The sequence below is a fragment of the Pleurodeles waltl genome, chromosome 8, assembly GCF_031143425.1.
Source record: "Pleurodeles waltl isolate 20211129_DDA chromosome 8, aPleWal1.hap1.20221129, whole genome shotgun sequence".
In the NCBI taxonomy this organism is placed as follows: Eukaryota; Metazoa; Chordata; class Amphibia; order Caudata; family Salamandridae; genus Pleurodeles; species Pleurodeles waltl.
The window spans coordinates 295,308,060-295,380,148 of NC_090447.1; positions in this window are offsets into that span (position 1 = coordinate 295,308,060).

The window sequence follows — 72,089 nt, forward strand, 5'->3', positions numbered from 1 at the left end:
TACTGCTGAAACACACTACATTGGACATGCTAAAGCAGCATAGGCACCATCCTTGCTGCACATTGCTGGACCTGATCAATAGTTTGTGACTCACATCACATGTGTAATGTTCCATATGTGGTACAATGAGCTGTCCTGTACTGGGAATGTATGTAGTCATGCTATATGGTTACATATGGTTACACCGACTGTGAGACTCTGAGTCTCTGGACATACATGTCATCTGACAACTTGCCATATGACATCACTGTGTCATGCATGTCACATGAATCAGTCTAATCATGATGGCATAACATAGGCCTGCTCCACATTCTGGTAAAAAACGTATACAGTGCACTTATTTAGCTGCAGCAAGGCATGATATGCGCATAAAATGGCAGCCACCTGTCCTGCAGCACAGGACAGATGGAAGTGACCTAAGTCTGCTGGCGTATGTCGTCATGGCAGTAGGCGGTTGTAATCGCAGTGCAACTTCTCATTGGTTAAAATTGCTGCCAATGGGGAACTGGGGCCAATGTCAATCACCATCTGCAGTGACGGACCTGTATGCGGTGCCCGTGACTGCTATTTTCTGCAGCCTTGCTCACTTGACTCCTGATACTCTTGCAAGCAAGACCTCCATGACATGACCTGCTGTGTACTGTCTCTGGGAGCCATCATGCCATGTCCTGCAGGTGATAGAGCACCAGCCTTCACCCAAGAAGAGTTGGAGAAACTGGTGGAAGGGTTCTTACCCCTGTATGGACAGATGCATGGGGCACCAGAGGAGCAGGTGAGCCCGATGCCATAGTCATGTGTGAAAGGGGTGGGTGTGAGGGTGACTGGCGTTAGTGTACCAGTCAGGGAGTACATGCATGCAAGGGTCATGGAGTTAAGTTGTGTGAACTGTCACAATGGGTATTTGGGGGCATTTGATGAGTCTGCTGTTTATAGTCCACTGCTGTTAGTAGGGTGTAAGTCTACATGACTTCTTCCTTCTGTCTGTATCACCCATGCAGGTAATTGCCTATCAGAAGGAGGGCATATGGCCTGCCATCGCCAAGCAGTTGCAGACCCTGGGGGTCCATAGCCGGAGGAGCACCCATTGTCCCAAATGGTGGGAGGACCTGAGATGCTGGGCCCAGAAGACCATGGAGGCCCAGCAAGGGATATCCTCTCAATGAGGGAGAGGTGCCTGTTGGACCCTGATCCCCCTAATGGCCTGCATTTTGGAGGTGGCCTACCCTGAGGTAGATGGGCATTTGAGGGCAGCAGACCAGCCACAAGGTTGTGAGTACTGACTGTATCCTGGGACATGGCTGGCCTTAAATGGGACTGGGTGCCTCACTGCAGGCCAAGTGACATTGTTGTTTATGCTACATGTTTATGGACTTTTGGTAATGGGTAATGGGCACCCTGGCAGAGTATCTTTATTAGATATGTTTCCATGCTTTACTGTCAGTGGGTGTACATCTCACATTTCCATACCACTCCTTGTCTGTAATTTTAAGATGCACTGATGACATAGGCATATATCGCTGACTCCATTCTGGGCATACAATGGATGTGAGTGTTATAATCACCCTAAGCATTGTGTATGGCCAGCTCATGCATCTACATTAGTGGATCTGAGGTGCCAGTCCACTACCATCTGTGAATCCTACCTGTATATGCTACAGTGTGATTCTACTTTTATCACTGGGACTATGTACACCATGTACTGTATCTGGTATTGAGAGATTGTGGGGCTGGCATTACAGTTCCACCACAGAAATGGCTCTCATGGGACAGGAGTATTGCCCAGATAGTTGACTAGGCAGACATAGGTTATCTGCTGACTGTATAGTATGTGTAGGTAACCAAACTGGGATACTGAAAAATGTTGAACTTATGAGACCTGGTTGCACAGATCACATATTCCTAGGAGCTATACCGAGGGGGGATATGGCCTTTGAACCTATGGAATGGTATCAGAGGTGATGAGTGCACTGGGAGATCATTTCAATCAATTAATCTTTATTTCGGCCAATTTGGCCATAAAAGATGTACACAAAAAACACACATATGAACATGTAAAACCATCAAGGAAAAGTAAACAGGAAACACATCAGATAAAAGACCATACAATTAAAATAAAAACTTAAAGTTAGATAGGAGCCTGCAACTTTAAAATACGGGTACGAATATGCCAGACATTGGTAAGGAATTTGGCTAGTGCAAACACAATTGGACCTGAAACATCAGTTTTTAAAATTCTGTACACCGGGAGGTACTCCCTAAAACCAAGGTTTCTAATAAGTGGTAGGAGCCAATATTTCCTGGCGGCCTTGTAAGTTGGACAAAACAAGACCACATGCAAATCGCTTTCCTCTGCTCCCACACATGTCGGACATAGCTTGGTAGATGGCAGTGTTGACCAGGAGCAGGTGTAAGATCGCAGAGGCAATGTGCCATATCTCCATTGGAGAAATAGCTTCCTGGCCAGCACAGGAGACATAGCATCCAGAACCCTCTCCAGGCGGTATGAGTCCTTGCTTTGCGCGAATACAGATGTTAATGACCCCTCATTCTTGCAGTCTAGGGCCATAGCTAATTTCTGCTCGTGGTAAGCACTGACCAAAGCTCTTCGTGGGATCCTTAGTGAGGCGTTAGCTGGATCCGACCACAGGTCAGGGAGGCCCAATCCCATACAGGACTTTTTTATGTATTTTATCCACGGGATCAGTAGAGCTTTAGGGTGGGTTAAAAACTCCCTCAGTTCCGCCCTATAAGAAGAGAGTTCTTCGGTGCTCCATAGCCTTCGCCAGAAGACTATGGGTCTGAGACCTAATTCATCTGCTATTGGTCTCAGACCCAGATCCATCCTCAGGGGGAGGAGCGGAGTACTGCACGGGCGTGCTACTATCTGTCTAATGAAGTTGTTCTCAGTTATAGACAAACTGCAGGAAGCTGTGTGACCCCACAGTTCCGCCCCGTACATCAGAGCTCCTCTAGCCTGTGCCTTGTATATCTGGATAAGCGGCCCCAGCGGTCGATATGTGGAGCTTCTCATCAACCCAGCAATGCCGCCAGTGGTCTGCACTAATTTAAGATTAACCCTGGTCTGGTGAGTTCCCCAGGACATGGTTTCATTCAACGTTACACCTAGATATTCAAAGGTGGAGACTCTCTCTAAACGTGAATCTCCCAGTAAGGGGTTCGGGCGTGATCTTGGGGTTGGGTTCATAACCATAAACTTGGTTTTGTTAGCATTGATTTCTAACCCCCTATCTGTGCAAAAAGCCACAAAAGAATCAAGGATCCTCTGTATCCCCATGGGGGTTTTGGACAGCAACAGGGTGTCATCTGCAAACATGATTGCAGGCACCCTGCTGCCATTCAAATTTGGGGCATCAGTGTATTCAGTTCCATTGAGATGGGCGATTACCCCGTTGACGAAGAGGCAGAACAGGGTCGGTGCCAATACACAGCCCTGTCTAACCCCCCTGTCAACGGGGAATCTGTCCGTTACTTCCCCGTGTTTCCCGCACCTGACCCGGGCATAGTTATTATGGTGCAATCTCTTTAAAATTATCAGGATGTCTGGGGGGACCCCCATCTCAGCCAGAACACTCCAGAGTTTCCCTCTGGGCACGAGGTCGAACGCAGCCCTCAGGTCCACAAATATAGTGTATAAACTACCCCCTTCCAATATTGCTGCCCTCCAATAGATAACGTTCAGACGAAAAACCTGGTCCACTGTAGAAACTCCCTTTCTAAATCCCGCCTGATACGGACTGAGGGCACCCGTTTCTTCCACCCAGTCCTGAAGCCGATTCAGCAGTATCCTGCCAAACAGCTTCTGTGACACGTCAATTAGACTGATTGGTCTGTAGTTGGCAGGGAGCAGGGGCGAGACCTTTTTAAATATAGGAACCACCTCTGCCCCCAGCCAAGTACTCGGAATTTCCATGCCACACAAAACTCCATTAAACACTGCAGCCAGATAGGGGGCCCAAACACCGGGCTCCTGCTTGAACAGGTCCCCGGGCAGGCCGTCCAATCCTGGCGCCTTTCCAGCTTTAAGTCCCATTAGTGCTACCTTCACCTCCCCCACTGTTATCAAATCCCCGCCATACTCTACCAGTCCAGTACCGAAATCAATCTTAGTTTCTCCCTGCTCGGAACTGTAGAGAGACTGGAAGTGTGCCTGCCACACCCCTGCTGCAATATTTGGTTCTATTGCCGAATGGAGGTTCCCCGACCCCCCGTTTACTACTCTCCAAAACATTCGGTGATCTCTTGTTGCGAGGGAAGTGGTAAGCTCCTCCCACTGGTTCTCCTCCCATTCGGTTTTAGCATGGATGACCAGTGTTTTATAAGCCCGTCTACTTTCTCGCAGCTTCTCTCTATCTGTTCCCACCTTGATGCATCTGAGGAGTTCTCCCTTTGCCTTCCTGCATACTGCATTGTACCATAAGGAGTTATGTTGTTGGATCCTCTTCTGATTCTGGACCCTGGTAAAAAGCTCAGAGGCCGCTCCCTTTATAAGGTCCTCATGGGCCTGATATAATTTCTCATGGTGGACTATATTGCCCACATCGTTGGCTAGCTCTCCTACTTTTTCCAAAATGGGGATTAAACCTGCGTAGAGCTTCGAAAGTTTCACTTGGCTCGTAGCTAGTTTATCCCACCTGATTCTTCTCCTGTTATTGTCTAATAGTAGTTCAGGTTTGGACTCCCCCATGGTTGTTATGGAGGCCTTTGGCCCAGGATGGCTAAGATCGAGTTCAAGGGCGTTATGGTCACTATCCAGTCTCTCCACCACCCTAAAGTCCAGGATAGAAGACCAGTTCACTATCTGTACAAGAGCATAGTCCAAGCGGGACTCTCTTCCCACTCTGTTGTACGTGGTTTTGCTTGGTACATCAGACTTAATACGTCCATTGCAGGCTCTAATTCCATGCTTTAGGGTGAGAGCAGTAATCTGCAAAGCCACAGGCGTCCATGCCTTTGGAGAAGGTGCTACAACAGAGGGTACTGACCACCTGAACTCTTCTTCCATGGGAAATCCCTCTACGAGACCGACCAACGGCTCGAAATGGGAATTTAAATCCCCTCCCACTATGTAAGGGATATCTCTTGGCATTTCCGCTAAATATACTGAAAGCTCCTCTATAGTGGGGGATTCCCGCGAAGCTCCCACTGGCCTAGAGTAAATATTTATCAGGGCAAGTTTCGCTAGGTTCGGCCAGGCTAATAAAACCACTAGGATATCATCTGATGGCACCGGTAGGCGTGAAGCCTGACATCCTAAGTGGGAAGCCACCCAAGTTGTGAGTCCACCAGAGGGGCGGCCCTTACCCTCCCACCTAGCCGAGATGGAAAATGACTCGTAACCTTGATGGTTACAATCTTCCCTTGCCCAAGTCTCTTGGAACATGCAAACATCCCCGGACTCAATGTAAGTTATCCAATCTTGGGTGCCCAGTTTGCTGGCTAAACCAGCCACATTCCACCAAATTAGTCTCATGTGCGCTGGAGAAGCCACAGAACAGATTGCAGGGATGGAGTGGGGGGAAGAGCCAGTACCAAAGCCAGAAACTACACCAATTACTCTAACAGGGTCATTTTCAGAAGTGGATTCAGCCGGATCAGGCAGTTTACAGGGACCATTATCCAAGGTCACAGGATTTGAGTTCGGGTTTGGGGGCAGTCAGTCCACACCATCCAGACTGGGAGATCATTTATTTGTCACTATGGTGTGGACTTGGCGTGTATGACAAAGCCCTAGTAATTCCTATGCTGCAATGCTGAGTAACTTCCTGCATCATGTCATCATGGACATTTTGATGCACATTTGATGGCCTGTGACCATTGCAGCTTGACTTGGCCAATAGGTAGTGACAGATGGTTTGGGTATTGCATGACATATGGCTTGTTGATGTGATCCAATATTTGGATTCAGTCTCCTCAGGCTGCCTTATGTGTAATTGGAATGTGTATTTGGCATAGAGCCAGTGGTGTGTGTCCATGTGTGCCTAATGAATGCAAAAATGTCCCCTCTGAAATGTGTGTTGTCTGGATTCTGTGACAGGAGTTGCCGTTTGTGGAATGGTGTGTGTGAGGCTAGAGTTGTCATGGAACATAGTCAAACTGGTGTACCTGCATTTGTGGGGGCATTGGAAGTGGGCCATAATGTGATATGTGTGTCCAAGTGGCACATCTGTTGTGATACTGCACTCAGTGGATGTGTTTGGATGTGTTATATGTGGTACATGGCACATTGTCGATGCACTTAGCAGTATGCTGAGTAGAGATATATGTGTTGGGTATCAGCTGCACTGGCTCTTTGATAGGTCTGACTGATCACATGGATATACAGCAGATTTGCATAGTACACTTCAGATGTGAACTGTTTGGGTGTCTGACTTGTATTGCCTATTGCCCGAATCAGAGTTATTCTGCATAATGGGATCACTGTACCGAGTGGCCAGCCATGATATATGACAGGTAGGTTCATTATGGTCTGTGAGTGGAGTTGTCTACACTGTGATTGACATGTTACAGAGGGCATGGACTATTCAGATTTTGTTACTGTGGAGGCCTGAAGTGTTGTGTTCAGTCAGCTGCACACCCGATGGGTGAACGGGGTATGGAGAGGTAAGATGTGTATTCAGGCATACTATTGATCCTGCATCCAGAGCATGCTGTGCCAGCTAAAAGGGCTTTGGTTGACATTATGGGGATGACTATAGTAGTGCGGTCCTACTTTGGTATTGATGTAGGTGTGAGGGTTGGCATTCAAGTGTGGGTAGTAGTGACATGTAATGACATGATATAGGTAATGTGTATTGGCAAATGCCATTGGCTAGCTATGACATGTATTGTCACAGATTAACATGTTTAGCTGTATCAATGGTAGGTATCTGTTGACCCTTTCCCCCTATCCGTCTCACTCCCCCTCCCTCTCCCTCTCTTTGTGTGCATCAGCATCATCTGGCAAAGGAGAAGGGGCACAGGCGAGTGGGGAAGCAGCAGCCCACGGGACTCAGGAAGCTTCCACCAGTGACAGCGAGTGGGACGGAGGGCGAGGGGAGTGCCATGTGGAGACTGGATCTACCACCTCTTCTTCGGAATCCTCCTCCAGTGGACAATCCCTGGTGGAAGTGGACCCATCTGGGACTACCCCAGCACCATCTTTGTCCACCACCCCTCTTACTACCACCGCCCTCCCTGTTGCTCCCCTCCCAGTTGCCCGTTCACCTAGGAGGGTGGGCATCTCCTTCACCGCATGTACCTCTGTTCCTGCCAAAGTCAGCCCTGCAGTGGGTCAGTCCACCATCATGAATGGCATCCAGGGACTAACACCTCAAGTCCAACAGGGCAATATATTCCTGAAGGGCATTCAGAGAGCCATGGCTGGCCTACAGAGATCCTTTGAGGCTCTGGCCTCCCCTCTGATGGCAGCCAGTCTTCCTTTGTCTCCCATCCTCCCTCCAACTACCTCTTCCCAATCCTTAATCCCTCTCACCACACCCATCCAAAGCACATGTACACTCAGACATGCATCCACCTTAACAGACAAGGATGGCTCAGACAAACACAAGCACCACAACAACCGCCACAGCCATGCACACAAGCAACACCCACCTGTAGACACACCACATCGACTCACTGCACTGACTACCCACCCACCCCCTCCCTGTTAGACTCTACACCAGCCATGCCTGCAGCCACCATACCATCATTCACAGAACCAGCCATCAGTTATATCTTAGCACAGTCAGCACAAAAGCAGACCCGCAGACATACACCCTAGTCACCACATCTACAACTACCACAACCACCTACACCCCCACATACAGCACATGTACCATACCTGCAGACACCACCACAACAGACAGTCACCCATCCACCACGGCATCTCCCAGCAACCCCCTCCTCCCAAGACACCTAAACACCCACACTCACCCACCCAACAGACACCCAGCGCCCACAAACATTCCATGCACACACTTGCACCCAAGACATCCACCAAGACACATCTCACAACCACTCCCTCTCCCTCCACTTCCAAACTCTTTTGCCATGCCCGATTCATGAGTGTCTAAGAAACGTTTCCTCCAGGAGTGTTCCCTGTTCCTATCCCTCTCCCACCCCGTGATACCACCAAGCACTCTGTGTCCCTCCCCAAGTCCAGTGCTTCTACCTCCAAGCCCTACCCTGCCCCCGGTAGTGTCCATGCCCCTCCCCCTGCCAAGAAGTCTTCCCCTCCCAAGCCAAGGCCCATGGATCTCCCTCCCAAGCCCAAGGGCTCGCATCCCAAGCTCAAACCCAAGCCCAAGGATCCCCCTCCCAAGCCTAAACCACCCTTTCCACCCCCCAATCTCTGAGGTGCCTGCCTGCCCCCTTGCTATCACTACCCTGTGGATGTCATTTTGCAGTCAGAAGTCAAGTAGGGGCACAGTGAGGTGCCCTTAATGCATTTGGAAATTTGGACTGGCCAATGTCCTCATTATTGTATATTGTTATTTTATATTTTATATTTCACATTACTACTACATCTGGACCAATCTGGTGTTGGATTTGATGGTAACATACTAGCCCTGCCATTCTTTCTACACAGCTTTTTGGTGTTTGTGGGCTTTGGTTTGTGTGTGTGTGATGTGTGAGTGTGTGTATGTGGGTGTGTGTGAGGGTTGTGCTAGCTGTTCTGCCTGGCCTGCATGTGCGTGTGTGTGGTTCTGCCATTTGTCCTGCTGCCATTGCTGTGTTTTTTGTGTAGGATATGTTTGTGTTTGCTACATGCATACATGCATATGGATTTTGTATTGATTGTGTAGAGATGTGTAATAGTGGTGTTGCCTGCCCTTGTTTGGTTGTTGTGTGTGAATCCATGTGCGTGGTGGTTGCTATGTCATATGTGTTGTGTGTGGTGTGGGTGTAGTGCAACATATGCTTCATTGTATGGCAGCATGATTGTGTTGATTCGTTGTGTCCTGTTGTTACATGTTGTTGTACGTATGTGTTGTCATGTGGAGGTGTGCAGTGAGATTGCTTGGCCTAACATTTTTGTAGTTGCTGTTGTGGTGCCATTATGTGACTCAGTGATGTTGCATATGATTGTGTTAGTGCTGGTGCTGTGTGTATGCAGGTTAACGTGTATATGCACGTGTGTGTTGGCTGTGGTATGTGTAGTACGGGTCTGCATGTGTGTGGTATGTGTGTGCTTGTATGTATGTAGGTGTGTGTGTTCATATGGGTGTGTGGTTACATCTGTGTGTGGCTGTCACAACCCCTTCTGGCTGTGTATATTGTGTGTGCGTGGGTACTGATGCCTTTCCCTCCCTTGTTGTCTTCATCGCCATTGCTGGTTCTGGAGTCATTGTGTGCGCAGGAGCACAGGGAGGACTTTCAGTTCAGGTTCCATGGTGGATCCGGGCAGGTATGAGTTCCTGAAGGTGAGTATTTTCTCTTATATAGTTGATTTACACCAGGGTTTTTGTGGTGGTGGGCCGCAGCTGAAACCTTGGTGGTGTGCAGCCTCATAATGTTTTCAGCAGAAATATGGCCCCCACCGGTCCGAAGGTGCCTACGGCCGTCTTCTGCAGCCTGACTGCACTGGTGGTACTAGCGGTAGTTTGGCTGTGTTCTGATGGGAACACCACCATGATCATAATTTGGCGGTCTTTACCACTGGTCCATCAGCAGTACAACCGCTGCCACCAACATGGCAGTTCTGCGACCGCCAAACTCATAATGAGCTGGGTCCATCAGATGTCAAAAATTCCAAATGACAATTTTGTCCAGCTGCTTGAAAATCTCTTCCTTGTTGCCAAATAACTGAGGTATTGGCCAGACCACAGTGTTGTAGTGGGAGGCAGGTTCAACCACTCACTCCAGCTCCAGAGATGTCGAATAGAGTCCACCTTGTACTAGTCAAGTGTTCTTTGCATACACTGAGGGATTTTAAACAGCCTTTTCAGTCCCAGAGGCCACATGTTGCTTGCTTTTCTCACCTTTGAGAGCTCTACCAGAGTTTGAACACAAGAAGAAGCAGTTCAAGATCAAAATCCTTTTGCAGGACTGTAGCAAAATGCAATGAGATGTCCTTCCTTAGTTCTCCTAGTCACCTCCAAGCTGAGTTTTTATGTGGTTGTTGGTGAGGGAAAGTCATTTTTATCATGCATGCTGGCTCATTATTGGTCATGACTCCTGATCCAATCCTACCAAAATTCTCACAGTCAATCCTGTCTAATTTTATTGCAATTTTGCGTGCTTTACTGTAAGCTATGCCACAAGTCCATAGTGTGTGGGGTCATTTGAAATAGTGGAACCATAGAGCCAGTGTCCAGAGCTCCCAATCACCTCTGAGGGACTGCCTTTTTTAAATGTATGTATGTATGTATGTTAGATTTATAAAGCACCTTCTGGCTCACGAAGAGCATCGAATCGCTAGCATAAAGGTGAGGAAAACGCCGGGACCATCAGGAGAAACACCGGAAAGAAAAAAAAGAAACAGGGGGGATTTACCCCTTCAAACCAACCCTGAAAGCTGAGTTGTGATTTGGTGGAAGGTGACGGAAAGTAACTTTTACCAAGCATGGTCATGACTCCTGACCCAATCCTACTAAAATTCCCACAGTCCAGCCTGCCTAATTTTATTGCAGTTTTTGTGTTTTACTGTATGCTGTACCATGAGACCCTGCAGTGGAGGGGCCTTTGAAATAGTGGGCCCACAGAGCCAGTGTCTAAAGCACCTAATCAATGCTGAGGGACTACCTTCTTTGAAGTAGAATTACCCCTGAAAGCCTACCCTCCAAGCTGAGTTGTGATGTGGTGGATGGTGATGAAAAATCATTTTTATAATGAACACTAGCTTATTATTCGTTACAACTCCTGAGCCAATCCTACCAAAACTCCCACTGTCCAGCCTACTTAATTTAACTGCAGTTTTTGTGTGTTTAATATAAGCTGTCCTAAATATCCCTGCTGTGTGTGTCTTTTAAAATATTAGAACCACAGAGCCAGTGTCCAGAGCTACCAATCACCCCAGAAGGACTACCTTTTCTGAAGAGATAGAACACCCTAAAACGTCACCTGACTGGTTTGGTAAAGAACATCTTCAACTATGCACAGAGAGAGGATTTTAGATGATGTTCCTCTCATAAAGGCCTTCATCACACTGGGCATCTGGTAAAACCATCAAAAAGGTCAAAGCACAGCATGACCCTTTATGATTGTATCTGGTATTGTTCAACCACCTCCCTTACCTGAATCCTGTAAGACATAGTGGTATTAGTTAAGGTGAGTGTTGACCCACCTCAAGCAATAACCACAATCCTTGTTAGGGAGAATCACTAAAGTCACTAAATTAACCTGAGCCCAACACCCTAGTAGCTACAGCACAGAGCAAACAGGCTAAACATATAGACCTTAGAGTGTAAAGTAATTATGCAATATCAAAACACTAATAAAGTCAAAACACACTACAAGAAAGGTTGCAAATTAATTAAGACAAATTAAGTATAATTTAATAAATAAAATGACACCAAAACAATAGAAATTAAATACAGGGACTGAAGATATAGATTTTTAAAATGTAAGGCTCTAAATAGAGCCAAATAGCATTGTGTCAGCAGTTATCATCTTGTTGTGCTTGACTGCTAGTCAGACGTTTTAGCTTTGCACTAATGTCTAGATTAACAAAGTGTTTGCATAGTCCTTGTGTCATGCAAGGTGACACAAGGCAACACGAGCCCTATAGTGGGATTTGCTAAGCCACGCAAAGCTACCTTGTAGTTCTCTGCATGGCTTTGTAAATCCATATGCATTGGAAGGCATTCCATGAGAGGAGCATGGACATTCCCATGCATCCATCCAGAGAGCAGGAATGTGTCAAATCTTAGAAGATATAGCACATTTCTGCTCTCTTCCTGTCACACAATGCAGTAAATCTATTCCTTATTGTGATTGTGCAACTTTTATGTTTGGCAGTAGCCTGTGGGTGTGGGTGACTCCTGGTCCTTCTGTTGAAGTAAGCCTCAGCAAGGCCTACTAGTGCAAGGGGTTCACCTTTCTCTGCACAAAGTCCTCAGACCATGTAGGAAGAAGTTGGCACAGAAACTGAAATAAAAGACATGAGGTGGTACCACAGTTCAAACAGCACCCTTCGGTAATGTTTGAAGTAGCACACTGAACTGAGAGAGCCTGGTCCTTTTATACCCACGCAGGGGCTAAAAGGAGGTGGTACAATTATAGAAGCAAGACTTGCATACATGTAAGGTCATGTGGAAATGCACAGTCGACAGGTAGGAGGAGCTAACAGTTTTCAAGGACTAACAGCTGCAGACCTTACTGAGCATGTGCGAAAGTGGGAGATGCTAAATATAACTTGTCACTAGGCAGATTTTCAAGAGTAGTTAACAGAAAGGTAGGACAGAGCACATGGTGAGCACATGGCAGCATGTGGCAATGAAAATGGCTGCCATGAATACAAAATGGATTCCGCGAAATGTTCACAATAGTTACTAAATACAAGATGTCTTCTGCTAATGCTTAATCTAATCGCTGCTAAACTACAACACTTCCTTAACCAAAATGAGAAAAGTTCCTAGGGGTAACTCTATCCACTTTTTCAGCTAACCCTCCCTGCCATTTAGCAACCAATCTCACAGTGCCGCTTATCCCCAAATTCAAGATGGCAAAGTCTTTCTCCCCTTGTGCAGAGCCTGTGTATGCACCACAGAAGGATAGCAAGGGAAATGAGTAACCCTCCTTCTATGGTAAATTCAAACCACATATCGGGCAGATCCTCTCCCACTCGAATTGGTACCTGCCTGACTGGGGGAACAAAGTAGTGCCCTGCCCAGACATTTGCCAGTTACAGGGCAAGCATTCTTTGTGGTTGACCAAGTTCCTAGGCATAGTCCACATGATCATCCTGCCAAGTTAACAACACCTCCCTGCACCCAAGGCCTTTGTTCTGCTCGGGGAGAACTTTTCACATCTCATAAAGAGAGCTATCCAACTGCCAGATGATAGTTGGAGCTCATGCACATTGGCCTCTAGAGATTTTTTGGCAGTGAAAAGGTAACTCTCTAAAATACGTTGTCCTTAATAACTATAAAATTGTGATTTTACAATTAAATTCATTTTTTAATAACCTACAAAAAGAGCTTCTGAATTAGTTTCTTAGCTGAACAGCCAGCCTTGGAACAGTGGAAATAGCTTGTAGCTCTTTTTCACTGTAAGGACATTCGTAACATGAAACTTCTACATGCACTACATTTAAATGCCATGCTGCACCCTGTCTTATGGGACGTAGGGCCTACTTAGGGTTAACTTAGAAATATTCAAAAGGAAGGGTTTAACCTGTCAAAAATGGTTGTTTTGTCAGTTTAAAACTGCAACAGCCATCAAACAGCAGGCCTGCAGTCATATTTGCACAGCCACTGTAGTGGATGACACAATGGGTAATGTCGTCCATTAGTGATATTTAACTTATAAGTCATGATTCTATGTACAAGAGATTTACATGTAAGTTATATATGACAATGACAATAAGTAGTATGAGAATTTTTATCATGTCAAAGGAGGAGCACAGGTACTTTACAATTGTTTAGCAGGGGTAAAATGTATAGAATATTACAGCAGCAAAACAGAAAGGGCATAAATCTGAGGGTCCATAAGACAAAAGATGGTCATTTCCTAAAAATCCTATTGTTACTCCTCCTGTCTCTGCTGCTAGCAAAGCCAAGCCTAATGTTCTCACCCAGTAAAGATTTTTTTCACAAATAACCAATATGCGAAATTCTGCCACAGAGGAAAGCAAAGCAGGTAGTACTGTGTACTATTGACAGACTTCTTAGGCAGAGACAAACACAATTGTATAAAATGATTTGTGCAATATTATTAGCAAAGATCTAATTCACTGCTGAACATTATTGATTGATTATTGAATTAATGATTTCTACAGCATTTTCCTTGACATAATTACAATAAGACATATTATAAAAAGCTATGTTAGATTGTGTTCTGTCACTGTAGGTTTATACAAAACTAAGCATAAGGTGTGTCTTACTATTGCACCCTTATGGGTTTCAAGGTAATTTCTGTTGGTTAAATACCTAGGGCCATATTTATACCCTGTTTGCGCCGAATGTGCATCAAAAATTTTGATGCACAATCGGTGCAAACCCTGCCCCATATTTATACTTTGATGTCCGACCCCGCGGGTGTCAAAATTCCACCATGTGCGTCATTTTTTGGAAGGGGGGACCAGCCTTGCGTTAATTATATGCAAGGTAGGCGTTCCCTTCCAAAAAATGACTTTAAGGCCTGTGCCCCATATTTATACTCTGACTTCATTTTGACGCACAGGAAGGGGTGGGCCTTAAAAAATGGCGCACAGCCTGATGGGCGCGTTTTTTAACGCCTGGGTCAGGGCAGGCGTTAAGGAACCTGTGGGCTCGGAAGGAGCCCAGAGGTACCCTCCCCTGCCCCCAGGGACACCCCCTGCCACCCTTGCCCACCCCAGGAGGACACCCAAGGAGGGAGGGACCCATCCCAGGTAAGTTGGGGTAAGTATTTTTTTTCGTTTTTTTTAAGTGTCATAGGGGGGCCAGATTTGGGCCCCCCTACATGCCACTATGCCTAATGACCATGCCCAGGGGACATAAGTCCCCTGGGCATGGCCATTGGGCAAGGGGGCATGACTCCTGTCTTTGCTAAGACAGGAGTGATGTCAATGGAGGTTGAGAGTCAAAACAAATGGCGCAAATCCGGTTTGAGGCCTGAATTTTGCCTCAGACCTGACTTGCCCCATTTTTGGACGCACAACCCCCATTTTCCCATACGCCGGCGCTACCTGGTGTGAGTCATTTTTTTTTACGCACACCAGTCCGCATCGCCGGCTAACGTCATTCCATAAATAAGGCGCCCGCATGGCGCGTTGGAATGGCGTTAGCCGGCGGTAAAATGTTTGACGCACAACTGCTGATTTTGAGAGTAAGCCAAGCTCTCATGGCCCAAATGTAAAACTAAAACCCAAAATAATCAAACGTCTTCTTGCTTGCTGTGGGCTAAGATGTTTTAGAGTGCAGGGGAGAGCTGAAAGACTGTTACCTCCTTCAGTTGAGGTGGGGGCGTAACCAGGCCCATACTGGTTGCTAGCCACCACCTCAATATTTTTAGTTATTTTTTTTTAATTTACTGGCATCTAGTAGACTTTCTGTCCCCCTGGGGTGTGGATCAGGGGTAATTGCCCCATCTGCCCAGTGTTGGGTAGTACAACTTTGGCCCCATTTATTTGGGGTGGGGGTATGGCCATACCCCCACCCTCTTATTTTTGAAAAAAAAACTTCCCTGGCCTCTGGTGTGCTTTCTGCCCCCCTTGGGGGCAGATGGGTCTCCCAAAAATAGGCCCATCTGCCCCCAATGTGCGGCAGATATGGCCAACAGTAATGTGCCCCCATGGGGAGCGCCCCTTATCCAAGGGGCTGCGTCCCTAAAAAAACACACGCATACACACACACCAATCCCTGGTGCCTAAGTGGTTTCTGCCCCCATGGGGGCAGATTGGCTAAACAAAAATTGGCCGATCTGCCTCCAAGGGGGGCAGAAATGGTCTGAATACAATTTGCCCCCCAGGGGAGCGACCCTTGACTAAGGGGTCGCTCCCCACCTCTAGACAACAAAACAAAAAAAAACATTTTTTTTTATCCCTGGTGCCTAGAGGTTTCTGCCACACCTGTGGGCAGATCGGCCTAATAGCAATAGGCCCATCTGCCCCCAGGGGGGGCAGAAAAGGCCTAATATAAATTTGCCCCCCATCCAGTGTAGCGACCCTTGCCTAAGGGGTCGCTCCCCACCTCTAAAAAACAAAACAAAACAAAAAAAATCCCCAAAAAATGTATCCCTGGCGCCTAGAGGCTTCTGCCCCCTGGGGGCAGATCGGCCTAATAACAATAGGCCGATCTGCCCTCGGGAGGGCAGAAATGGCCTAAAATATATTTGCCACCCTGACCTCCGCCCCCCCACCCCTCCACCCCTCCACCCCCCTGTCTAAGGGGTCATTCCCCTTGCGCGACATTGGTGCAAAAAAAAAATATCCCCGGTGTCTAGTGGTTTCTGCCCCCGTGGGGGCAGATTGACCTAACAAAAATTGGCCGATCTGCCCGCAAGGGGGGCAGAAATGGTCTAACTACAATTGGCCCCTTAGGGGAGAGACCCTTGCCTAAAGGGTCGCTCCCCATCTCTAAAAAAAAAAAAACCACAAACAAAAAAATTAGCCCTGGTGCCTAGAGGTTTCTGCCCCCCCTGGGGGCAGATTGGCCTAATAACAATAGGCCCAGGGGGGGCAGAAATGGCCTAAAATAAATTTGCCCCCTGCCCCCACCCCCTCGGGGAGCGACCCTTACCTAAGGGGTCACTCCCCTTGTGTGACATTGGCGCAAAAAAAAAAAGATCCCCGGTGCCTAGTGGTTTCTGCCCCACTTTGGGGCAGATTCACCTAAAATCGGCCGATCTGCCCCCAAAGGGTGCAGAAATAGCCTAAATACAATTTGTCCCTCCAGGGGAGCGACCCTTGCCTAAAGGGTCGCTCCCCATCTGTAAAACAACAACAAAAACAAAAAATCCCCGGTGCCTAGTGGTTTCTGCCCTCCTTGGGGGCAGAGCAGCCTAATTAAAATAAAATGGCCTAAAGTAAATTTGCCCAGCAGGGGAGTGACCCTTGCCTAAGGGGTCGCTCCAGTTGCGTGAAATTCACGAAAAGAAAAAAAAAACTCCCTGGTGTCTAGTGGTTTCTGTCTCCCTTGGGGGCAGATTTGCCTCATAAAAATAGGCCAATCAGGCCCCAAGGGGGGCAGAAATGGCCTAAATATAATTTGCCTCCTGGGGAGCAACCCTTGCCTAAGGGTTCGCTCCCCACATCTAAAAATAAAAAATAAAAATAGATCCATGGTGCCTAGAGGTTTCTGCCCTCCCCCCCCCCCCGGGGGCAGATCGGCCTAATAATAGCCAGAAAAAGCCTTGAAAGAAAATGCCCCCCTGGGGAGCGACCCTTGCCCAAGGGGTCGCTCCCCTTATACCAATTTCTTATATAAAATGAATCCTTGGTGTCTAGTGGGCATTTTAGCAGCCGGATCGCTTCGCAATCCGGCTGCTAAAATACTCAGAGAGACTTCAAAGGGAAGGAAATTAATTTCCTTCCCTTTGAAACCTCTCAGGCCTCCTCCACGTGATCGGAAGAGAAATGCTGAGCATTTCTCTTCCGATCGCGCTGGAAGCTGAGCTTCCAGCACGATGGGAGGAGGCCTCTGTGATGGTCAGTGCGTGATCACGCGCTGACGTCACAGGGTGGGGGGGTCAGGGGGGCTGTCGGGGTGGAAGGGGAAGGGCTTCCCCTTCCATCCCTGCCTTTGGGGGGTGGGAGGGAAGAACACAGAGGGAGCACTAACGCTCCCTCTGGGCTCTGTGCCCAGGACGTAATGGTTACGTCCTGGGCACACAAGCACTTGTGCCGCAGGACGTAACCATTATGTCCGCGGCACAGAACCAGTTAAATAAGGCAGGGTACATGGTATTTGAAAGTAGGACGTGCAAAGGTTCAGTATAAAACATGTCCGTACAGTGCAAGGCCCCAAAAGCTATTTTCACTGTAGCAGGGTGAATTATTCCACTGGAGCTATATTAATATTAAATAATGTTATTTCTACCTAGGAACTTGCTACAATGTTCATTCCTGGACTTTTCAGCATTTTTATGAGAAATCCGACACATTAATAAAGTTGGACTTGTTATGAATAGGTTAGTGAAGGTAGTTTTAAAAAGTCACATTTTGCCTGGCTAAATCCTTCATATTCCATTTACATGAGCTTCCAACTGTCACCCATGAGCTGACTAGATCCTTGATGTGGTGTTAACTTGAACATAGAGCTAAGACAATGTTCTTGATGTGGAGAGGTGTTCAGTTCCACTGACAGAATGACCCTCTGGGCAGTGCCCAGGAACTTTATTATCTTCAAAGAGGCCTAGCCTGACATAGGCAGATTTAGCTAACACCTGAGCGTGCACTCTTCCTTTGCCCCTAACCAACCAGGCAGCAAGCCCAGTGGGAGAGGAGCTACCTTCAGAATGGGTTCTGGATGACCACAGAGAAGAAGTCACTAATTTCCCTGGCAAAGTTTCTAGGGTGGGCACAGGAGCTTTGCCATCTTGATTTTAGGGATAGAGGGGCACTGTGGAATTGTTTACAGTAGGGCACACATTGCAATCTGAAGAAGTTGGTTGGATTACTCCTGAGAACATTCCCCTATTAGTTATTGAGGGGGCAGAAGTCACCCCACTCACAGGCTGGTGGCAGGCACAAATGTGGCACCCATAGTATCTCTTCAGATCACTGTTGGATCTGTGATAGACAGAAGAACTGCGTCTGCGATTGAGATCTGTGAGAAGAACCTTAATTACTGGATGTGCTCCCACTGGTTCCCAGGACAAAGATGTGGACTCAAAGGGGCAGTTGGCTGACTTCCTGTTAAGCAGGACACAAAAGCTGCCAGAAGTCTACATTCCTGTGGAGGTTAACTAACAAGTTTCTACTGGACCTGCCCTGGACCCTGCTAGTGGCTCATTTTGGAGAGAGTCCTCACCCCCAAGTACTGTTCTTGAGGTCCTGGAGCAGTTGGGTGATGTCCCAGTTTTCTCTTTCTGCCTACACCTAAAACCTGGTACTTTGAAACCTTTTCAAGACTTTTTACCTGGAGAACTGACAGAATCTGCCAAGCTGATCCACTGATGATGGGCGTGACTTCAAGCTCCAGCTATGTTCTTCTCTGCAGCAGCAAATGTGATTCAGCAGGCTCAACGTCGACTGGCATCATACAGCATTAAACCCTCTTCGGCTACAGCTTGCAGTCCTGAAGGAATCTGACTTCCAAAACATAGAATATGCTCTAAGGTACAAATGTTTACAGGGCCTCATTCCAAGCAGCATCCAATTGATATTGACAACTTCCTGAGTGTGAACTGCGGACTTTTCATGCTCTGAGGTTTTTTCGCCTACTTTTACATCTTCGCTGACACCTCATCCTTCATCAACCCCATGTCTACGTGACCATCTTCAGGTCCAGCCTGCAACCTTTCTCTGCTGAGGACTCTTGCTTCTAGAAACATTTCCAAGTCTGAGGTAACTTCCTGGCGAGTCCAACCCTGCCTTTATATCTGACATGCTGTTTATTGTATTTGGCCTTAACACTTACCCTCATCCAGATCTGGTGTAGCCAGTTCTCGCGGTTACAGCTTCTCACTTTTTGGCACTAATTTTATTTAAAATTTCAAAAATGGATATCTTCAGTTCCCCTTACTGGAAGTTTGTCATATTGTGTTGTTTTCTACTTTTTAAATGTTTTGGTATTATAGATGTTTCACACATTTGCTTAACTTAAACCTGTCTGTGTGGTGCCATAGCTACCAGGGCTTGAGTTTAGGGTTAAATTACTACAATCTTTACTAGATTTAATTTACTATCACAGAAACAGTGCCATTAGTTCTTGAAGTGGACCAACGTACCCCCCAACTAAGAATCCATTTTTGGACAATGATCATTCTAAAATTGTTACACTTTAACACAATATTTCACAAGCTGAGGAATGTCACATAATGTATGCATCCAAACGTTTTTGCTACTGCTAAGAAAATTTGAGTATTTGCTTACGGTCAACCTACAAACCTAAGGAATTTTCCCACTGTTAAATCAGACAGCTTAATCACTGTCTTGCCTATTTTAGGAAAACTCTATAATTATTATCAAAAATAGTTTTGGTAACCATGTTCTCCTACAAAGGAATGGGACCATATTATAAAAACACTTTTTCACGCTATCTTACCTGAGAAATAAATCAGACAAAGCAGCCCATTCTAACAACTTTTGCACCATTATCACCATGCTCTTCAATTGTACACTAGAGTCCAGCATTACTCAACAGCTGCATTTTCCTAGTTTGCGCCATGGTGCACCTTAAACAGGTGCGTCAGATACAAACAGGGAAATGCACCATGTTGTGATGAATGTGCTGCCCTCAAGGGAAGCTGCAAACTTGCACTTCTCTACAGGCAGCACTTTCTAATGAAAAACAGAGCAGCTCTTTAAACGCTGCTCCATGTTTCACAGTGCAGGCTTACAGATCCCTTTGCAGGCAGGTGCTGTGAATGACTGCACCCACCTACAGGGGGATGGTTGGGGGGTTCATGGGACCCCCCTACGTCCCTCAAATGGTGCTGCCCTCAGGGGGTGCACTGACAGTGTGGCAACTTTTTGTGGAGCACCTTTTGTGCGCATCCTGAGGGCATCTTTCCTTGTACTCCCAGATCAGTAATACACCATGAGTGCAGAGTCAAAGAGATTTCCTCATTCTCCTGGGACCACATCACCATACAAATTAGGGATGACCCTGTGATACTAGCTCTGGTGCTACATGTGTGCCCACAATTTCAGTATTACAGAAGGGGCCACAGAAGTGATTGAGGCCCCATCTGTAATACTGTAGTGCTACCAGGGTGCCTAAATTGGGTATACAAGCCCGCTGCTCCCCAGGGGACTCTTTCTATAATACGGCCCCAGAAGAAAATATAATACATATAGGAGGAGTTAGTATTGCACATCTTCATGCCAATGATGACTGTACCACTTCTCTACCTCCATCCTTGCACCATGGTAGGTGTAGAAGACCAAAGGTAGCCCTATGAAAAAATCACTACAGAGCTTCCCAAAAATAAACTTCTTGGCCTGATGGCAATTGCTCACTGACTCTAATGACACTGCATTTATTTTTAATATGATAGGGTGTGAAAGAAGGATTCTATTTTTCTAATACAGAAGCCCATAGTCATAATTTGAAAACTCAGTTCAAATTCAACTACAATACATTTTTGTGTTAAAATAATGAATGCCCATAAAATGTGTTTGCAGAGAGCTGGAGGCTAAACAAGATTTGGGTAGGGCAATGTTTTTTACTGCAAAACAACAGGAAGTTTTGCAAGCTCTTATTTTCAAAAGGAGTAAGCTTTGGGGTCCTTTAGAATGCTCCTTAAGATGTTAATTTTGTTCTTAATGCTTTTCTGTATTTTTGGACAGAATTGTGTCCACAGACTCAACACTAAAAATAAAAGAAACTGGCAACTTGAATTATTAGTAAAGTTGCTGGGCATGATTTAGAGTTTAGTGTATGAAAGAATGTCACAAACATGATGGATATCCCATCCATCGTATTACAAGCGCATTATAGCCTAAGACACTTGCAAAATGGTGAATAGGATATCCAACTCATTTGTAACAGAGTATCCCATCCACCCTTGTCTAAATCAAGCCCTTTTTCAGTTGGACTTTAATTAATTCAGGAAAAAAGTCAAGACTGTCTTATATTACAATGAAAGCCTAATTTTCGGTTCAGCTGAGAAGAATTCTCATATATAATTTCACTCCAGTCAGTCATGAGTGGGTCTTTGTTCCGGATGTGGGAACAACAGACCCAATTTTCCTGGCCAAGAAATCTGACTAGGAAAATTGCTTTGGGAACTAGCTTCATTGCAGATCAGATCCATTTCCCTACCTGCGCCTGACCCTCAACCGTGAAACATGGAGGGCAATCCTATTCCTAGCATACTACAGTATCCCCTAAGCCATCCTTCCTCCTACACCTGCCCTGCAGCAGCCTGCACTTGTATTTAGGACCTTTTCAATTCAGGTCACAATTATGAATGATAAACCCACCAGAGAAAGGAATACCGTGCAGAATTATTTCCTTTAAAACCTGGGTTTGTACAGTTAGCACTCTTTCATGGGGATAAACACAGAATTGCATGGTACCACAGTGTACTGGTTTTGATTGGTGCAGATGTACCAACCCACCTGTACCTGTACTCACTCAATAAACAAATTGAAGAAGTCAACTGGGGTGACATTTCCCAAAAAAACTACAACATTCTTAATAAAATCATTGATGAATATGAGGAGGATATAATACAAAGAAAAAATAGGAAATTCAGATGAGATCTTACTGACTACCAACTCGGCCGAGCATATACTTTCAGCAAGAAATAAGATAACATCAAGACCTCCAACCCTCTCTCGGAGTTACCTAGCTGCTCGGAAACATTACCATCATCAGAGGTTGAATCTCCAGAGGAAACAGAAGTTTGCCAAACATTAAGACCAGGAGTAAATTTTTACGAAGAAGTAAGAATACATTGACTGGGCTTGGGACAAGACAACCGTACCAGACTCCCAAGTTCCTCAACCCCAGAACCAAGTATATCGAGGATACAAAAGCAGGCCCGCAGCAGGGAAGCCAGGAACAAAACCTAAATAGAGAACTGATTGTCAATCTCTCTGAGAAAACCTTCTCTGAACCACAAATTGAGATCCTGACAAAAGGTCTCTTTTTTTGTCCCACCCTAGGCTGGGATCCAGTTCATACTAAAATAGACCTGTTCAAGTTTACTAGGAAACTGAAATTAAAAACCTTCTTTCCTACACAGGATTATAATAGGACCAAACCTCCACAACAATATATTACATGTGATCTAACAGCCCAAGACTTGGAAACAATCCAATTACTCAGTAACCTTCCTAACACCAATGCACATGAACAATCACTAACAAAGATTGCTTTGGAACTCAATAACAACACCTCATACTCTCAACAATCGAAATTACCTATTAAATCCACCTTTTCACCCGTTTTACCATCTGGCAACACCATTGATCTCTTTTTCACAGCAATGATGGAGGACATTGACCGGGAACATCAAAATTATATCAGAAAACAGATGTATATTCCATTAAACACCAACTTCAAACATAGACAGGCCCTGAGAGAACTACAGGATGATAAAACAATTCTGATTAAGGAAGCAGATAAGGGGGCAACATTGTCATTCTCAACAACAATGATTACCTTAAGGAAGTGTATCAACAAATTAATGATACCACATACTACAGAAAACTTTCCCATAACCCAACACAAGAGGTCCAAGGAAAACTAGGGGAATTACTGGGCTACTGGCAATCCAGAGAACTACTTACCCTTGAGGAGAAGAACTTTCTATTTATCAAACATCCAACCACACCCACCCTCTATCTCCTTCCTACAATTCACAAGGGGGACCTTCCACCTAAAGGGAGACCAATCATCTCAGGTTTGAATTCCATTTGCTCCAATTTAGGTACCTTCAATGATTTAGAATGACAACCTTTTATGAAGAATTCACCCTCCTTTATTAAAGATACTAAGGACATACTTCAGCAACTCCAAAACATGGATTGGCAACCAGACTATATATTAGTAACCATAGATGTGGTAAGCCTTTACACCTCAATCAAACATGAAGATGGTATTGAGGCAGTATGTAGATGCTTATCCACACGGTCAGTGCACTTTCTTGAAATAAATGAAATGATCATTGCTTTTCCGACCTTCTGTCTCAAAAATAACTTTTTTCCTATTCAAAGATGAATACTTTCTTCAACAGCAAGGGACTGCAATGGGAGCTCGTTTTGCTCCACTGTATGCCTGCATCCTGATGGGGTAAGTGGAAAGATACTGGCTTTGGAATGAAAATACTGAGGACCTGTCACAACACTTGATCTTCTGGAGTAGATATATAGATGACATACTTCTCATTTGGCAAGGCCAGGAGTCCCTTCTTCAACAGTTCCTACACAGCCTCACACCCAACAAATGGGGTATTGAAGTGACCTACCAAATCTCAAGGAAATCTCTTGAATTCCTCGATCTTACATTCTATGTTGACCATGATCAGATACATACTCGCTTCCACAGAAAACCTACAACTACAAATTCTGTTCTTCATTCCTCTAGCTGTCACCCACAAAGCACAATACGTAATATTCCTTCAGGTGAATTTAGACTGGCCAGACACAACTGTAGCACTATAGATGACTATAAAATAGCAGCATCAGAAATCTAAGAACACTTATCCAGAAGAGGGTACAGCGCTACTAAACTGAATCACATAAAGAAACAATTTGCCCAAATGGACCGCAGAGACAGTCTGATCAAGGATAAGGCCATCACCAACCAAACTACTATCCGTATCATCACCAAATTTCATAATGGACACCAACATATTCATAAATTACTTAACAGACATTGGCACCTACTTACAAAAAAAAAACTTTATTTCACAGTACATCCCACCAGTCCCACAAATGGGATTCAAGAGAGCACACAACCTCCGAAGCAAGTTATACTCCTAATTTTATCGAGAAAAGAAAACTACAAGACATTTCTTGAACCAAACTATGGGTTTTTATACCTGTACCAAATGTTCAATTTGCAAACTGGGCATTTCCAAATCAAAATAGAGAGTAATCAATGAACAACATTTCTCTACATGCAATTTCATCAACTGTGAAAGTACCAACGTTACTAATCTTATCATCTGCCCTTGTGATTAAACGTATATAGGAAGTACAACCCAAGCACTAAAACTGAGAATCCAAGAACATTACCGCAATATACAGAAAGTTGACCTTAAATTGCCACTGGTTGAACATTTCGCCAAATGGCATCCTTTTACAAGAACCTTCAAATTCTGCGGTCTTCAAAAACTAATACAACACCCTCGAGGAGCAGACCTTGAATTAAAACTACGACAATGTGAAAGTATTCTTATTATTTGCTTTGATACAGTCCGCCGAGGTCTCACCAAAGATGCAGAATGGCATTGCTGGCTCCTTTAATGAACTGGAATGGTCACATGTTTGTCTCTACCATGTCTCTCAATATTAAACTTATTGCTTCATATTTCTGCTTTTTGTCCCCTTTCAGGTTTGTCCAACTCATCAAAGTTGACTGATATTGATATTGATATCTAAATATGACTAGTACGTAGAAACACTCTCCTTCCATTACTCATGTCACACAATTTGAATCAGTACCTAGATTATTACCCTAACTACTTAATACCTACATAATTTACTCGTAACATTTAGGGGGTGATTCTAACCCTGGCGTCGGTGATAAAGCGGCGGCCAACCCGCCAACAGGCCGGCGGTCCAAAAAATGGAATTCTGACCCTGGCGGGAACCGCCAACACAGCCCGCCACTTGAACACTCCGACCGCCACGGCGGGACAAACAAACAGCGCGGCAGTCACTGCCAACAGCCAGGCGGCAGACAAGGTACCGCCCACCCTATCACAACTCACCAATCCGCCACCTTTTCCGGGGCGGGAGCCCCGCCGATAAAAACACGGCGGAAACAGACTACGAACGGGAAAACGCTCACCTCTATGCACTCCACGAGGAAGGAGGACAGCATGGAACCCGAATTAAACATCCTACCTGCTCTCGTCTACCTGCTCATCTACCACGAGTACGAACCCCGGCGCAGACGACAACGGTGAGTACTGCACCTACGACACTGGGGAGGGGGGAGGAGGAAAGGTTACGGCACACACATATGCGACCCCCACCCCCGCAAACTATTTACACACCAATGCAGAGCAACAAGTCACAGTGACACCACCCAAACCCCCCGGAAAAATGCAAAGACATAATTAAATAGAGAAACAAAATTTACGTAAAAAATAGCCTCTGTTAAGTCATGGTCAAATAGCAATAAAAATAATACAAAAGAAAATAAATATTTTGTGCAATCGATAAACCGAGGCAATTAGTCCTGCACATTTAACTAAATTCCAAGTGTCCGTGGGCCAAAGTGTATCAACACAAGGGCAAAGCCTACACAGGAGACCTGAGTCCGTTGGAGAGAACACTGCTGGGGCATCTGATGATAAAACTACAGGCACCTCAGGGGGAAGGGAATGGGGGGCACCCCAGCCACATGAGTCCACGACGCCAGATCCACGAAGGGGCAACCATGCCCACTGTACAATCCTAGGGAGTGCAAAGCCACAGTCTCTCAATGTCTCTACAGTGGGTGGTTTGCCCACTGTGCCATCCTGGGGAGTGCAAAGCCACAGTCTCTCAATGTCTCTACAGTGGGTGGTTTGCCCACTGTACAATCCTGGGGAGTGCAAAGCCACAGTCTCTCAATGTCTCTACAGTGGGTGGTTTGCCCACTGTACTATCCCGGGGAGTGCAAAGCCACAGTCTCTCAATGTCTCTACAGTGGGTGGGTTGCCCACTGTACAATCCTGGGGAGTGCAAAGCCACAGTCCATCAGGTGGATTACAGAGACCACTGGTCATGGAGGAGGCATGGTGGGCACAGTGAACCGTGAACAGTAGCTCGACACTGAACCGGCACTGTCATTGTGCCAGCGGTGCTTGAGACGGCGGGGCCCAGCGGAGCGGTGCTTGAGACGGCGGGGCCCAGCGGAGCGGTGCTTGACAGGAAGGGCCCAGCGGAGCAGTGCTTGACAGGAAGGGCCCAGCGGAGCGGTGCTTGACAGGAAGGGCCCAGCGGAGCGGTGCTTGAGACGGCGGGGCCCAGTGGAGCGGTGCTTGACAGGAAGGGCCCAGCAGAGCGGTGCTTGAGACAGCGGGGCCCAGCGGAGCGGTGCTTGAGACGGCGGGGCCCAGCGGAGCGGTGCTTGACAGGAAGGGCCCAGCAGAGCGGTGCTTGACAGGAAGGGCCCAGCGGAGCGGTGCTTGAGACGGCGGGGCCCAGCGGAGCGGTGCTTGACAGGAAGGGCCCAGCGGAGCGGTGCTTGAGACGGCGGTGCCCAGCGGAGCGGTGCTTGAGATGAAGGGCCCAGCGGAGCAGTGCTTGAGATGAAGGGCCCAGCGGAGCGGTGCTTGAGATGAAGGGCCCTGTTCAGTGGTGCTTGTCTTGGCGGGGCCCTGTTCAGCGGTGCTTGTCTTGGCGGGGCCCTGTTCAGCGGTGCTTGTCACGGCGGGGCCCTGTTCAGCGGTGCTTGTCACGGCGGGCTCTGTTCAGCGGTGCTTGTCTTGGCAGGCCCTGTTCAGTGGTGCTTGTCTTGGCGGGTCCCTGTTCAGCGGTGCTTGTCACGGCGGGGCCCTGTTCAGCGGTGCTTGTCTTGGCGGGCCCTGTTCAGCGGTGCTTGTCACGGCGCGGCCCTGTTCAGCAGTGCTTGTCTTGGCAGGGCCCTGTTCAGCGGTGCTTGTCTTGGCGGGGCCCTGTTCAGCGGTGCTTGTCACGGCGGGGCCCTGTTCAGCGGTGCTTGTCTTGTGTTCCTAGGGAACCAGATCTGGCCAATAATTCCCGCTCAGTCGCCATCCGACCTTTCGCTAGCGGGGCCCTCCTGTGCTGGAGTCCTGGGCCCGTGGGTGTCCTCCGTCACACCCGAAATGGGGCTGGTGGGGCCCTCCTGGGCAGCTCGCCTGCTGCCGGACTTGTCCGCCCTGCTGCCCTTGCCCTCCTTCGCCGAATCTCTGGGGCCCTTGCCTCCCTTTGTGGATGTGCCAGGTGACGGTGCAAGGGAAGTGTCCTTGGGGGCAGCCGTCTCAGGCCTGTCGTGCCGGCCCTTGCCTTTTTTGTTTCTTTTCCCAGGGGGTGGGCTGGCTGTCCCCTTGCTGCTGGCCGATGTTCTGGCCCTAGGAGCTGGTGGACTCCAATAGCCCTGAACTATGGTCCTAGTAGGTGCAGGGCTTGTGGTGGCTGAGGTGCTGTTTGGACTCTTACGAGATGGAGGGGGTGGGTCAGGTGATGCAAAGGGGTTAATTTTGGAGAGGAAAAACTTTTTAGGAGCAATGGGAAGGGTAGGTGCAGTGGGTATGGGAGTGGAGGAAGAGGATGTGGTTGTAGGAGAGTCAAGTGTGCTGTCTTTGGGTGCAGGTGCTTGTGACGGAGGCTGTCGTGAAGTGGATGGCTATTGGGTGGGTGACTGCCTGCGTTTGTGTGGTTTGGAAGAGGGAGTGACAGCCACACTGGGAGAGGACACAGGGGACGTGTAAATGGCAGTGGGGGTGGTGACTGCACGTGTGCGGAGTGCTCTGGTGGGTGTGCTGGTGATGGACGTACTGGCTGATGGTGGTGTGCATGCAGGTGTGAGTGGAGACGTCACAGGGAAGGAGGAGGGAGACGAGGAGGAGGGGGACACAGAGGAGGCAGTGGCTGTTGGCATTTCTGCACGTGGATGTTGCTTGTGTGAATGCTTGTGTGATCTGTGGTGCTTATGTCTGGATGAGCTGCCCTTGGGTGTTGATGTGTGTGCCGGCTGGTCTGTACGTGTGTCTGGGATAGGCAGAGGAACAGGGGAGTGGGACTGGGTGGAGGGAGTTGTAGGAGGGAGGCTGGAGACAGGGACAATGGCTGCCGTCATTGCTGAGGCCAGATCGCTGATGGGCAGCCTGACCCGAATGAATGCCCTCCAGGTATGCATTGCTCCGATGCACCTCCCTTTCTACCCCCTGGATGGCATTCAAAAGGGTAGACTGCCCAACAATGAGCGTCTGGAGGAGGTCAATGATCTCCGCACTGAGGGCAGCAGGGGTAACTGGGGCAGGGCCTGAGGTGCCTGGGGCGAAGGAGATGCCCGGCTTCCTGGCCAAGCGGGCACGGGGTGAACGCTGAGGGGCTGCTGGGAGGGCGGAGCTGGTGCGCTGGGTGGCGGCTGTACCTGTTGTTGCGGTGGGCACAGATGTTGCCGCCACCACAAGGGAGCTCCCTTCGGAGGACGTGTCGGTGTCGCTGACGTCTCCACGGGTCCCCGTTGTGGAGCTCCCCTCGCCCTCCATCTCACTAGTGAACTCGGAGTCGGTTGCAGGGCCCTCCGGGGCCATGTGAGATGCAGCTCCTCGTGCGCCGATGCCACTTCTCCTCCTCCTGATGATGCTAATGCACACATGAACAGGAAAACCCAAAAAAAGGGGGGGAGAAGAAAGAAAGAAATGTTGAGTGCATGCATTGGCGGCACCGTTGGCGGAGAGGACAGACACAGAAGCCCCCTGCACTACGCCGCGCACTCGGGGTACACTACTCAATTATTGTGACTTGGCCTACAAGTCAATGGAGGACAACTGCACACATAGGTGAGCCCGGGCCATGGATAGCTGTACTTAGCACCCTACAGAGGTGGGTGGCGGGGGCACAGGGCCATGCCTAACGGAGGGGCCTAGCCTACAGAAACCGCCCTGGCCTAGAGATAGCCATAGCCCTCCTCCCCCACCCAGACACCTCCACTGTGTGCTAATATAGCAGAATGTGCTTGTACTCACCCCCTTGTGTCTGCTGTGATGTCCTCACATGCCCATCCAAATCGGTGTAGGCCACCGCCAGGATCCGGGACATCAGGGGGGTCAATTGCCGTGTGGCACCCCTCCTAAGTTGGGAGGCCATCCCCAGCAGAGCCTCGGCGGTCTTTCTGCTCCCGCGGCGGATGTCCTCCCACCTCTTGCGGCAGTGGGTGCCCCGTCTGTTGTGGACCCCCAGGGCCGGGACGTCCTTGGCGATGGCACGCCAAATGTCGATCTTCTGATGGGCGCTGACCTATGTGACATGGACAGGGTGGGAAAAGAAAGATCATCACTTTTCTGCATGGTCAATGTGAGTGGCCCCACCTCCCCAACCTTGCCATTTGGCACATGCTCTCATCTGTCGTGCGCTGCATTCCTCATTCGCTCCCCTCCCCTCCATCTTACATCCACCCGACTCAACACAGGCATAGGCCATACAACGTGCTCCCTGTGTACTTACCTGTTGGTCTGGAGGACCGTAGAGTAGCGCATACTGGGGGAGGACCCCATCAACAAGTTTCTCCAATTCCTCAGATGTGAAGGCAGGGGCCCTTTCCCCAGTTGCAGCAGCCATTGTCTCTTCCAGACCGAGGTCACAGCAGCACTTGCAGTATAGGTCCTCTCCTGTGGATGATCAGGTCTCGAGTGATTAAGCAGATAGAAAATGTCGGTCACGCCCGCGGCGGTGCGTACTGCGGCGGTGTGTACCGCGACCGCCGGCGCACATCGTCATTGGATCATGAGACCCATAGGGTTCAATGTTAACCAATGCTGCTTTGCGCCGCGGTCTTCGAACGCCTACCGCCACGGTGTGCCACGCCAGCGCAATGACCTCACATCCCATCGTTACACTTCACAGGTCAGGCAGCCGCCATTTCAAGGGCCCACATGGCTTAATTTCTACAGCATCACACAGGCCTAGGCCTTGCATTGCCAATCATACAAGCCATTCAATGCATAGCAAATTGTGTACTGTTCAAGCTGTGGTTACGTACCTGTGGGTTGCTTGACTCTGTGCTCCATGTTGTCCATCCTAAGCACCGTCCGCTGGGACTTGCGAGGAGATGGAGGAATCCTCCCGTGTACAGACCGCTGGTGGACCTGTCGACAATGGAAGAAAGACATGTCATACTGACATACAGACTTGACCGAGCCACTATACAGGAACTGTGTGCCCAGCTGGAGCCAGACCTGATGTCCCCCATTCGCCAACCCACAGGGATTCCCCCTCTGGTGCAGGTTCTGTCAGTACTCCATTTTTTGGCAAGTGGATCATTCCAAACAACAGTGGCCATATCATCAGGGATGTCTCAACCTATGTTTTCTAAGGTTTTGTCCAGAGTGTTGTCTGCCCTGATGAAATACATGCGGAGCTACATTGTTTTCCCTGAGGTGGGCGATTTGGCTACAGTGAAGGGTGATTTCTATGCCCTTGGCCATATCCCCAACATCATTGGTGCCATTGATGGGACCCATGTTGCTTTGGTTCCCCCAGTGAAAGTGAGCAGGTGTACAGGAACAGAAAAAGTTATCATTCGATGAATGTCCAGGTGGTCTGTTTGGCTGACCAGTACATCTCCCATGTAAATGCCAAGTTCCCTGGGTCAGTGCATGACGCGTACTTCATGCGAAAAAGCAGCATCCCTTATGTGATGGAACAGCTACAGAGACACCGTGTGTGGCTAATAGGTGACTCTGGTTACCCCAACCTGTCGTGGCTACTTACCCCAGTGAGGAATCCCAGGACAAGGGCAGAGGAACGCTACAATGAGGCCCATGGGCGAACTAGGAGGATTATAGAAAGAACCTTCGGCCTCCTGAAGGCCAGGTTTAGGTGCCTGCACATGACAGGTAGATCCCTAATGTACTCACCGAAGAAGGTGTGCCATATCATCGTGGCCTGCTGTATGCTTCACAACCTGGCTTTGCGACGCCAGGTGCCTTTCCTGCAGGAGGATGGTCCAGATGGTGGTGTTGTAGCAGCTGTGGAGCCTGTGGAGAGTGAAGAGGAGGAAGACGACGGGGACGACACAGACAACAGGGACACAGTGATACAACAGTATTTTCAGTAGCACACAGGTACAAATCAACCCCGCCATTTTACATTTACTTAAAGTCTCCTGCCTCTCTACTGTCTGAGTTTCCCCCCAGTTCCTGTTAACTGAGTTGTGACTTTCCCTTCCGTTTTCAGAGCTGTGGGCCCCACTGCGTGACCTCTGCTTTGTTTGCCCATGGACTACAGCTGTGTGACAGTGGTATGTTGTCATCACAATGTAACTGAACATTTTTGCACCGTTATGTCTAATACATTTGTTCAAAATACAAGCAGACTCCAGATTTTTTAAGTGCAATAAGTGATTTTATTAAAGTGCTACATTTAGGAACATGATTGTAAAATGGTGATGGGTGATGGTGGATTAATGTCCATGGCAGAGTCCAGTTTTCAGTCTCACAGGTGCATTGTCCATATGCCTGTGGAAGGATGGAGCAGGGGCAGTTCAAGGTTGGACAGGGTGACAATGTGGGACAGTGGGATGACATCAGGGGATATCCTTTGCTGGCGGGGGTCTTGGCATCCTACTCTGTCTTCTTGTGAGATCTCAAGGACCGCTTGCGGGGTGGTTCTTCTTCTGCAGGAGGTTGGGTTCTGGTGGCCTGTCGTTGTGTGGGGGCCTCCTGTCCACTAGCGCCGGTGGAGGTGGTAGGCTGTTCCTGGTCCATGCTAGTGACAGGGGCCCTTTGTGGTGCCACATGGTCCCTCAATGTGGTGACTATCTGGTTAAGGGCCACGACGATGGTCCCCATTGCGGAACTAATGTTTCTCAGTTCCTCTCTGAACCCCATGTACTGTTCCTCCTGCAGTACCTGGATCTCCTGGAACCTGGCCAGTACTGTAGCCATCGTCTCCTGGGAGCGGTGGTATGCTCCCATGATGGAGGAGAGGGCCTCTTGGAGAGTCGGTTCCCTGGGCCTGTCCCCCTCCTGTCGCACAGCAGCCCTCCCAGTTCCCCTGTTTCCCTGGGCCTCTGTCCCCTGGACGGTGTGCCCACTACCACTGCCCCCAGGTCCCTGTTGTTGTTGGGGTGGTGGGTCAACCTGGGTGCCCTGTAGTGGTGGACACACCGCTGATTGACGTGTCCTGGAGGCAGAGGCATGGGCCCGCTGGGTGGGAGCTGTGCTGGTGTTCCCATAGGGGGTTAGGTCTGGTCTAGCCTGTGGCTGTCTGTGGCGAACCGACTGTCCCGAGGTCCCCGATGGGCCGGGCTGGTCATCTGGGTCCAGGGAGACAGAGCTGCTGTCATCACTGGGGGCCTCTTCTGGGGGTGGGATGGACATCTCTGGACCCTCCGTGGCGGTGTGGTGGCATTCGGGTCCTGCAGGGGTATAAGAGTATGGTTATTGCTTCTGTGTGTGGCATTTCGTGTAATGGGTGGGTGGCCGTGTACCCCAGTGCTGGCATTCCCTTGTGGGGGCTTTTGTGACGGTGGCTTGTGGGGGTGATGGGTATGTGCAGTGGGCATGCTTTGGTGATGGGTGTCCATGCTTTGGGGACGCATGCAGGGCTAGGTTTTGGGATGGGTGGGTTGTGATGGTGAGCCATTTGCATGGAGTTGGTGTGATGGGGGTGAGGGTGGGGGTATGATTTGGCATGCAGGTGGGGTGGGGGGAATGAAGTAGTGGAGATTTGACTTACCAGAGTCCATTCCTCCGCCTACTCCTGCGAGGCCCTCAGGATGCAGGATGTGCAAGACTTCCTCCTCCCATGCTGTGAATTCTGGGGGAGTAGGTGGGGGTCCGCCGCCAGTCCGCTGTACCGCGATGTTGTGCCTTGATACCATGGAACGCACCTTCCCCCGTAGGTCGTTCCACCGCTTCCTGATGTCGTCCCGATTGCGTGGATGCTGTCCCACAGCGTTGACCCTGTCCACTATTCTGCTCCATAGCTCCATCTTCCTGGCAATGGTGGTGTGCTGCACCTGTTCCCCGAAGAGCTGGGGCTCTACACAAACTATTTCCTCCACCATGACCCTGAGTTCTGCGTCAGAGAACCTGGGGTGTCTTTGGGGTGCCATGGGGTGGTGTGGATGAGGTGAGGGGTGGTGTATGTGTTGTAGAGTGTGGTGAGTGTGGTGGTGTATGGTGTTTTGTGCGTGGAAATTGTGTGGGTGATGTTGTGATTTGCCTCTGTGTGATGGTCTACTCTATGCTGTGCTGTCTCTCTCTGTCCTTCAGTCGCAATTGTGGTCGTAAGGGTTTGTGGGTGATGTGGGTGTGTGTTTTATATTCAATTGGGTGTGTGGGAGTGGTGTGTGTATGTGTCTCAGGTGTGTGTATTTTGATTTGTCCAATGTGGCAGTGTTTTGTAAAGGTGTGTGTATTTTGACCGCGGCGGTGTGTACCGCCAATGGAATACCGCGGTTGAAAGACCGCTGCGGGGATTTGTGGGTCGGAATGGCATGGGCGTATTTCTGTTGGCGTGACGGTGGAGGTTTGGTCATCGCCAGTTTTGCGCTGCCCGTTGCTGTGGCGGAATTTTGTTGATGTCGGGTTTTTGGCGGTTTGAATTACTGTGGCAGTTTACAGCGACCGCAGTGGTGTTATGGCGGTCTTCTGACCGGCGGTAAGTGCCTTTTACCGCTGAGGTCAGAATGACCCCCATAGTGTGCTAACTCTATTCTCCATTTTCATCACAGTGCACCAAATATCTTTAGAGACATCATGGTACTTTTCCTTTCCTCATTGCACCAAAGGAACTAACACGCTACCTCTCCATAAATGTAGCCAATATTGACCCAACCATTATGTATACTTTACAGCCTTGAAAAAGACACAGGCAAATCTGCCACGGGGTGGCAAAACACATGTCGGCTTTCTGCTCACACATCAACGATTCTTTGTCCAAAACCACAATAAAATCTCCTTTAACCTCTCATCTTGACTCAAAGTGATATATATTACTATACATCTGCAAGTTTGGAATCTTATAGGTGGATACATTGTGGGTTATGCATTTCTCCTCAATTACCTGCACAGTGAAACTTGTAGTCTGGGCCTAAGTGTGAAAGACAATGGTTTAGTTTGGCAACTAGCATAAATCGGTGGTAAACATCAGCAGGTATAAACTTTAAATTGTTGATTGATCACATACCTCAATAATAATAAAAAATCTTGATTGGTTAAAAAAAGGTAGCTTCCACTGGATGGTAAAACACAATTGTTGAGCACAAACACATGTAAAGTATGCATGGACCCTATTTACGTCAGAAAACACACACAAAACTCCCATTGGATAGGAAAGGGCAAATACTGACAATAGATGCTCTGCAGCCATTGCAGAGAGGGACTGCAGACATTATATACTGATTATATATTTTATATATTTACATAGAATTATACTAATGAGTTGTTGATGATTCACAGCCTTAGAATATAAAAAAGAGCTTAGCTCTAGAAAAAGAGATCCATAACTATGTCATATTCATCTCTCTACTAGCCTCGTTTGTAAAAGAAGGAAGGATAAGAGGTTAGGATGGCAACAGTCAACGAGGAGGGAGGTAAGATAAACAAAAGACAGAAGAGTGGACAAGGACAGACTTTGCACAACCTAGCATTCCAAAAGGAAAAGCCTTGAGCCACCAACACAGACAGTAGAGTGATGAAGGAGGACAATTTAAAAGCCAGCAAGCACAGTCTATCCAATACTGTGGAAGAAATAGGAAATGCACTTTTTTACATATAAAGTGGAGGTCCTTTCTGCGGGGACTCAAATGACCAGTCTGATCTGCATTTACCTAGTGCGTACAATTTAACACACAGAAGGAGAGAAATAATTAGGCAAGGGCGTACCTATCACATAAATTTTGTTTATATGTTAAAAACATTATTGTCAAGAAAGTAATGTCATTAAATCACACAAGTGGATACAAAAGAGCAACAAAGAAGTTTAAGACAGGTTAACTGGTGGTGAAAATCCTTTCCTAAGGTACACCACATTCACTGAATAATTATCATTCCAAAATATAGCAAATAAACAGTTGACTACCACTGGTTATGGTTGGCTACAATATCTTGATACAGAACAGTAAGGAAGGGTAGTTCCTGAATAATAGGTCCAAATGAGCAAATATTTGACGTACAATGGACGGGAAGCACGTTTACCCTTGTGCTGCTTGCTGTATACCAACAGGTTTATGTAGCACATTTAACAGCACTTTGAATTATCCCTGTTGAAACCATGATATAACATCACCCAAGTCTTGATTCCATGAACTTTGCCTGAGCAGATATATTTTGCCTACAAAGTCTAGAACAAGACACGCCAGGCATTCATTAAATATTACTCACTAGTGTGCCATCAGAATTTACTGGGCCACAATTTTAACAACTGGGGTCATTCATTTCTGATGTCTTGGGACCTACATATTGCAGACCCCAAACTGGGACCCTCATACCACTTTCAGAATATGACTGTCAGAATAGGAAGGCAAAGCACTGCAAGGCTTGCTCAGGGAGCTGCTTGAGCTAGAGATTTAGAAAGTAACGACACACCTAACAGCACTTAATAAATCAATGTCCAGTCAATGAGTTTTCTTGAAACAAAGAACATTTTTTTATACACACAAAAATAAACATTTTCCACAAAATAAAAAATATGTACATACTTAAAGGTGGAAATTCAATTGGCAATAGCCTCTAAAGGGCTTCGCAATCTGCAGTTGACTCCCAACAAGAAAAGGTCACAAAGGTCTAATAACTCTCAAAATGTAGTCTAGATCATCTATAGCAGAGGTACCTTTAAGCGTTTGCACACATGCAAACCTTAACCCCTAGAAATACAATACCTCCATATGTGACTAAAGCAAACAAACGATATGTGTAATAATAAGCAGGATTATTGGCTTTCTCAAAGGGCTCCACCTTATATTAAATGATTAGAAACAGACATTTTAATGTACACCTATAAAATGGTACCACAGATATACATTAGTTTTAACTGACATCATCATGCTTACTCAAAGTGTTTGACTTTTCAGCCTTGGCGTGGTCTCCCTTACCTTTTTGCCTCTGTTTCCCAGGTTGGTGATGTGTGCTGGACTCTGATTTTGCTGTTTTTGTTACTCTGGACATTTTACCACTGCTAACCAGTGCTAAAGTGCAAGTGCTCCATTACAAAATGTGTATGTAATTGGCTTATCCATGATTGGCATATTTAATTTATTAGTAAGTCCCTAGTACAGTGCTCTAGAGGTGCCCAGGGCCTGTAACTCAAATTCTACTAGTGGGCCTGCAGCACTGGTTGTACCACCCAATTAAGTAGCTCTGTAATCATGTCTCAGAACTGCCACTGCAGTGTCTGTGTGTGCAGTTTTAACTGTAAATTCGACTTGACAAGTGTACCCAATTGCCAGACCTAAACCTTCCAAAGGTAGGCCCTATGTAGCCCCAAGGGCAGGGTGCAGTGTATGGTTAAGGTAGGACATACAGTAGTGTGTTTTATATGTCCTGACAATGAAATATTGCTAAATTCATTTTTCACTGTTACAAGGCCTGTCCCTCTCATAGGTTAACATGGGGGCTACCTTTAAATCTGATTAAAGGGTAGATTCCCTTTGGGAGCGGATGGACATGTGAGTTTGGGGTCTCTAAGCTCACAATTTAAAAATACATCTTTTAGTATAGTTGATTTTAAGATTGTGTGTTTGGAAATGCCACTTTTATAAAGTGAGCATTTTCTTGCTTATACCATTTCTGTGACTTTGTCTGTTTGTGGATTCCCTGTCTGGGTCAGCTTGACAGTTGGGCTGTTTGCACCTCACACTTGACAGTGACACAAAGGGAGCTGGGGTATAGCCTGCATATCCTGATGAGCCATCTGTGCTAGGAGGGAGGGGAGGAGTGGTCACTCACACCTGAGCAGTAAAACAGGTATAACCACCACAAAACACTGCTACGGTAGACCAGATTTCCTGGAGTAGCACTACATTATAATTTCTTCCATCATCTAGCCAAATGTCGTTTGGTTTTTTTTTACCCATACCTGCTACATTACAATGTAAGCTTTTTAATACCCTCAATTGATTTAGTAGAGTCAGCGCAATTAATAAGCACAGCCCAGACTGCAGCTTAGGCACTGCCACTTTGGGTTCCCCCTCGTGGCCCTCACAAGTTATAATCAGGTTTACCCGCAATCTGCCACCCCAGTCAATGAGACTCCTGTGTGCTTCAAAGTGTTGAATATTAAATTTGGATCGCAAGCAGCACAGCCCCCTCAGGTGGTGTAAAACAGCATGTTAGACAAGACCACAGCTCTAGTGTAGGCCTAGTATCAGTCTCACTCCTATTAAAAAAACAAAGAAAAAACTTTGATGGACCCTAGTCCAACAACCGAAGGACAACATATTTGCAACAAATCTGCCACTAACTGAGGCTTTTCGAAGTTCACAATAGAATAGTCACCATCAAATTCCATGGCTCTAAGACTCACTCACTCCTCCCCTAGAGCAAACAGAATTTGGTCAAACACCTGCACCCGATTAATAATATTCCTGTGCAGCCAGTTGTTACTTTGTTATTGAGCTGTTCCGTGGGTTCAGGATTGCTATCTGAAACACTTGGTACACTTCCAGAACCAGAATAAATACACAGACTGCTAGGGAGGAATGGCAGAGAGATAAGGATCCATTTCAGCACTCAAAGTTCCCTGTCATATCGGGTGGGATAGACATCACAGGAGTACCCTGTTTTCGAGCAGCCCACGAAGTGAATGCTATAGATGGTGCTAGCACTAGATATTGTTCATGGCTTGATATGTTATGCAAGGCATCAAATCCCTGAGGTCACTTCTTCCCACCTTCTGATGTCCCACATTTCTCAGGAATGGAGGATTAGAAGAAGAGCTTCTGCCTAGGTTCACAGCTGTCATAACCCCCTTAGCTCCACCCTGGCCTCTATAACATTGATTAAACTGCAGAAGAGATACAATTTTGTCAAGGGAAGAGACCAGAGGATGAATACAAGTTACCAAAGTAGCCTTCACTTGATCATTGATTTGTTGAACCATGTCTATCTTAAGGGCTTTCAAAGCATCCCCATAACCAGGTTGAGCAAAAACATGGGCAGAAATATCAAAATGGTTACAATTCTTCATTCCAGGCCTCTTTTTTATCTTTTAACCGAGGTTGTGAGTCAGTTACGGTGAGTAGTTTATTGAAATAGCAGTAGTTGTCAAACAGTAATTAGAGTAATGGGGCCCACCCATAGCTGGAGTGGCCTCCTTGATTTCCACAATGCCATCAGAGCTGATTACAGATAAAGATGTGATGAGCGCAGCAGCCAGGGAGGGTGTAGTAATACTCTTTGCTAAGTGTATCTTCTTATCAACAATCACCACAGCTCATAAAAAAAATCCTTCCAAGGTTGTACTTCCTGTTGCAGTGCCAGAGTTCAATTTACTAATATAGAATGTATCCTTCCCCATGTTAATTATAGACATTGCTAAAGCATATTTTACCCAGGGTTATGCTTTAAATTTAAAACAAGGTTAATAAATCTTTTCACCCAGCATATGAGTGTGGAGACACAAGGTTTTAAAACGTTACAACAAGACTAGGCCTGGGAGCAGAACTCCATTCCGCTGGCAGAGTTTGCAGAATTTGGGCACTTTGCGCTATGCAGAATAAAGCGGAGTTCCCAAATTCTGCACTCTGGCAAAGAGCGGAGTTTGTTTTTGCTCGTGAGATTGAGTTTTTGTGCTCTCCCACAAGTGCAACAATACTCCCAAGCCACTAGTGAGTTTGCACAAGATTTTGCATTCTCTTGTGTTGCTTCCATCCGCCCGTCGGCCAAAACAGGGCTTCTTGCAAGCACAAACTCACTTCTGTAGTAGATTTTCTACTCCAGAGCCACTAAATATAGTCAAAAAGAGATTTTCTGACTAGATGTTTGTTGTGGGTTCTTTCACGGTAAGTAGAAAGACTCTCTCAGGCAACGAGGATGGGTATGAGAACTTTTATTAAATTTGTTTTGTTTCTTTGGGAAGTCTTTGTATAACTGTCTATTTTTCCTTTTCCTGTTCTTCTTTTATTCTTCTTATTTCTCTCCTTAATTTCTTTCTTTGGCTTTCAGGTGTCGTTGAGATTTGAGGAGAATAGACTTGGAGGCGTTTCGCCCGACGAAGGAGGAAAGGAGAAAGAAAAAAAAAAGAGAAAAAAAACAAACAGGTAAGGGCCTCATCTTCGAACCTTTTATATTTGGGGTGGGAGTGGGGGACGATCACCACTCCTACCCAGAAATATAAGAGACAATCCGGGAAAACAAAGAACCAAAGTCCCACTGATGGTTCCTTCATGCACGAGGAAAAAGAAAAAATAAATGTTATGTAGCTACTCTTTACATCTCAAGTAAGTATGATCAGGGGTGTCTTTTATGGCTCTCTCCCTGACTAAAAACAGAAATGAGTAATAGGAGAGGGAGAGAGAAGAAAGGGAGAAAAGAGAAAAGGGAGAGAGAGGGAGAGAAAGAAGAAAAAAAAAAAAAAGAAACTAGATCGATGGGAAAGGGACTAAAAGAGCCCTTTCTTCCAATAACCCTTTGTGGGGCGTAGAATGCAGGAACATACCTGCGAGAGCCATGTCCCTCCAGGGACCTGACGGGCACTGTCGTGGGGAGATACAGCCTCCGGTGGATCTTTCGTTCTCAGCACCGTTGGGTCTCCGATTCCTGGTTCGGTGCTGCGCTCCTCGCCTGGTGTCTCCGTTCGGGTATTTTCTACTCTGTGGGTGCGTGTCGGCTCCTCTGCTTCCACTGCTCGTCACGCCAGTCCCTCTTCTTCTGGCATTTTTATGTCGACACCCAGATCCACATCAGAAAACGGGACTTCCGGGTGTAGGAAGGTGCCCCCAAGGACTGTTTAGCCGGTCCCGGAGGAGCATCTTGGAGCTGAGTCGTAGCGACTCTGCTACAATGTTCTTCTCCAATGGACCGTGCAATTTGTTTTTCAGATTGAGAAGTCAGAGACTCCAACTTCCTATCCAGCAGGCTCCTCCTTGCCTTTACAATATTTGATTAAAGAGGTACCTTATATAAGTAACCAACCTTACTAAGATGGCATTTCTCTATACTATTTTCAACATGCAACAATGCCACGTTTCACTAGCTACATGTTTTTCTTGCTTGGTTGTTTTTAGGTGCACAAGAGAAGAGACCCCCACATCCCCCGCAGTACTGCCAAAGAGAAGGCCTTACAGTAACTTTGGTCCACAGGCACCAAACTCTTTCATTTGTGCATCTTAGTGCCACTGCCAACCTAGAGCTTTAGATGGCCCCAAAGAAAGTTGTTCCAAAGAAAGTGGCCAGTAAGAAGAAACAGCTTTCCCCAGTGGTGTGACAACCACAACATTTTTTGGAAGATGTGTGCCTGCCACACCGGCCTCCGGAGAGGAACCTGGGAACAGTACTACTGCATCAACAGAACCACCCCAACCCAAGCCCAGGACCTTCTCTGTCAGTGAGGCAGCCACTACAATCATGGTGTCGCTGTCAAGAAATTATGTTAAATTGGATTTGTCCCTTTTTCAGCATAGTACCCAATCATTTCAGGAAACAGAGCAAAGTGGACAGCAGCCACAGCCAGATCTTCCCAAAGTTGGAGCGGAACAGGAGCTCAAGCTTTCTGTCCAGCAAGAACCTCCTTTGTCAGACTCAAGGGCTCCCAGATCTCCAGCAAGAAAAAGGAAGGGTACTACTCCACCATCTTCTCCAAGCGCCACTTCTGATGATGATAGTAGGGAAATGGAGTGGGCCCTGACATGGAGATGCCAGGAGGAGCAAGGGAAAATAAAAGTTCCAGAAAAGCTTTGAATCATGGAAGAGGATGATGAGGATGATGACAACAAACCAATCAATGTGGAAGCTGGCACTATCTAACCTGCCCTAAGGAATGTGGCACAGGCAGCACTGGCAGCTCCTACATTTGTAAGGCCTTAGCAGAGACCCGCACCAATCTGTACTTCAGCAGAAGTATGCACTGCAGAGAAGCAATCAACACACCCACCTACCTCCAGTTCTTCTTTAGGCATTGGCAGAGGCCCTATAAGAAACCACTCCTCCCCAGTTTGGGATTTTTTTACTATTATCAAACAGTAGGAGAACATTGCCACATGCTCCATTTGCCACACAGGTGTTCATCGAGGTAAGCCAGGTTCACATTATAGTACTGGCGGCAAGACAAACCATATGAAAAAACATGCAATCCGGTAGGAGGAGCCCCTTAAAAAAAGTCTCAACGTGGTTGCAATGGTGAAGGTGAGGACAGCCAGGAGAAATCAGCTATAACTGGTCAAATCATGGTGGAAAGTAAAGAAGAAGAGGGTGACTTCCTCATGCAAAGCAGCCCTGTCTCTATCAGTGCACCAGAATCATTAATCTCAGCAACGTCACAATGGCACAGGAAAACTCAGAGTCAAATGGAGACACCACAGAATGCGGTGAATGCACCATGATGTGCATTGAGTCTACCACCACCTGCATCTCAAAAGTCACGTGCATCAGTGGCCCCACAAAAGAAGACAATCCAGGCTACAATTACAGGCATGTTTAGGCAGGAGGGGCCCTATGACTGCAAAAAAACAATGCCGCTTGTGTACAATGGGAAGCTGGCAAAAAACTGTTAGCGCTGGACCTCCTCCTTTTTTCTTTTGTGAAAATAGTGGGATTCTTAGAGTTTGTGGTAGCCCTCTGCCCAAAATAGAAGCTTTCAAGCCGGACCTATTTTGCCAGAATTGCTGTTCCAGTGCTGCATCACTATGTACTGCAATTGGTTGGACAAACTATGCATCAAAGTGTTGTCCACACTATCTACTTGATGACATACATGTGAACCAGTTTTCAGGCGACATGGGGATTACAGCACACTGGATGTATCTCCTGAGGATAAAACAAAAGTTATCTATAGGTCAGAAGTTTTGAAAGATTAAAGGAATGAAGTACTGGGTGGTGACAGAGTTGCACTAGGGTGGAAGGGAAACACATTTTTTAAGTTTGACAACTTTGTAAATGCGGCATTAACCCCTTAGCTGCTGGGCCATTTCCCCCCCCCACCCCCAGTGCTGAGCCCTTTTTTGGCTATTTGGGGTAGTTCGCGCTTAGGCCCTCATAACTTTTTGTACACATAAGCTAACCAAGCCAAATTTGCGTCCTTTTTTTCCAACATCCTAGGGATTCTAGAGGTACCCAGACTTTGTGGGTTCCCATGAAGGAGGCCAAGAAATTGGTCAAAATACAGGGAAAATTGTGTTTTTTAAAAAAAAATGGAAAAAGTGGCTGCAGAAGAAGGCTTGTGGTTTTTCCCCTGAAAATGGCATCAACAAAAGGTTTGCGGTGCTAAATTCAGCAGCTTCCCAGCTTTCAGGAAGAGGCAGACATGAATCAGAAAACCCAATTGTTCAACACAATTTTGGCATTTTACTGGGACATACCCAATTTTTGCAATTTTTTGTGCTTTCAGCCTCCTTCCAGTCAGTGACAGAAATGGGCATGAAACCAATGCTGGATACCAGAAACCGAAACATTTCTAAAAAGTAAATAAAATTCTGAATTCAGCAAGGGGTCATTTGTGTAGATCCTACAAGGGTTTCCTACAGAAAATAACAACTGAAAAAGACAAATATTGAAATTGAGGTGAAAAAAACATAAATGTTTCTCTACGTTTTACTCTGTAACTTTTCCCTGCAATGTCAGATTATCGAAAGCAATATACCGTTACGTCTGCTGGACTCCTCTGGTTGCGGGGATATATAGGGCTTGTAGGTTCATCAAGAACCCAAGGAACCCAGAGCCAATAAATGAGCTGCACCCTGCAGTGCGTTTTCATTCTATACTGGGTATACAGCAATTCATTTGCTGAAATATAAAGAGTAAAAAATAGCTATCAAGAAAACCTTTGTATTTCCAAAAAGGGCACAAGATAAGGTGTTGAGGAGCAGTGGTTATTTGCACATCTCTGAATTACGGGGTGACCATACTAGCATGTGAATTACAGGGCATTTCTCAAATAGATGTATTTTTTACACACTCTCCTATATTTGGAAGGAAAAAATGTAGAGAAAGACAAGGGGCAATAACACTTGTTTTGATAATCTATGTTCCCCCAAGTCTCCCGATAAAAATGATACCTCACTTGTGTGGGTAGGCCTAGCGCCAGCGACAGGAAACGCCCCCAAGCGCAACGTGGACACATCCAAATTTTTTAAAGAAAACAGAAGTGTTTTTTGCGAAGTGCCTACCTGTAGATTTTGGCCTCTAGCTCAGCCGGCACCTAGGGAAACCTACCAAACCTGTGCATTTTTGAAAACTAGAGTCCTAGGGGAATCCAAGATGGGGTGACTTGCGGGCTCGGACCAGGTTCTGTTACCCAGAATCCTTTGCAAACCTCAAAATTTGGCTAAAAAAACACATGTTCCTCACATTTCTGTGGCAGAAAGTTCTGGAATCTGAGAGGAGCCACAAATTTCCTTCCACCCAGCGTTCCCCCAAGTCTCCTGATAAAAATGATACCTCACTTGTGTGGGTAGGCCTAGCGCCCGCGACAGGAAACGCCCCAAAGCGCAACGTGGACACATCCAAATTTTTGGAAGAAAACAGAGGTGTTTTTTGCGAAGTGCCTACCTGTAGATTTTGGCCTCTAGCTCAGCCGGCACCTAGGGAAACCTACCAAACCTGTGCATTTCTGAAAGCTAGAGACCTAGGGGAATCCAAGATGGGGTGACTTGCTGGGCTCGGACCAGGTTCTGTTACCCAGAATCCTTTGCAAACCTCAAAATTTGGCTAAAAAAACACATGTTCCTCACATTTCTGTGGCAGAAAGTTCTGGAATCTGAGAGGAGCCACAAATTTCCTTCCACCCAGCGTTCCCCCAAGTCTCCCGATAAAAATGATACCTCACTTGTGTGGGTAGGCCTAGCGCCCGTGACAGGAAATGCCCCAAAGAGCAACGTGGACACATCCAAATTTTTGGAAGAAAACAGAGGTGTTTTTTGCGAACTGCCTACCTGTAGATTTTGGCCTCCAGCTCAGCCGGCACCTAGGGAAACCTACCAAACCTGTGCATTTCTGAAAACTAGAGACCTAGGGAAATCCAAGATGGGGTGACTTGCGGGGCTCGGACCAGGTTCTGTTACCCAGAATCCTTTGCAAACCTCAAAATGTGGCTAAAAAAACACATGTTCCTCACATTTCTGTGGCAGAAAGTTCTGGAATCTGACAAGAGCCACAAATTTCCTTCCACCCAGCGTTCCCCCAAGTCTCCCTATAAAAATGATACCTCACTTGTGTGGGTAGGCCTAGCGCCCGCGACAGGAAACGCCCCAAAACGCAACGTGGACACATCCAAATTTTTGGAAGAAAACAGAGGTGTTTTTTGCGAAGTGCCTACCTGTAGATTTTGGCCTCTAGCTCAGCCGGCACCTAGGGAAACCTACCAAACCTGTGCATTTCTGAAAACTAGAAACCTAGGGGAATCCAAGATTGGGTGACTTGCGGGGCTCGGACCAGGTTCTGTTACCCAGAATCCTTTGCAAACCTCAAAATTTGGCTAAAAAAACACATGTTCCTCACATTTGTGTGGCAGAAAGTTCTGGAATCGGAGAGGAGCCACAAATTTCCTTCCACCCAGCTTTCCCCCAAGTCTCCCGATAAAACAGATACCTCACTTGTGTGGGTAGGCCTAGCATCCGCGACAGGAAATGCCCCAAAGCGCAACGTGGGAAGATCAAATATTTTGAAAGAAAACAGAGGTGTTTTTTGCAAAGTGCCTACCTGTAGATTTTGGCCTCTAGCTCAGCCGTCACCTAGGGAAACCTACCAAACCTGTGCATTTTTTAAAACTAGAGACCTAGGGGAATCCAAGATGGGGTGACTTACGGGGCTCGGACCAGGTTCTGTTACCCAGAATCCATTGCAAACCTCAAAATTTGGCTAAAAAAACACATGTTCCTCACATTTCTGTGGCGGAAAGTTCTGGAATCTGAGAGGAGCCACAAATTTCCTTCCACCCAGCGTTCCCCCAAGTCTCCCCATAAAAATGATCCCTCACTTGTGTGGGTAGGCCTAGCGCCCGCGACAGGAAACGCCCCAAAGCCCAACGTGGACACATCCACATTTTTGGAAGAAAACAGTGGTGTTTTTTGAGAAGTGCCTACCTGTAGATTTTGGCCTCCAGCTCAGCCGGCACCTAGGGAAACCTACCAAACATGTGCATTTCTGAAAACTATAGACCTAGGGGAATCCAAGATGGGGTGACTTGCGGGGCTTGGACCATGTTCTGTTACCCAGAATCCTTTGCAAACCTCAAAATCTGGCTAAAAAAACACATGTTCCTCACATTTCTGTGGCAGAAAGTTCTGGAATCTGACAAGAGCCACAAATTTCCTTCCACCCAGCGTTCCCCCAAGTCTCCCTATAAAAATTATACCTCACTTGTGTGGGTAGGCCTAGCGCCCGCGACAGGAAACGCCCCAAAGCGCAACGTGGACACATCCAAATTTTTGGAAGAAAACAGAGGTGTTTTTTGCGAAGTGCCTACCTGTAGATTTTGGCCTCTAGCTCAGCCGGCACCTAGGGAAACCTACCAAACCTGTGCATTTCTGAAAACTAGAAACCTAGGGGAATCCAAGATGGGGTGACTTGTGGGGCTCGGACCAGGTTCTGTTACCCAGAATCCTTTGCAAACCTCAAAATTTGGCTAAAAAAACACATGTTCCTCACATTTTTGTGGCAGAAAGTTCTGGAATCTGAGAGGAGCCACAAATTTCCTTCCACCCAGCGTTCCCCCAAGTCTCCCGATAAAAATGATACCTCACTTGTGTGGGAAGGCCTAGTGCCCGCGACAGGAAAAGCTCCAAAGCGCAACGTGGACACATCCACATTTTTGGAAGAAAACAGAGGTGTTTTTTGCGAAGTGCCTACCTGTAGATTTTGGCCTCTAGATCAGCCGGCACCTAGGGAAACCTACCAAACCTGTGCATTTCTGAAATCTAGAGACCTAGGGGAATCCAAGATGGGGTGACTTGCTGGGCTCGGACCAGGTTCTGTTACCCAGAATCCTTTGCAAACCTCAAAATTTGGCTAAAAAAACACATGTTCCTCACATTTGTGTGGCAGAAAGTTCTGGAATCTGAGAGGAGCCACAAATTTCCTTCCACCCAGCGTTCCCCCAAGTCTCCTGATAAAACAGATACCTCACTTGTGTGGGTAGGCCTAGCATCCGCGACAGGAAATGCCCCAAAGCGCAACGTGGAAACATCAAATATTTTGAAAGAAAACAGAGGTGTTTTTTGCAAAGTGCCTACCTGTAGATTTTGGCCTCTAGCTCAGCCGGCACCTAGGGAAACCTACCAAACCTGTGCATTTTTGAAAACTAGGGACCTAGGGGAATCCAAGATGGGGTGACTTACGGGGCTCGGACCAGGTTCTGTTACCCAGAATCCATTGCAAACCTCAAAATTTGGCTAAAAAAACACATGTTCCTCACATTTCTGTGGCGGAAAGTTCTGGAATCTGAGAGGAGCCACAAATTTCCTCCCACCCAGCGTTCCCCCAAGTCTCCCGATAAAACAGATACCTCACTTGTGTGGGTAGGCCTAGCGCCCGCGACAGGAAACGCCCCAAAGCGCAACGTGGACACATCCAAATTTTTGGAAGAAACCAGAGGTGTTTTTTGTGAAGTGCCTACCTGTAGAATTTGGCCTCTAGCTCAGCCGGCACCTAGGGAAACCTACCAAACCTGTGCATTTCTGAAAACTAGAGACCTACGGGAATCCAAGATGGGGTGACTTGCGGGGCTCGGACCAGGTTCTGTTACCCAGAATCCATTGCAAACCTCAAAATTTGGCTAAAAAAACACATGTTCCTCACATTTCTGTGGCAGAAAGTTCTGGAATCTGAGAGGAGCCACAAATTTCCTTCCACCCAGCGTTCCCCCAAGTCTCCTGATAAAAATGATACCTCACTTGTGTGGGTAGGCCTAGCGCCTGCGACAGGAAACGCTCCAAAGTGCAACGTGGACACATCCAAATTTTTGGAAGAAAACAGAGGTGTTTTTTGCGAAGTGCCTACCTGTAGATTTTAGCCTCTAGCTCAGCCGGCACCTAGGGAAACCTACCAAACCTGTGCATTTCTGAAAGCTAGAGACCTAGGGGAATCCAAGATGGGGTGACTTGCTGGGCTCGGACCAGGTTCTGTTACCCAGAATCCTTTGCAAACCTCAAAATTTGGCTACAAAAACACATGTTCCTCACATTTCTGTGGCAGAAAGTTCTGGAATCTGAGAGGAGCCACAAATTTCCTTCCACCCATCGTTTCCCCAAGTCTCCCGATAAAAATGATACCTCAATTGTGTGGGGAGGCCTAGCGCCCGTGACAGGAAACGCCCCAAAGCGCAATGTGGACACATCCACATTTTTGGAAGAAAACAGAGGTGTTTTTTGCGAATTGCCTATCTGTAGATTTTGGCCTCTAGCTCAGCCGGCACCTAGGGAAACCTACCAAACCTTTGCATTTCTGAAAACTAGAGACCTAGGGGAATCTAAGATGGGGTGACTTGCGGGGCTCGGACCAGGTTCTGTTACCCAGAATCCATTGCAAACCTCAAAATTTGGCTAAAAAAACACATGTTCCTCACATTTCTGTGGCAGAAAGTTCTGGAACCTGAGAGGAGTCACAAATTTCCTTCCACCCAGTGTTCCCCCAAGTCTCCCGATAAAAATGATACCTCACTTGTGTGGGTAGGCCTAGCGCCCGCGACAGGAAACGCCCCAAAGCGCAACGTGGACACATCCAAATTTTTGGAAGAAAACAGAGGTGTTTTTTGCGAAGTGCCTACCTGTAGATTTTGGCCTCTAGCTCAGCCAGCACCTAGGGAAACCTACCAAACCTGTGCATTTCTGAAAACTAGAGACCTAGGGGAATCCAAGATGGGGTGACTTGCGGGGCTCGGATCAGGTTCTGTTACCCAGAATCCATTGCAAACTTCAAAATTTTGCTAAAAAAACACATGTTCCTCAAATTTCTGTGGCAGAAAGTTCTGGAATCTGAGAGGAGCCACAAATTTCCTTCCACACAGCGTTCCCCCAAGTCTCCCGATAAAAATGATGCCTCACTTGTGTGGGTAGCCCTAGCGCCCACGACAGGAAACGCCCCAAGGTGCAACGTGGACACATCCACATTTTTGGAAGAAAACAGTGGTGTTTTTTGCGAAGTGCCTACCTGTAGATTTTGGCCTCTAGCTCAGCCGGCACCTAGGGAAACCTACCAAACCTGTGCATTTCTGAAAACTAGAGACCTAGGGGAATCCAAGATGGGGTGACTTGCGGGGCTCGGACCCGGTTCTGTTACCCAGAATCCTTTGCAAACCTCAAAATCTGGCTAAAAAAACACATGTTCCTCACATTTCTGTGGCAGAAAGTTCTGGAATCTGAGAGGAGCCACAAATTTCCTTCCACCCACTGTTTCCCCAAGTCTCCAGATAAAAATGATACCTCACTTGTGTGGGTAGGCCTAGCGCCTGCGACAGGAAACGCCCCAAAGCGCAACGTGGACACATCCACATTTTTGGAAGAAAACAGAGGTGTTTTTTGCGAAGTGCCTACCTGTAGATTTTGGCCTCTAGCTCAGCCGGCACCTAGGGAAACCTACCAAACCTGTGCATTTCTGAAAACTAGAGACCTAGGGGAATCCAAGATGGGGTGACTTGCGGGGCTCGGATCAGGTTCTGTTACCCAGAATCCATTGCAAACCTCAAAATTTGGCTAAAAAAACACATGTTCCTCAAATTTCTGTGGCAGAAAGTTCTGGAATCTGAGAGGAGCCACAAATTTCCTTCCACACAGCGTTCCCCCAAGTCTCCCGATAAAAATGATACCTCACTTGTGTGGGTAGGCCTAGCGCCCACGACAGGAAACACCCTAAAGCGCAACGTGGACACATCCACATTTTTGGAAGAAAACGGAGGTGTTTTTTGCGAAGTGCCTACCTGTAGATTTTGGCCTCTAGCTCAGCCGGCACCTAGGGAAACCTACCAAACCTGTGCATTTCTGAAAACTAGAGTCCTAGGGGAATCCAAGATGGGGTGACTTGCGGGGCTCGGACCAGGTTCTGTTACCCAGAATCCATTGCAAACCTCAAAATTTGGCTAAAAAAACACATGTTCCTTACATTTCTGTGGCAGAAAGTTCTGGAATCTGAGAGGAGCCACAAATTTCCTTCCACCCAGCATTCCCCCAAGTCTCCTGATAAAAATGATACCTCACTTGTGTGGGTAGGCCGAGCGCCCGCGACAGGAAACGCTCCAAAGCGCAACGTGGACACATCCACATTTTGGAAGAAAACAGAGGTGTTTTTTGCGAAGTGCCTACCTGTAGATTTTGGCCTCTAGCTCAGCCGGCACCTAGGGAATCCTACCAAACCTGTGCATTTCTGAAAGCTAGAGACCTAGGGGAATCCAAGATGGGGTGACTTGCTGGGCTCGGACCAGGTTCTGTTACCCAGAATCCTTTGCAAACCTCAAAATTTGGCTAAAAAAACACATGTTCCTCACATTTCTGTGGCAGAAAGTTCTGGAATCTGAGAGGAGCCACAAATTTCCTTCCACCCAGCGTTCCCCCAAGTCTCCTGATAAAAATGATACCTCACTTGTGTGGGTAGGCCTAGCGCCCGCAACAGGAAACGCCCCAAAGCGCAACGTGGACACATCCACATTTTTGGAAGAAAACAGAGGTGTTTTTTGCGAAGTGCCTACCTGTAGATTTTGGCCTCTAGCTCAGCCGGCACCTAGGGAAACCTACCAAACCTGTGCATTTCTGAAAGCTAAAGACCTAGGGGAATCCAAGATGGGGTGACTTGCTGGGCTCGGACCAGGTTCTGTTACCCAGAACCCTTTGCAAACCTCAAAATTTGGCTAAAAAAACACATGTTCCTCACATTTGTGTGGCAGAAAGTTCTGGAATCTGAGAGGAGCCACAAATTTCCTTCCACCCACTGTTTCCCTAAGTCTCCCGATACAAATTATACCTCACTTGTGTGGGTAGGCCTAGCGCCCGCGACAGGAAACGCCCCAAAGCGCAACGTGGACACATCCAAATTTTTGGAAGAAAACAGGTGTTTTTTGCGAAGTGCCTACCTGTAGATTTTGGCCTCTAGCTCAGCCGGCACCTAGGGAAACCTACCAAACCTGTGCATTTCTGAAAACTAGAGACCTAGGGGAATCCAAGATGGGGTGACTTGTGGGGCTCGGACCAGGTTCTGTTACCCAGAATCCTTTGCAAACCTCAAAATTTGGCTAAAAAAACACATGTTCCTCACATTTCTGTGGCAGAAAGTTCTGGAATCTGAGAGGAGCCACAAATTTCCTTCCACCCACTGTTTCCCTAAGTCTCCCGACACAAATGATACCTCACTTGTGTGGGTAGGCCTAGCGCCCGCGACAGGAAACGCCCCAAAGCGCAACGTGGACACATCCAAATTTTTGGAAGAAAACAAGTGTTTTTTGCGAAGTGCCTACCTGTAGATTTTGGCCTCTAGCTCAGCCGGCACCTAGGGAAACCTACCAAACCTGTGCATTTCTGAAAACTAGAGACCGAGGGGAATCCAAGATGGGGTGACTTGCGGGGCTCGGATCAGGTTCTGTTACCCAGAATCCATTGCAAACCTCAAAATTTGGCTAAAAAAACACATGTTCCTCAAATTTCTGTGGCAGAAAGTTCTGGAATCTGAGAGGAGCCACAAATTTCCTTCCACACAGCGTTCCCCCAAGTCTCCCGATAAAAATGATACCTCACTTGTGTGGGTAGGCCTAGCGCCCGCGACAGGAAACGCTCCAAAGCGCAACGTGGACACATCCAAACTTTTGGAAGAAAACAGAGGTGTTTTTTGCGAAGTGCCGACCTGTAGATTTTGGCCTCTAGCTCAGCCGGCACCTAGGGAAACCTACCAAACCTGTGCATTTCTGAAAGCTAGAGATCCTAGGGAATCCAAGATGCGGTGACTTGCTGGGCTCGGACCAGGTTCTGTTACCCAGAATCCTTTGCAAACCTCAAAATTTGGCTACAAAAACACATGTTCCTCACATTTCTGTGGCAGAAAGTTCTGGAATCTGAGAGGAGCCACAAATTTCCTTCCACCCATTGTTTCCCCAAGTCTCCCGATAAAAATTATACCTCACTTGTTTGGGTAGGCCTAGCGCCCGCGACAGGAAATGCCCCAAAGCGCAACGTGGACACATCCAAATTTTTGGAAGAAAACAGAGGTGTTTTTTGCGAAGTGCCTACCTGTAGATTTTGGCCTCTAGCTCAGCCGGCACCTGGAGAAACCTACCAAACCTGTGCATTTCTGAAAACTAGAGACGTAGGGGAATCCAAGATGGGGTGACTTGCGGGGCTCGGACCAGATTCTGTTACCCAGAATCCTTTGCAAACCTCAAAATTTGGCTAAAAAAACACATGTTCCTCACATTTCTGTGGCAGAAAGTTCTGGAATCTGAGAGGAGTCACAAATTTCCTTCCACCCAGCGTTCCCCCAAGTCTCCCCATAAAAATGATACCTCACTTGTGTCGGTAGGCCTAGCGCCCGCGACAGGAAACGTCCCAAAGCGCAACGTGGACACATCCAAATTTTTGGAAGAAAACAGAGGAGTTTTTTGCGAAGTGCCTACCTGTAGATTTTGGCCTCTAGCTCAGCCGGCACCTAGGGAAACCTACCAAACCTGTGCATTTCTAAAAACTAGAGACCTAGGGGAATCCAAGATGGGGTGACTTGCGGGGCTCGGACCAGGTTCTGTTACCCAGAATCCTTTGCAAACCTCAAAATTTGGCTAAAAAAACACATGTTCCTCACATTTGTGTGGCAGAAAGTTCTGGAATCTGAGAGGAGCCACAAATTTCCTTCCACCCAGCATTCCCCCAAGTCTCCTGATAAAAATGATACCTCACTTGTGTGGGTAGGCCTAGCGCCCACGACAGGAAACGCTCCAAAGCGCAACGTGGACACATCCACATTTTTGGAAGAAAACAGAGGTGTTTTTTGCGAAGTGCCTACCTGTAGATTTTGGCCTCTAGCTCAGCCGGCAACTAGGGAATCCTACCAAACCAGTGCATTTCTGAAAGCTAGAGACCTAGGGGAATCCAAGATGGGGTGACTTGCTGGGCTCGGACCAGGTTCTGTTACCCAGAATCCTTTGCAAACCTCAAAATTTGGCTAAAAAAACACATGTTCCTCACATTTCTGTGGCAGAAAGTTCTGGAATCTGTGAGGAGCCACAAATTTCCTTCCACCCAGCGTTCCCCCAAGTCTCCTGATAAAAATTATACCTCACTTGTGTGGGTAGGCCTAGCGCCCGCAACAGGAAACGCCCCAAAGAGCAACGTGGACACATCCACATTTTTGGAAGAAAACAGAGGTGTTTTTTGCGAAGTGCCTACCTGTAGATTTTGGCCTCTAGCTCAGCCGGCACCTAGGGAAACCTACCAAACCTGTGCATTTCTGAAAGCTAAAGACCTAGGGGAATCCAAGATGGGGTGACTTGCTGGGCTCGGACGAGGTTCTGTTACCCAGAATCCTTTGCAAACCTCAAAATTTGGCTAAAAAAACACATGTTCCTCACATTTCTGTGGCAGAAAGTTCTGGAATCTGAGAGGAGCTACAAATTTCCTTCCACCCACTGTTTCCCTAAGTCTCCCGATACAAATGATACCTCACTTGTGTGGGTAGGCCTAGCGCCCGCGACAGGAAACGCCCCAAAGCGCAACATGGACACATCCAAATTTTTTGAAGAAAACAGAGGTGTTTTTTGCGAAGTGCCTACCTGTAGATTTTGGCCTCTAGCTCAGCCGGCACCTAGGGAAACCTACCAAACCTGTGCATTTCTGAAAACTAGAGACCTACGGGAATCCAAGATGGGGTGACTTGCGGGGCTCGGACCAGGTTCTGTTACCCAGAATCCTTTGCAAACCTCAAAATTTGGCTAAAAAAACACATGTTCCTCACATTTGTGTGGCAAAAAGTTCTGGAATCTGAGAGGAGCCACAAATTTCCTTCCACCCACTGTTTCCCTAAGTCTCCCGATACAAATGATACCTCACTTGTGTGGGTAGGCCTAGCGCCCGCGACAGGAAACGCCCCAAAGCGCAACGTGGACACATCCAAATTTTTGGAAGAAAACAGGTGTTTTTTGCGAAGTGCCTACCTGTAGATTTTGGCCTCTAGCTCAGCCGGCACCTAGGGAAACCTACCAAACCTGTGCATTTCTGAAAACTAGAGACCTAGGGGAATCCAAGATGGGGTGACTTGCGGGGCTCGGACCAGGTTCTGTTACCCAGAATCCTTTGCAAACCTCAAAATTTGGCTAAAAAAACACATGTTTCTCACATTTCTGTGGCAGAAAGTTCTGGAATCTGAGAGGAGCCACAAATTTCCTTCCACCCACTGTTTCCCTAAGTCTCCCGATACAAATGATACCTCACTTGTGTGGGTAGGCCTAGCGCCCGCGACAGGAAACGCCCCAAAGCGCAACGTGGACACATCCAAATTTTTGGAAGAAAACAGGTGTTTTTTGCGAAGTGCCTACCTGTAGATTTTGGCCTCTAGCTCAGCCGGCACCTAGGGAAACCTACCAAACCTGTGCATTTCTGAAAACTAGAGACCTAGGGGAATCCAAGATGGGGTGACTTGCGGGGCTCGGACCAGGTTCTGTTACCCAGAATCCTTTGCAAACCTCAAAATTTGGCTAAAAAAACACATGTTTCTCACATTTCTGTGGCAGAAAGTTCTGGAATCTGAGAGGAGCCACAAATTTCCTTCCACCCACTGTTTCCCTAAGTCTCCCGATACAAATGATACCTCACTTGTGTGGGTAGGCCTAGCGCCCGCGACAGGAAACGCCCCAAAGCGCAACGTGGACACATCCAAATTTTTGGAAGAAAACAGGTGTTTTTTGCGAAGTGCCTACCTGTAGATTTTGGCCTCTAGCTCAGCCGGCACCTAGGGAAACCTACCAAACCTGTGCATTTCTGAAAACTAGAGACCGAGGGGAATCCAAGATGGGGTGACTTGCGGGGCTCGGATCAGGTTCTGTTACCCAGAATCCATTGCAAACCTCAAAATTTGGCTAAAAAAACACATGTTCCTCAAATTTCTGTGGCAGAAAGTTCTGGAATCTGAGAGGAGCCACAAATTTCCTTCCACACAGCGTTCCCCCAAGTCTCCCGATAAACATGATACCTCACTTGTGTGGGTAGGCCTAGCGCCCGCGACAGGAAACGCTCCAAAGCGCAACGTGGACACATCCAAACTTTTGGAAGAAAACAGAGGTGTTTTTTGCGAAGTGCCGACCTGTAGATTTTGGCCTCTAGCTCAGCCGGCACCTAGGGAAACCTACCAAACCTGTGCATTTCTGAAAGGTAGAGACCCTAGGGAATCCAAGATGCGTGACTTGCAGGGCTCGGACCAGGTTCTGTTACCCAGAATCCTTTGCAAACCTCAAAATTTGGCTACAAAAACACATGATCCTCACATTTCTGTGGCAGAAAGTTCTGGAATCTGAGAGGAGCCACAAATTTCCTTCCACCCATTGTTTCCCCAAGTCTCCCGATAAAAATTATACCTCACTTGTGTGGGTAGGCCTAGCGCCCGCGACAGGAAATGCCCCAAAGCGCAACGTGGACACATCCAAATTTTTGGAACAAAACAGAGGTGTTTTTTGCGAAGTGCCTACCTGTAGATTTTGGCCTCTAGCTCAGCCGGCACCTGGGGAAACCTACCAAACCTGTGCATTTCTGAAAACTAGAGACGTAGGGGAATCCAAGATGGGGTGACTTGCGGGGCTCGGACCAGATTCTGTTACCCAGAATCCTTTGCAAACCTCAAAATTTGGCTGAAAAAACACATGTTCCTCATATTTCTGTGGCAGAAAGTTCTGGAATCTGAGAGGAGTCACAAATTTCCTTCCACCCAGCGTTCCCCCAAGTCTCCCGATAAAAATGATACCTCACTTGTGTGGGTAGGCCTAGCGCCCGCGACAGGAAACGTCCCAAAGCGCAACGTGGACACATCCAAATTTTGGGAAGAAAACAGAGGTGTTTTTTGCGAAGTGCCTACCTGTAGATTTTGGCCTCTAGCTCAGCCGGCACCTAGGGAAACCTACCAAACCTGTGCATTTCTAAAAACTAGAGACCTAGGGGAATCCAAGATGGGGTGACTTGCGGGGCTCGGACCAGGTTCTGTTACCCAGAATCCTTTGCAAACCTCAAAATTTGGCTAAAAAAACACATGTTCCTCACATTTGTGTGGCAGAAAGTTCTGGAATCTGAGAGGAGCCACAAATTTCCTTCCACCCAGCATTCCCCCAAGTCTCCTGATAAAAATGATACCTCACTTGTGTGGGTAGGCCTAGCGCCCGCGACAGGAAACGCTCCAAAGCGCAACGTGGACACATCCTCATTTTTGGAAGAAAACAGAGGTGTTTTTTGCAAAGTGCCTACCTGTAGATTTTGGCCTCTAGCTCAGCCGGCACCTAGGGAATCCTACCAAACCTGTGCATTTCTGAAAGCTAGAGACCTAGGGGAATCCAAGATGGGGTGACTTGCTGGGCTCGGACCAGGTTCTGTTACCCAGAATCCTTTGCAAACCTCAAAATTTGGCTAAAAAAACACATGTTCCTCACATTTGTGTGGCAGAAAGTTCTGGAATCTGAGAGGAGCCACAAATTTCCTTCCACCCACTGTTTCCCTAAGTCTCCCGATACAAATGATACCTCACTTGTGTGGGTAGGCCTAGCGCCCGCGACAGGAAACGCCCCAAAGCGCAACGTGGACACATCCAAATTTTTGGAAGAAAACAGGTGTTTTTTGCGAAGTGCCTACCTGTAGATTTTGGCCTCTAGCTCAGCCGGCACCTAGGGAAACCTACCAAACCTGTGCATTTCTGAAAACTAGAGACCGAGGGGAATCCAAGATGGGGTGACTTGCGGGGCTCGGATCAGGTTCTGTTACCCAGAATCCATTGCAAACCTCAAAATTTGGCTAAAAAAACACATGTTCCTCAAATTTCTGTGGCAGAAAGTTCTGGAATCTGAGAGGAGCCACAAATTTCCTTCCACACAGCGTTCCCCCAAGTCTCCCGATAAAAATGATACCTCACTTGTGTGGGTAGGCCTAGCGCCCGCGACAGGAAACGCTCCAAAGCACAACGTGGACACATCCAAATTTTTGGAAGAAAACAGAGGTGTTTTTTGCGAAGTGCCTACCTGTAGATTTTGGCCTCTAGCTCAGCCGGCACCTGGGGAAACCTACCAAACCTGTGCATTTCTGAAAGCTAGAGACCTAGGGGAATCCAAGATGGGGTGACTTGCTGGGCTCGGACCAGGTTCTGTTACCCAGAATCCTTTGCAAACCTCAAAATTTGGCTAAAAAAACACATGTTCCTCACATTTCAGTGGCAGAAAGTTCTGGAATCTGAGAGGAGCCACAAATTTCCTTCCACCCAGCGTTCCCCCAAGTCTCCCGGTAAAAATGATACCTCACTTGTGTGGGTAGGCCTAGCGCCCGCGACAGGAAACGCTCCAAAGTGCAACGTGGACACATCCAAATTTTTGGAAGAAAACAGAGGTGTTTTTTGCGAAGTGCCTACCTGTAGATTTTAGCCTCTAGCTCAGCCGGCACCTAGGGAAACCTACCAAACCTGTGCATTTCTGAAAGCTAGAGACCTAGGGGAATCCAAGATGGGGTGACTTGCGGGGCTCGGACCAGGTTCTGTTACCCAGAATCCTTTGCAAACCTCAAAATTTGGCTTCAAAAAAACATGTTCCTCACATTTCTGTGGCAGAAAGTTCTGGAATCTGAGAGGAGCCACAAATTTCCTTCCTCCCATCGTTTCCCCAAGTCTCCCGATAAAAATGATACCTCACTTGTGTGGGGAGGCCTAGCGCCCGTGACAGGAAACGCCCCAAAGCGCAATGTGGACACATCCAAATTTTTGGAAGAAAACAGAGGTGTTTTTTGCGAAGTGCCTACCTGTAGATTTTGGCCTCTAGCTCAGCCGGCACCTAGGGAAACCTACCAAACCTGTGCATTTCTGAAAACTAGAGACCTAGGGGAATCCAAGATGGGGTGACTTGCGGGGCTCGGACCAGGTTCTGTTACCCAGAATCAATTGCAAACCTCAAAATTTGGCTAAAAAAACACATGTTCCTCACATTTCTGTGACAGAAAGTTCTGGAATCTGAGAGGAGTCACACATTTCCTTCCACCCAGCGTTCCCCCAAGTCTCCCGATAAAAATTATACCTCACTTGTGTGGGTAGGCCTAGCGCCCGCGACAGGAAAAGCTCCAAAGCGCAACGTGGACACATCCACATTTTTGGAAGAAAACAGAGGTGTTTTTTGCGAAGTGCCTACCTGTAGATTTTGGCCTCTAGCTCAGCCGGCACCTAAGGAAACCTACCAAACCTGTGCATTTCTGAAAACTAGAGACCTAGGGGAATCCAAGATGGGGTGACTTGCGGGGCTCGGACCAGGTTCTGTTAACCAGAATCCTTTACAAACCTCAAAATTTGGTAAAAAAACACATGTTCCTCACATTTGTGTGGCAGAAAGTTCTGGAATCAGAGAGGACCCACAAATTTCCTTCCACCCAGCGTTCCCCCAAGTCTCCCGATAAAACAGATACCTCACTTGTGTGGGTAGGCCTAGCGCCCGCGACAGGAAACGCCCCAAAGCGCAACGTGGACACATCCAAATTTTTGGATGAAAACAGAGGTGTTTTTTGCGAAGTGCCTACCTGTAGATTTTGGCCTCTAGCTCAGCCAGCACCTAGGGAAACCTACCAAACCTGTGCATTTCTGAAAACTAGAGACCTAGGGGAATCCAAGATGGGGTGACTTGCGGGGCTCGGATCAGATTCTGTTACCCAGAATCCATTGCAAACCTCAAAATTTGGCTAAAAAAACACATGTTCCTCAAATTTCTGTGGCAGAAAGTTCTGGAATCTGAGAGGAGCCACAAATTTCCTTCCACACAGCGTTCCCCCAAGTCTCCCGATAAAAATGATACCTCACTTGTGTGGGTAGGCCTAGCGCCCGCGACAGGAAACGCTCCAAAGCACAACGTGGACACATCCAAATTTTTGGAAGAAAACAGAGGTGTTTTTTGCGAAGTGCCTACCTGTAGATTTTGGCCTCTAGCTCAGCCGGCACCTGGGGAAACCTACCAAACCTGTGCATTTCTGAAAGCTAGAGACCTAGGGTAATCCAAGATGGGGTGACTTGCTGGGCTCGGACCAGGTTCTGTTACCCAGAATCCTTTGCAAACCTCAAAATTTGGCTAAAAAAACACATGTTCCTCACATTTCAGTGACAGAAAGTTCTGGAATCTGAGAGGAGCCACAAATTTCCTTCCACCCAGCGTTCCCCCAAGTCTCCCGGTAAAAATGATACCTCACTTGTGTGGGTAGGCCTAGCGCCCGCGACAGGAAACGCCCCAAAGCGCAACGTGGACACATCCAAATTTTGGGAAGAAAACAGAGGTGTTTTTTGCGAAGTGCCTACCTGTAGATTTTGGCCTCTAGCTCAGCCGGCACCTAGGGAAACCTACCAAACCTGTGCATTTCTAAAAACTAGAGACCTAGGGGAATCCAAGATGGGGTGACTTGCGGGGCTCGGACCAGGTTCTGTTACCCAGAATCCTTTGCAAACCTCAAAATTTGGCTAAAAAAACACATGTTCCTCACATTTGTGTGGCAGAAAGTTCTGGAATCTGAGAGGAGCCACAAATTTCCTTCCACCCAGCATTCCCCCAAGTCTCCTGATAAAAATGATACCTCACTTGTGTGGGTAGGCCTAGCGCCCGCGACAGGAAACGCTCCAAAGCGCAACGTGGACACATCCACATTTTTGGAAGAAAACAGAGGTGTTTTTTGCGAAGTGCCTACCTGTAGATTTTGGCCTCTAGCTCAGCCGGCACCTAGGGAATCCTACCAAACCTGTGCATTTCTGAAAGCTAGAGACCTAGGGGAATCCAAGATGGGGTGACTTGCTGGGCTCGGACCAGGTTCTGTTACCCAGAATCCTTTGCAAACCTCAAAATTTGGCTAAAAAAACACATGTTCCTCACATTTCTGTGGCAGAAAGTTCTGGAATCTGTGAGGAGCCACAAATTTCCTTCCACCCAGCGTTCCCCCAAGTCTCCTGATAAAAATGATACCTCACTTGTGTGGGTAGGCCTAGCGCCCGCAACAGGAAACGCCCCAAAGCGCAACGTGGACACATCCAAATTTTTGGAAGAAAACAGAGGTGTTTTTTGCGAAGTGCCTACCTGTAGATTTTGGACTCTAGCTCAGCCGGCACCTAGGGAAACCTACCAAACCTGTGCATTTCTGAAAGCTAAAGACCTAGGGGAATCCAAGATGGGGTGACTTGCTGGGCTCGGACCAGGTTCTGTTACCCAGAATCCTTTGCAAACCTCAAAATTTGGCTAAAAAAACACATGTTCCTCACATTTCTGTGGCAGAAAGTTCTGGAATCTGAGAGGAGCTACAAATTTCCTTCCACCCACTGTTTCCCTAAGTCTCCCGATACAAATGATACCTCACTTGTGTGGGTAGGCCTAGCGCCCGCGACAGGAAACGCCCCAAAGCGCAACGTGGACACATCCAAATTTTTGGAAGAAAACAGAGGTGTTTTTTGCGAAGTGCCTACCTGTAGATTTTGGCCTCCAGCTCAGCCGGCACCTAGGGAAACCTACCAAACCTGTGCATTTCTGAAAACTAGAGACCTAGGGGAATCCAAGATGGGGTGACTTGCGGGGCTCGGACCAGGTTCTGTTACCCAGAATCAATTGCAAACCTCAAAATTTGGCTAAAAAAACACATGTTCCTCACATTTCTGTGACAGAAAGTTCTGGAATCTGAGAGGAGTCACACATTTCCTTCCACCCAGCGTTCCCCCAAGTCTCCCGATAAAAATTATACCTCACTTGTGTGGGTAGGCCTAGCGCCCGCGACAGGAAAAGCTCCAAAGCGCAACGTGGACACATCCACATTTTTGGAAGAAAACAGAGGTGTTTTTTGCGAAGTGCCTACCTGTAGATTTTGGCCTCTAGCTCAGCCGGCACCTAAGGAAACCTACCAAACCTGTGCATTTCTGAAAACTAGAGACCTAGGGGAATCCAAGATGGGGTGACTTGCGGGGCTCGGACCAGGTTCTGTTAACCAGAATCCTTTACAAACCTCAAAATTTGGTAAAAAAACACATGTTCCTCACATTTGTGTGGCAGAAAGTTCTGGAATCAGAGAGGACCCACAAATTTCCTTCCACCCAGCGTTCCCCCAAGTCTCCCGATAAAACAGATACCTCACTTGTGTGGGTAGGCCTAGCGCCCGCGACAGGAAACGCCCCAAAGCGCAACGTGGACACATCCAAATTTTTGGATGAAAACAGAGGTGTTTTTTGCGAAGTGCCTACCTGTAGATTTTGGCCTCTAGCTCAGCCGGCACCTAGGGAAACCTACCAAACCTGTGCATTTCTGAAAACTAGAAACCTAGGGGAATCCAAGATGGGGTGACTTGAGGGGCTCGGATCAGATTCTGTTACCCAGAATCCATTGCAAACCTCAAAATTTGGCTAAAAAAAACACATGTTCCTCAAATTTCTGTGGCAGAAAGTTCTGGAATCTGAGAGGAGCCACAAATTTCCTTCCACACAGCGTTCCCCCAAGTCTCCCGATAAAAATGATACCTCACTTGTGTGGGTAGGCCTAGCGCCCGCGACAGGAAACGCTCCAAAGCACAACGTGGACACATCCAAATTTTTGGAAGAAAACAGAGGTGTTTTTTGCGAAGTGCCTACCTGTAGATTTTGGCCTCTAGCTCAGCCGGCACCTGGGGAAACCTACCAAACCTGTGCATTTCTGAAAGCTAGAGACCTAGGGGAATCCAAGATGGGGTGACTTGCTGGGCTCGGACCAGGTTCTGTTACCCAGAATCCTTTGCAAACCTCAAAATTTGGCTAAAAAAACACATGTTCCTCACATTTCAGTGACAGAAAGTTCTGGAATCTGAGAGGAGCCACAAATTTCCTTCCACCCAGCGTTCCCCCAAGTCTCCCGGTAAAAATGATACCTCACTTGTGTGGGTAGGCCTAGCGCCCGCGACAGGAAACGCCCCAAAGCGCAACGTGGACACATCCAAATTTTGGGAAGAAAACAGAAGTGTTTTTTGCGAAGTGCCTACCTGTAGATTTTGGCCTCTAGCTCAGCCGGCACCTAGGGAAACCTACCAAACCTGTGCATTTCTAAAAACTAGAGACCTAGGGGAATCCAAGATGGGGTGACTTGCGGGGCTCGGACCAGGTTCTGTTACCCAGAATCCTTTGCAAACCTCAAAATTTGGCTAAAAAAACACATGTTCCTCACATTTGTGTGGCAGAAAGTTCTGGAATCTGAGAGGAGCCACAAATTTCCTTCCACCCAGCATTCCCCCCAAGTCTCCTGATAAAAATGATACCTCACTTGTGTGGGTAGGCCTAGCGCCCGCGACAGGAAACGCTCCAAAGCGCAACGTGGACACATCCACATTTTTGGAAGAAAACAGAGGTGTTTTTTGCGAAGTGCCTACCTGTAGATTTTGGCCTCTAGCTCAGCCGGCACCTAGGGAATCCTACCAAACCTGTGCATTTCTGAAAGCTAGAGACCTAGGGGAATCCAAGATGGGGTGACTTGCTGGGCTCGGACCAGGTTCTGTTACCCAGAATCCTTTGCAAACCTCAAAATTTGGCTAAAAAAACACATGTTCCTCACATTTCTGTGGCAGAAAGTTCTGGAATCTGTGAGGAGCCACAAATTTCCTTCCACCCAGCGTTCCCCCAAGTCTCCTGATAAAAATGATACCTCACTTGTGTGGGTAGGCCTAGCGCCCGCAACAGGAAACGCCCCAAAGCGCAACGTGGACACATCCAAATTTTTGGAAGAAAACAGAGGTGTTTTTTGCGAAGTGCCTACCTGTAGATTTTGGCCTCTAGCTCAGCCGGCACCTAGGGAAACCTACCAAACCTGTGCATTTCTGAAAGCTAAAGACCTAGGGGAATCCAAGATGGGGTGACTTGCTGGGCTCGGACCAGGTTCTGTTACCCAGAATCCTTTGCAAACCTCAAAATTTGGCTAAAAAAACACATGTTCCTCACATTTCTGTGGCAGAAAGTTCTGGAATCTGAGAGGAGCTACAAATTTCCTTCCACCCACTGTTTCCCTAAGTCTCCCGATACAAATGATACCTCACTTGTGTGGGTAGGCCTAGCGCCCGCGACAGGAAACGCCCCAAAGCGCAACGTGGACACATCCAAATTTTTGGAAGAAAACAGAGGTGTTTTTTGCGAAGTGCCTACCTGTAGATTTTGGCCTCCAGCTCAGCCGGCACCTAGGGAAACCTACCAAACCTGTGCATTTCTGAAAACTAGAGACCTACGGGAATCCAAGATGAGGTGACTTGCGAGGCTCGGACCAGGTTCTGTTACCCAGAATCCTTTGCAAACCTCAAAATTTGGCTAAAAAAACACATGTTCCTCACATTTGTGTGGCAGAAAGTTCTGGAATCTGAGAGGAGCCACAAATTTCCTTCCACCCAGCATTCCCCCAAGTCTCCTGATAAAAATGATACCTCACTTGTGTGGGTAGGCCTAGCGCCCGCGACAGGAAACGCTCCAAAGCGCAACGTGGACACATCCACATTTTTGGAAGAAAACAGAGGTGTTTTTTGCGAAGTGCCTACCTGTAGATTTTGGCCTCTAGCTCAGCCGGCACCTAGGGAATCCTACCAAACCTGTGCATTTCTGAAAGCTAGAGACCTAGGGGAATCCAAGATGGGGTGACTTGCTGGGCTCGGACCAGGTTCTGTTACCCAGAATCCTTTGCAAACCTCAAAATTTGGCTAAAAAAACACATGTTCCTCACATTTCTGTGGCAGAAAGTTCTGGAATCTGTGAGGAGCCACAAATTTCCTTCCACCCAGCGTTCCCCCAAGTCTCCTGATAAAAATGATACCTCACTTGTGTGGGTAGGCCTAGCGCCCGCAACAGGAAACGCCCCAAAGCGCAACGTGGACACATCCAAATTTTTGGAAGAAAACAGAGGTGTTTTTTGCGAAGTGCCTACCTGTAGATTTTGGCCTCTAGCTCAGCCGGCACCTAGGGAAACCTACCAAACCTGTGCATTTCTGAAAGCTAAAGACCTAGGGGAATCCAAGATGGGGTGACTTGCTGGGCTCGGACCAGGTTCTGTTACCCAGAATCCTTTGCAAACCTCAAAATTTGGCTAAAAAAACACATGTTCCTCACATTTCTGTGGCAGAAAGTTCTGGAATCTGAGAGGAGCTACAAATTTCCTTCCACCCACTGTTTCCCTAAGTCTCCCGATACAAATGATACCTCACTTGTGTGGGTAGGCCTAGCGCCCGCGACAGGAAACGCCCCAAAGCGCAACGTGGACACATCCAAATTTTTGGAAGAAAACAGAGGTGTTTTTTGCGAAGTGCCTACCTGTAGATTTTGGCCTCCAGCTCAGCCGGCACCTAGGGAAACCTACCAAACCTGTGCATTTCTGAAAACTAGAGACCTACGGGAATCCAAGATGAGGTGACTTGCGAGGCTCGGACCAGGTTCTGTTACCCAGAATCCTTTGCAAACCTCAAAATTTGGCTAAAAAAACACATGTTCCTCACATTTCTGTGGCAGAATGTTCTGGAATCTGAGAGGAGCCACAAATTTCCTTCCACCCAGTGTTCCCCCAAGTCTCCCGATAAAACAGATACCTCAGTTGTGTGGGTAGGCCTAGCGCCCGCGACAGGAAACGCCCCAAAGCGCAACGTGGACGCATCCAAATTTTTGGAATAAAACAGAGGTGTTTTTTGCGAAGTGCCTACCTGTAGATTTTGGCCTCTAGCTCAGCCGGCACCTAGGGAAACCTACCAAACCTGTGCATTTCTGAAAACTAGAGACCTAGGGGAATCCAAGATGGGGTGACTTGCGGGGCTCGGATCAGGTTCTGTTACCCAGAATCCATTGCAAACCTCAAAATTTGGCTAAAAAAACACATGTTACTCAAATTTCTGTGGCAGAAAGTTCTGGAATCTGAGAGGAGCCTCAAATTTCCTTCCACCCATCGTTTCCCCAAGTCTCCCGATAAAAATGATACCTCACTTGTGTGGGTAGGCCTAGCGCCCGTGACAGGAAATGCCCCAAAGCGCAATTTGGACACATCCACATTTTTGGAAGAAAACAGAGGTGTTTTTTGCGAAGTGCCTACCTGTAGCTTTTGGCCTCTAGCTCAGCCGGCACCTAGGGAAACCTACCAAACCTGTGCATTTCTGAAAACTAGAGACCTAGGGGAATCCAAGATGGGGTGACTTGCGGGGCTCGGACCAGGTTCTGTTACCCAGAATCCTTTGCAAACCTCAAAATTTGGCTTAAAAAACACATGTTCCTCACATTTCTGTGGCAGAAAGTTCTGGAATCTGAGAGGAGCCACAAATTTCCTTCCACCCACTGTTTCCCTAAGTCTCCCGATACAAATGATACCTCACTTGTGTGGGTAGGCCTAGCTCCCGCGACAGGAAACGCCCCAAAGCGCAACGTGGACACATCCAAATTTTTGGAAGAAAACAGGTGTTTTTTGCGAAGTGCCTACCTGTAGATTTTGGCCTCTAGCTCAGCCGGCACCTAGGGAAACCTACCAAACCTGTGCATTTCTGAAAACTAGAGACCGAGGGGAATCCAAGATGGGGTGACTTGCGGGGCTCGGATCAGGTTCTGTTACCCAGAATCCATTGCAAACCTCAAAATTTGGCTAAAAAAACACATGTTCCTCAAATTTCTGTGGCAGAAAGTTCTGGAATCTGAGAGGAGCCACAAATTTCCTTCCACACAGCGTTCCCCCAAGTCTCCCGATAAAAATGATACCTCACTTGTGTGGGTAGGCCTAGCGCCCGCGACAGGAAACGCTCCAAAGCGCAACGTGGACACATCCAAACTTTTGGAAGAAAACAGAGGTGTTTTTTGCGAAGTGCCTACCTGTAGATTTTGGCCTCTAGCTCAGCCGGCACCTAGGGAAACCTACCAAACCTGTGCATTTCTGAAAGCTAGAGACCCTAGGGAATCCAAGATGCGGTGACTTGCTGGGCTCGGACCAGGTTCTGTTACCCAGAATCCTTTGCAAACCTCAAAATTTGGCTACAAAAACACATGTTCCTCACATTTCTGTGGCAGAAAGTTCTGGAATCTGAGAGGAGCCACAAATTTCCTTCCACCCATTGTTTCCCCAAGTCTCCCGATAAAAATTATACCTCACTTGTGTGGGTAGGCCTAGCGCCCGCGACAGGAAATGCCCCAAAGCGCAACGTGGACACATCCAAATTTTTGGAAGAAAACAGAGGTGTTTTTTGCGAAGTGCCTACCTGTAGATTTTGGCCTCTAGCTCAGCCGGCACCTGGGGAAAACTACCAAACCTGTGCATTTCTGAAAACTAGAGACGTAGAGGAATCCAAGATGGGGTGACTTGCGGGGCTCGGACCAGATTCTGTTACCCAGAATCCTTTGCAAACCTCAAAATTTGGCTGAAAAAACACATGTTCCTCACATTTCTGTGGCAGAAAGTTCTGGAATTTGAGAGGAGTCACAAATTTCCTTCCACCCAGCGTTCCCCCAAGTCTCCCGATAAAAATGATACCTCACTTGTGTGGGTAGGCGTAGCGCCCGCGACAGGAAACGTCCCAAAGCGCAACGTGGACACATCCAAATTTTGGGAAGAAAACAGAGGTGTTTTTTGCGAAGTGCCTACCTGTAGATTTTGGCCTCTAGCTCAGCCGGCACCTAGGGAAACCTACCAAACCTGTGCATTTCTAAAAACTAGAGACCTAGGGGAATCCAAGATGGGGTGACTTGCGGGGCTCGGACCAGGTTCTGTTACCCAGAATCCTTTGCAAACCTCAAAATTTGGCTAAAAAAACACATGTTCCTCACATTTGTGTGGCAGAAAGTTCTGGAATCTGAGAGGAGCCACAAATTTCCTTCCACCCAGCATTCCCCCAAGTCTCCTGATAAAAATGATACCTCACTTGTGTGGGTAGGCCTAGCGCCCGCGACAGGAAACGCTCCAAAGCGCAACGTGGACACATCCACATTTTTGGAAGAAAACAGAGGTGTTTTTTGCGAAGTGCCTACCTGTAGATTTTGGCCTCTAGCTCAGCCGGCACCTAGGGAATCCTACCAAACCTGTGCATTTCTGAAAGCTAGAGACCTAGGGGAATCCAAGATGGGGTGACTTGCTGGGCTCGGACCAGGTTCTGTTACCCAGAATCCTTTGCAAACCTCAAAATTTGGCTAAAAAAACACATGTTCCTCACATTTCTGTGGCAGAAAGTTCTGGAATCTGTGAGGAGCCACAAATTTCCTTCCACCCAGCGTTCCCCCAAGTCTCCTGATAAAAATGATACATCACTTGTGTGGGTAGGCCTAGCGCCCGCAACAGGAAACGCCCCAAAGCGCAACGTGGACACATCCAAATTTTTGGAAGAAAACAGAGGTGTTTTTTGCGAAGTGCCTACCTGTAGATTTTGGCCTCTAGCTCAGCCGGCACCTAGGGAAACCTACCAAACCTGTGCATTTCTGAAAGCTAAAGACCTAGGGGAATCCAAGATGGGGTGACTTGCTGGGCTCGGACCAGGTTCTGTTACCCAGAATCCTTTGCAAACCTCAAAATTTGGCTAAAAAAACACATGTTCCTCACATTTCTGTGGCAGAAAGTTCTGGAATCTGAGAGGAGCTACAAATTTCCTTCCACCCACTGTTTCCCTAAGTCTCCCGATACAAATGATACCTCACTTGTGTGGGTAGGCCTAGCGCCCGCGACAGGAAACGCCCCAAAGCGCAACGTGGACACATCCAAATTTTTGGAAGAAAACAGAGGTGTTTTTTGCGAAGTGCCTACCTGTAGATTTTGGCCTCTAGCTCAGCCGGCACCTAGGGAAACCTACCAAACCTGTGCATTTCTGAAAACTAGAGACCTAGGGGAATCCAAGATGGGGTGACTTGCGGGGCTCGGACCAGGTTCTGTTACCCAGAATCCTTTGCAAACCTCAAAATTTGGCTAAAAAAACACATGTTCCTCACATTTCTGTGGCAGAAAGTTCTGGAATCTGAGAGGAGCCACAAATTTCCTTCCACCCAGTGTTCCCCCAAGTCTCCCGATAAAACAGATACCTCAGTTGTGTGGGTAGGCCTAGCGCCCGCGACAGGAAACGCCCCAAAGCGCAACGTGGACACATCCAAATTTTTGGAAGAAAACAGGTGTTTTTTGCGAAGTGCCTACCTGTAGATTTTGGCCTCTAGCTCAGCCGGCACCTAGGGAAACCTACCAAACCTGTGCATTTCTGAAAACTAGAGACCTAGGGGAATCCAAGATGGGGTGACTTGCGGGGCTCGGATCAGGTTCTGTTACCCAGAATCCATTGCAAACCTCAAAATTTGGCTAAAAAAACACATGTTCCTCAAATTTCTGTGGCAGAAAGTTCTGGAATCTGAGAGGAGCCTCAAATTTCCTTCCACCCATCGTTTCCCCAAGTCTCCCGATAAAAATGATACCTCACTTGTGAGGGTAGGCCTAGCGCCCGTGACAGGAAATGCCCCAAAGCGCAATTTGGACACATCCACATTTTTGGAAGAAAACAGAGGTGTTTTTTGCGAAGTGCCTACCTGTAGATTTTGGCCTCTAGCTCAGCCGGCACCTAGGGAAACCTACCAAACCTGTGCATTTCTGAAAACTAGAGACCTAGGGGAATCCAAGATGGGGTGACTTTCGGGGCTCGGACCAGGTTCTGTTACCCAGAATCCTTTGCAAACCTCAAAATTTGGCTAAAAAAACACATGTTCCTCACATTTCTGTGGCAGAAAGTTCTGGAATCTGAGAGGAGCCACAAATTTCCTTCCACCCACTGTTTCCCAAAGTCTCCCGATACAAATGATACCTCACTTGTGTGGGTAGGCCTAGCGCCCGCGACAGGAAACGCCCCAAAGCGCAACGTGGACACATCCAAATTTTTGGAAGAAAACAGGTGTTTTTTGCATAGTGCCTACCTGTAGATTTTGGCCTCTAGCTCAGCCGGCACCTAGGGAAACCTACCAAACCTGTGCATTTCTGAAAACTAGAGACCGAGGGGAATCCAAGATGGGGTGACTTGCGGGGCTCGGATCAGGTTCTGTTACCCAGAATCCATTGCAAACCTCAAAATTTGGCTAAAAAAACACATGTTCCTCAAATTTCTGTGGCAGAAAGTTCTGGAATCTGAGAGGAGCCACAAATTTCCATCCACACAGCGTTCCCCCAAGTCTCCCGATAAAAATGATATCTCACTTGTGTGGGTAGGCCTAGCGCCCGCGACAGGAAATGCTCCAAAGCGCAACGTGGACACATCCAAACTTTTGGAAGAAAACAGAGGTGTTTTTTGCGAAGTGCCGACCTGTAGATTTTGGCCTCTAGCTCAGCCGGCACCTAGGGAAACCTACCAAACCTGTGCATTTCTGAAAGCTAGAGACCCTAGGGAATCCAAGATGCGGTGACTTGCTGGGCTCGGACCAGGTTCTGTTACCCAGAATCCTTTGCAAACCTCAAAATTTGGCTACAAAAACACATGTTCCTCACATTTCTGTGGCAGAAAGTTCTGGAATCTGAGGAGCCACAAATTTCCTTCCACCCATTGTTTCCCCAAGTCTCCAGATAAAAATTATACCTCACTTGTGTGGGTAGGCCTAGCGCCCGTGACAGGAAATGCCCCAAAGCGCAACATGGACACATCCAAATTTTTGGAAGAAAACAGAGGTGTTTTTTGCGAAGTGCCTACCTGTAGATTTTGGCCTCTAGCTCAGCCGGCACCTAGGGAAACCTACCAAACCTGTACATTTCTGAAAACTAGAGACCTAGGGGAATCCAAGATGGGGTGACTTGCGGGGCTCGGACCAGGTTCTGTTACCCAGAATCCTTTACAAACCTCAAAATTTGGTAAAAAAACACATGTTCCTCACCTTTGTGTGGCAGAAAGTTCTGGAATCAGAGAGGACCCACAAATTTCCTTCCACCCAGCGTTCCCCCAAGTCTCCCGATAAAACAGATACCTCACTTGTGTGGGTAGGCCTAGCGCCCGCGACAGGAAACGCCCCAAAGCGCAACGTGGACACATCCAAATTTTTGGATGAAAACAGAGGTGTTTTTTGCGAAGTGCCTACCTGTAGATTTTGGCCTCTAGCTCAGCCGGCACCTAGGGAAACCTACCAAACCTGTGCATTGCTGAAAACTAGAGACCTAGGGGAATCCAAGATGGGGTGACTTGCGGGGCTCGGATCAGATTCTGTTACCCAGAATCCATTGCAAACCTCAAAATTTGGCTAAAAAAACACATGTTCCTCAAATTTCTGTGGCAGAAAGTTCTGGAATCTGAGAGGAGCCACAAATTTCCTTCCACACAGCGTTCCCCCAAGTCTCCCGATAAAAATGATACCTCACTTGTGTGGGTAGGCCTAGCGCCCGCGACAGGAAACGCTCCAAAGCACAACGTGGACACATCCAAATTTTTGGAAGAAAACAGAGGTGTTTTTTGCGAAGTACCTACCTGTAGATTTTGGCCTCTAGCTCAGCCGGCACCTGGGGAAACCTACCAAACCTGTGCATTTCTGAAAGCTAGAGACCTAGGGGAATCCAAGATGGGGTGACTTGCTGGGCTCGGACCAGGTTCTGTTACCCAGAATCCTTTGCAAACCTCAAAATTTGGCTAAAAAAACACATGTTCCTCACATTTCAGTGACAGAAAGTTCTGGAATCTGAGAGGAGCCACAAATTTCCTTCCACCCAGCGTTCCCCCAAGTCTCCCGGTAAAAATGATACCTCACTTGTGTGGGTAGGCCTAGCGCCCGCGACAGGAAACGCCCCAAAGCGCAACGTGGACACATCCAAATTTTTGGAAGAAAACAGAGGTGTTTTTTGCGAAGTGCCTACCTGTAGATTTTGGCCTCTAGCTCAGCTGGCACCTAGGGAAACCTACCAAACCTGTGCATTTCTGAAAACTAGAGGCCTACGGGAATCCAAGATGGGGTGACTTGCGGGGCTCGGACCAGGTTCTGTTACCCAGAATCCATTGCAAACCTCAAAATTTGGCTAAAAAAACACATGTTCCTCACATTTCTGTGGCAGAAAGTTCTGGAATCTGAGAGGAGCCACAAATTTCCTTCCACCCAGCGTTCCCCCAAGTCTCCTGATAAAAATGATACCTCACTTGTGTGGGTAGGCCTAGCGCCCGCGACAGGAAACGCTCCAAAGTGCAACGTGGACACATCCAAATTTTTGGAAGAAAACAGAGGTGTTTTTTGCGAAGTGCCTACCTGTAGATTTTAGCCTCTAGCTCAGCCGGCACCTAGGGAAACCTACCAAACCTGTGCATTTCTGAAAGCTAGAGACCTAGGGGAATCCAAGATGGGGTGACTTGCTGGGCTCAGACCAGATTCTGTTACCCAGAATCCTTTGCAAACCTCAAAATTTGGCAACAAAAAAACATGTTCCTCACATTTCTGTGGCAGAAAGTTCTGGAATCTGAGAGGAGCCACAAATTTCCTTCCACCCATCGTTTCCCCAAGTCTCCCGATAAAAATGATACCTCACTTGTGTGGGGAGGCCTAGCGCCCGTGACAGGAAACGCCCCAAAGCGCAATGTGGACACATCCAAATTTTTGGAAGAAAACAGAGGTGTTTTTTGCGAAGTGCCTACCTGTAGATTTTGGCCTCTAGCTCAGCCGGCACCTAGGGAAACCTACCAAACCTGTGCATTTCTGAAAACTAGAGACCTAGGGGAATCCAAGATGGGGTGACTTGCGGGGCTCGGACCAGGTTCTGTTACCCAGAATCCATTGCAAACCTCAAAATTTGGCTAAAAAAACACATGTTCCTCACATTTCTGTGACAGAAAGTTCTGGAATCTGAGAGGAGTCACAAATTTCGTTCCACCCAGCGTTCCCCCAAGTCTCCCGATAAAAATGATACCTCACTTGTGTGGGTAGGCCTAGCGCCCGCGACAGGAAAAGCTCCAAAGCGCAACGTGGACACATCCACATTTTTGGAAGAAAACAGAGGTGTTTTTTGCGAAGTGCCTACCTGTAGATTTTGGCCTCTAGCTCAGCCAGCACCTAGGGAAACCTACCAAACCTGTGCATTTCTGAAAACTAGAGACCTAGGGGAATCCAAGATGGGGTGACTTGCGGGGCTCGGACCAGGTTCTGTTACCCAGAATCCTTTGCAAACCTCAAAATTTGGCTAAAAAAACACATGTTCCTCACATTTGTGTGGCAGAAAGTTCTGGAATCAGAGAGGACCCACAAATTTCCTTCCACCCAGCGTTCCCCCAAGTCTCCCGATAAAACAGATACCTCACTTGTGTGGGTAGGCCTAGCGCCCGCGACAGGAAACGCCCCAAAGCGCAACGTGGACACATCCAAATTTTTGGAAGAAAACAGAGGTGTTTTTTGCGAAGTGCCTACCTGTAGATTTTGGCCTCTAGCTCAGCCGGCACCTAGGGAAACCTACCAAACCTGTGAATTTCTAAAAACTAGAGACCTAGGGGAATCCAAGATGGGGTGACTTGCGGGGCTCGGACCAGGTTCTGTTACCCAGAATCCTTTGCAAACCTCAAAATTTGGCTAAAAAAACACATGTTCCTCACATTTGTGTGGCAGAAAGTTCTGGAATCCGAGAGGAGCCACAAATTTCCTCCCACCCAGCGTTCCCCCAAGTCTCCCGATAAAACAGATACCTCACTTGTGTGGGTAGGCCTAGCGCCCGCGACAGGAAACGACCCAAAGCGCAACGTGGACACATCCAA